We start from the raw sequence: 72,089 nt of genomic DNA, 5'->3' as shown, positions 1-72,089 counted from the left end.
TCTCAAGAAAGTTTCCGAATTTAGCAACAAAAGTCTTGCCTTCGGATCTGTGATAGAAGGTGTATCCAATAGTTTCCTTTGGATATCCTATGAAGACACATTTCTCCGATTTGGGTTCGAGCTTATCAGGTTGAAGCTTTTTCTCATAAGCATCGCAGCCCCAAACTTTCAGAAACGACAACTTTGGTTTCTTGCCAAACCATAGTTCATAAGGCGTCGTCTCAACGGATTTTGATGGTGCCCTGTTTAACGTGAATGCGGCCGTCTCTAGAGCGTATCCCCAAAATGATAGCGGTAAATCAGTAAGAGACATCATAGATTGCACCATATCTAGTAAAGTACGATTACGACGTTCGGACACACCATTACGCTGTGGTGTTCCGGGTGGCGTGAGTTGCGAAACTATTCCACAATTTTTCAAACGTACACCAAACTCGTAACTCAAATATTCTCCTCCACGATCAGATCGTAGAAACTTTATTTTCTTGTTACGATGATTTTCCACTTCACTCTGAAATTCTTTGAACTTTTCAAATGTTTCAGACTTATGTTTCATTAAGTAGATATAACCATATCTGCTTAAATCATCTGTGAAGGTGAGAAAATAACGATATCCGCCACGAGCCTCAATATTCATCGGACCACATACATCTGTATGTATGATTTCCAACAAATCTGTTGCTCTCTCCATAGTACCGGAGAACGGTGTTTTAGTCATCTTGCCCATGAGGCACGGTTCGCAAGTACCAAGCGATTCATAATCAAGTGGTTCCAAAAGTCCATCGGTATGGAGTTTCTTCATGCGCTTTACACCGATATGACCTAAACGGCAGTGCCACAAATAAGTTGCACCATCATTATCAACTCTGCATCTTTTGGCTTCAACATTATGAATATGTGTATCACTACTCTCGAGATTCAATAAGAATAGACCACTCTTCAAGGGTGCGTGACCATAAAAGATATTACTCATATAAATAGAACAACCATTATTCTCTGATTTAAATGAATAACCGTCTTGCATCAAACAAGATCCAGATATAATGTTCATGCTTAACGCTGGCACCAAATAACAATTATTTAGGTCTAATACTAATCCCGAAGGTAGATGTAGAGGTAGCGTGCCGACCGCGATCACATCGACTTTGGAACCGTTTCCCACGCGCATCGTCACCTCGTCCTTAGCCAATCTTCGCTTAATCCGTAGCCCCTGTTTCGAGTTGCAAATATTAGCAACAGAACCAGTATCAAATACCCAGGTGCTACTGCGAGCATTAGTAAGGTACACATCAATAACATGTATATCATATATACCTTTGTTCACCTTGCCATCCTTCTTATCCGCCAAATACTTTGGGCAGTTCCGCTTCCAGTGACCAGTCTGCTTGTAGTAGAAGCACTCAGTTTCAGGCTTAGGTCCAGACTTGGGTTTCTTCTCTTGAGCAGCAACTTGCTTGCCGTTCTTCTTGAAGTTCCCCTTCTTCTTCCCTTTGCCCTTTTTCTTGAAACTAGTGGTTTTGTTAACCATCAACACTTGATGCTCCTTTTTGATTTCTACCTCCGCAGCTTTCAGCATTGCGAAGAGCTCGGGAATAGTCTTGTTCATCCCTTGCATATTATAGTTCATCACGAAGCTCTTGTAGCTTGGTGGCAGTGATTGGAGAATTCTGTCAATGATGCAATCATCTGGAAGATTAACTCCCAATTGAATCAAGTGATTATTATACCCAGACATTTTGAGTATATGCTCACTGACAGAACTGTTCTCTTCCATCTTGCAGCTATAGAACTTATTGGAGACTTTATATCTCTCAATCCGGGCATTTGCTTGAAATATTAACTTCAACTCCTGAAACATCTCATATGCTCCATGACGTTCAAAACGTCGTTGAAGTCCCGATTCTAAGCCGTAAAGCATGGCACACTAAACTATCGAGTAGTCATCAGCTTTGCTCTGCCAGACGTTCATAACATCTGGTGTTGCTCCAGCAGCAGGCCTGGCACCCAGCGGTGCTTCCAGGACGTAATTCTTCTATGCAGCAATGAGGATAATCCTCAAGTTACGGACCCAGTCCGTGTAATTGCTACCATCATCTTTCAACTTTGCTTTCTCAAGGAACGCATTAAAATTCAACGGAACAACAGCACGAGCCATCTATCTACAATCAACATAAACAAGCAAGATACTATCAGGTACTAAGTTCATGATAAATTTAAGTTCAATTAATCATATTACTTAAGAACTCCCACTTAGATAGACATCCCTCTAATCCTCTAAGTGATCACGTGATCCAAATCAACTAAACCATGTCCGATCATCACGTGAGATGGAGTAGTTTCATCGGTGAACATCATTATGTTGATCATATCTACTATATGATTCACGCTCGACCTTTCGGTCTCCGTGTTCCGAGGCCATATCTGTATATGCTTGGCTCGTCAAGTATAACCTGAGTATTCCGCGTGTGCAACTGTTTTGCACCCGTTGTATTTGAACGTAGAGCCTATCACACCCGATCATCACGTGGTGTCTCAGCACGAAGAACTTTCGCAATGGTGCATACTCAGGGAGAACACTTCTTGATAATTTAGTGAGAGATCATCTTATAATGCTACCGTCAATCAAAGCAAGATAAGATGCATAAAAAGATAAACATCACATGCAATCAATATAAGTGATATGATATGGCCATCATCATCTTGTGCCTGTGATCTCCATCTCCGAAGCACCGTCATGATCACCATCGTCACCGGCGCGACACCTTGATCTCCATCGTAGCATCGTTGTCGTCTCGCCAATCTTATGCTTCCACGACTATCGCTACCGTTTAGTGATAAAGTAAAGCATTACATCGCGATTGCATTGCATACAATAAAGCGACAACCATATGGCTCCTGCCAGTTGCCGATAACTCGGTTACAAAACATGATCATCTCATACAATAAAATTTAGCATCATGCCTTGACCAGATCACATCACAACATGCCCTGCAAAAACAAGTTAGACGTCCTCTACTTTGTTGTTGCAAGTTTTACGTGGCTGCTACGGGCTTTAAGCAAGAACCAATCTCACCTACGCATCAAAACCACAACGATAGTTTGTCAAATAGACTCCGTTTTAACCTTCGCAAGGACCGGGCGTAGCCACACTCGGTTCAACTAAAGTTGGAGAGACAGTCGCCCGCAAGCCATCTATGTGCAAAGCACGTCGAGGGAACTGGTCTCGCGTAAGCGTACGCGTAAGGTTGGTCCGGGTCGTCTCGTCCAACAATACCGCCGAACCAAAGTATGACATGCTGGTAGGCAGTATGACTTGTATCGTCCACAACTCACTTGTGTTCTACTCGTGCAAATAACATCAAACCATAAAACCTAGGCTCGGATGCCACTGTTGGGGAACGTAGTAATTTCAAAAAAATTCCTACGCACACGCAAGATCATGGTGATGCATAGCAACGAGGGGAGAGTATGATCTACGTATCCTTGTAGATCGCAACGGAAGCGTTGACACAACGTAGAGGAAGTAGTCGTACGTCTTCTTCCCGATCCGACCGATCCAAGCACCGTTACTCCGGCACCTCCGAGTTCTTAGCACACGTACAGCTCGATGACGATCCCCGGGCTCCGATCCAGCAAAGCGTCGGGGAAGAGTTCCGTCAGCACGACGGTGTGGTGACGATCTTGATGTTCTACCGACGCAGGGCTTCGCCTAAGCACTACAACGATATGATCGAGGTGGAATATGGTGGCAGGGGGCACCGCACACGGCTAAGGAACGATCTCAATGATCAACTTGTGTGTCTAGAGGTGCCCCCTGCCTCCGTATATAAAGGAGCCAAGGGGGAGAGGTGCGCCGGCCAGGAGGAGGGCGCAGGAGGAGTCCTACTCCTACCGGGAGTAGGACTCCCCCCCCCCAATCCTATTCCAACTAGGATTCCCAAGGGGGAAAGAGGGAGAGGGGTGGCCGGCCACCTCTCCTAGTCCTAATAGGACTAGGGGAGGGGGGAGGCGCGCAGCCCTTATGGGCAGCCCTTTCACCTTTCCACTAAGGCCCAATAAGGCCCATATGACTCCCGGGGGGTTCCGGTAACCTCCCGGTAATCCGGTAAAATCCTGATTTCACCCGGAACACTTCCGATGTCCAAACATAGGCTTCCAATATATCAATCTTTATGTCTCGACCATTTCGAGACTCCTCGTCATGTCCGTGATCACATTCGGGACTCCGAACAACCTTCGGTACATCAAAATGCATAAACTCATAATAACTATCATCGTAACGTTAAGCGTGCGGACCCTACAGTTCGAGAACAATGTAGACATGACTGAGACACATCTCCGGTCAATAACCAATAGCGGGACCTGGATGCCCATATTGGCTCCTACATATTCTACGAAGATCTTTATCGGTCAGACCGCATAACAACATACGTTGTTCCCTTTGTCATCGGTATGTTACTTGCCCGAGATTCGATCGTCGGTATCCAATACCTAGTTCAATCTCGTTACCGGTGAGTCTCTTTACTCGTTCCGTAATACATCATCCCGCAACCAACTCATTAGTTGCAATGCTTGCAAGGCTTATGTGATGTGCATTACCGAGAGGGCCCAGAGATACCTCTCCGACAATCGGAGTGACAAATCCTAATCTCGAAATATGCCAACCCAACATCTACCTTTGGAGACACCTGTAGTACTCCTTTATAATCACCCAGTTACGTTGTGACGTTTGGTAGCACCCAAAGTGTTACTCCGGCAAACGGGAGTTGCATAATCTCATAGTCATAGGAACATGTATAAGTCATGAAGAAAGCAATAGCAACATACTAAACGATCGGGTGCTAAGCTAATGGAATGGGTCATGTCAATCAGATCATTCAACTAATGATGTGACCTCGTTAATCAAATAACAACTCTTTGTTCATGGTTAGGAAACATAACCATCTTTGATTAACGAGCTAGTCTAGTAGAGGCATACTAGTGACACTCTGTTTGTCTATGTATTCACACATGTATTATGTTTCCGGTTAATACAATTCTAGCATGAATAATAAACATTTATCATGATATAAGGAAATAAATAATAACTTTATTATTGCCTCTAGGGCATATTTCCTTCACAGCAAGTCTGGTGAGGTGAGGTGTGCTCGGGCGCTGCGCTGTTGACAAGGTGCAACACGCAAGCGAATGACAAGGCAACAACAGGGAATAACTGGAAGACACCTGGCGCGTCAGACTCGGGGCGTCACAACACTCCACGACTACGAAAGGATCTCGTCCCGAGATCTAGGATGGCACTGGAGGGAAGCGAAAGAGGAAGAGAAGAGGTAAAACTAAGTTGCTTCTTTGACAAACGAGTGAAACCCAAGAACCTTGAGAGGTTGAAACAAATTGAAAGAAAGAATACAACGAAGATGAAAAAAGTTGAAAACACTCCGTTAGAAAAGAGGAACAAGGAACATTACAAGAACCTTGTAGGTTGAAAGACATAAGAAAAAGGGGTGCAATGGACAAGAAGTACATGCAAGCACTCCGGTTGAAACGAGAAGTACAAAGAACGATAAGAACTTGATAGAATGGGAAGACCTTGAAGAGAGGGCACGACACTCTGGTTAAATGGATAAGCACGAAAAAACATGGTCCTCACAATCTGAGATGATGAGTGAAGAGAGCCTCCGGAACAAATGTAAGAATGGAATCAAAAGAACGAAGGAGAAAGCAACATCTTCTACCTCAAATGAGCTTGAAAAAGCATCTTTAGGAGAAGGGTCGAACAACGTTGTTGGAAAACCAACAATGAAAAGAGTAAGCTTGTAGTGGACTTATGGAAGACTTCTCAAAATTGAGGCAAAATTCTGCCACTACGGAAACAAAAAATTGGATTGCCATGAACAAGGGAACGAGAAACTTATTTCACCGGGATGATAAATGAAGAACTTGGGTCCTTTATAAGCACCATAAATAGCAACACTCTTTAGGGAAAGCTTTAGATGAAATATAACCCAAGATAACTCCAATGAAGAGATTGATTGGTTGAAAAGATGACTTGACCGAAGAGAATGATGGATTTAGATATGCCACTCTTGAAAAACTTGTGAATCATGAAACACAAAGGGAAATTATCAACAATGACATAACACCACCTCAAAAGATGAGATATGAAAGAATTGCACTTCGGAATGCAATATGAAGAATGCTTGAACTCCTCAAAACAAGGCATGTGTTGAACACCATGTTTATTTGAGAGTATAGCTTGGCGGATCTTAGCTCCGAGAGAGATCTTGAAGAACAATTGAAGAATGAAAATAATTCTTGACTAACCACCATGTAGAGCCTCCATGAAGAACTCCGGTAATAAAAGGATGATAAAAAGAAATAGAAGTTGATAACACAAGGTGAATCCTTGCAATGATTTAGATGGAGCTTCGCGATGATATAACCGAGAAAAACTTGGAACTCCGAAAAGAAAGATGAACAAATGAAATCAATAATTTTGATGAGCCTCCGGAATAAGAGATTAATCATTTGGGTGAAACAAGAATAAGAATTATGTTATGCTCATCCTTCACCAATATAAATTGATGACAAGCAACGGATTTGGCATACTACTTATTCTCGTAGAAAGGCTTAAGAGAGATATAGCGTAAACTCAATGAACCACCGGTAGGATTTGGAAACAACGAATGAATTGATATGATAAAGAAGGAAAAGAAATCTTGAATGAACCACCGTAAGAATTGAAAATGAACGAAGAAAAGATAAAGAAACACCGGCGAGAATTAGAGAACGAATGACGATACTTGAGGGAATTTAGATACATGGGAACGAAGAGATCACGAACTGATTAGAGGATATTTGCATGATGCACCGGTAAGATTTTGAGAACGAGAGCTGAAAGCTGGAATGAATAATTCTGAGATGATGGGCTCTGGAGAATCAATTTGAAAAGACTCTTGAATTGCTCCGGATGGTTGAAAATAATTCTCACAATCAAAAACAATTATGAGAGGATGGCATCAAGCTTGAACCATGAATCTTTGGAAGAACGGGTAAGAATTTAAGCGAAGCTCTTCTTCGGTCTTCAAAATTCGAGAATGATGACGAGAAACACCACCATGAATTTTTGAGGTACTCCGGAATGAAAATTAGAAAGGTTGAACCAACGATGAAAAGAATTTGAAAGATCTTGGAGAAAGACATATTACTGATGATAATTCATTCTTACGTCAAACTTTGAAATGAATTTGAGAATAACTCCGCAAAAATTAGAAGAGTTAGGTAAGATCCTAGGGGAAAACCTGTGGGTTAGGGCCCACTCAAGATAAACACCATTGAAATGATTTGAAGAGAGATTGCACCAGTTGAATTAAATGGCCAGAATGAGATGACAACCTTGAAATAGGTTGAACGGATCTTGAATGAAAAGACGAGACTTCTGAGATATCTTCAGCACTCACGAACAAATGAATAGCGAGAGGTGAAAGATTAAGAGGTGCAACGGCATGGGAAAACATTTGAAACGAGGAAACGATAAGATCAACACCAAAAGCTTGATTTGAATCCACCAGAGAAGATAAAAGAAACGAAGAATGATGAACTTGAAGCTCCGTTAGTATCTTCCTGAGAATCACCAGATAAGAATATTGGCGGAAAAGAATGGAGAGACTTCACATCAATAAGATGGATACTTGATTAAGAAATCTTAGTCCTGAAGAAAAAGGGTGGGAGGGCGGGAAAACAAAGGCAACTTGGGACGGATGAAACAAACAACGTTGAGAAGACTTGAGTTGATCTTATGGATGTTGAAAAAGATCGGATCCACTTGAAGAGAGACACACCAGTTCAGAAGAAATTGAGATGGAAAACTCAAGATCAAGAAGGATTTGTATTCACATAGGAATATGAGAACACCGCTTAGGAAAGGTATGGAATCAACATTTGACTTCGAAGCAACTCGAATACCACAACTGAAAAACAAAACAAAGGATTGGCTTGCAAAATAAGCCGGAAACAAACATATGATAGACCCCATATCGTATCATGTGTTTGTTGGAAAGATATTCTAGGAGCTACTTGAATTCCCACTTATAAACTCCCGAAACTTTCTGGTTATGCAATCAGGTGTTGGGGATACAGGGAAAGCATAATATCTCACCCAAACTAACAATACCTACATCCAGCTGTATCCATCCTTCAACACATAACCAAGAAACCTTCGGAAATTGTGTACCTCAACCTTCGAAAAGCATCCGTTATATAGCCCACAATGCGGCTATATCTCCCACGTGTCGGGGCACGACTTAGAGGCATAGCCGCATGGTAGGTCTGTCGCGAGAGGGGTAATCTTTACACATCCCATGTACTGAATAAGAAAGGGATAAAGAGTCGGCTTACAACCGCCACTTCACACAATACATAAATAGTCATACATTATCCAGAATACAATCAAGGTCCGACTACGAAACCAAAACAAAGAAAGACAACCCCAAGTGCTAGATCCCCAATCGTCCCAACTGGGCTCCACTACCGATCAACATGAAACGAAACAACACAACGAACAAGATCTTTATCAAGCTCCCACTTGAGCCCGGTTGCGTCATCTGCACTGGTATCATCGGCACCTGCAACTGTTTGGAAGTATCTGTGAGTCACGAGGACCCAGCAATCTTACACCCACGAGATCAAGACTATTTAAGCTTATGGGTAGGAAAGGGGTGGTGGAGCTGCAGCAAGCACTAAGCATATATGGTGGCTAACATACGCAAATGAGAGCGAGAAGAGAAGCAATGCAACGGTCGTGAAGCTAGAAGTGATCAAGAAGTGATCCTGAATCTACTTACGTTCAAGCATAACACAAGAACCGTGTTCACTTCCCGGACTCCGCCGAGAAGAGACCATCACGGCTACACACGTGGTTGATTCATTTTAATTAAGTTAAGTGTCAAGTTCTCTACAAACGGATATTAACAAATTCCCATCTGCCCATAACCGCGGGCACGGCTTTTGAAAGTTCAAACCCTGCAGGGGTGTCCCAACTTAGCCCATCACAAGCTCTCACGGCCAACGAAGGATATTCCTTCTCCCAGGAAGACCCGACCAGATTCGGAATCCCGGTTACAAGACATTTCGACAATGGTACAACAAGACCAGCAAAGCCGCCCGATGTGCCGACAATCCCGATAGGAGCTGCACATATCTCGTTCTCAGGGCAACACTGGATAGGTCAAGCTACGAGTAAAACCAGCCCTCAAGGTGCCCCGAGGTGGCCCCTCAGGCTGTCCGATTCAGACCAGCACTTAGACAAGCACTGGCCCGGGGGGGTTAAAATAAAGATGACCCTCGATAGCGCGACTCCCAAGGGAAAAGTATAGGTGGTGGTGAGGCAAATGGTAAAACCAAGGTTGGGCCTTGCTGGAGGAGTTTTATTCCAAGTGAACTGTCAAGGGGTTCCCATAACACCCAACCATGTAAGGAACACAAAATCAAGAAGCATAACACCGGTATGACAGAAACTAGGGCGGCAAGAGTGGAACAAAACACCAGGCATAAGGCCGAGCCTTCCACCCTTTACCAAGTATATAGATGCTTTAAAGTAAATAAGATATAATAATGATATCCCAACAGTATCCATGTGCCAACCTGGAACAAACTTCACCTTCACCTGCAACTAGCAACGCTATAAGAGGGGCTATGCAAAGCGGTAACATAGCCAAACAACGGTTTGCTAGGAAGGTGGGTTAGAGGCTTGTCATGGCAATATGGGAGGCATGATATAGCAGGTGGTAGGTAGCCCGGCATAGCAATAGAGCGAGCAACTAGCAAGCAAAGATAGAAGTGATTTCGAGGGTATGGTCATCTTGCCTGAAATCCCGCAAGGAAGAAGAACGAGTCCATGAAGAAGACAAACGGACGTAGTCGAACGAATCCTCACAACTCCGGAACGAAACCGAAGCTAACGAGAGAAGCAACCCGGAAAGAAGCAAGCAACATAGTAAACAACCATCACATAAACATGGCATGATGCACAACCAAGTATGATGCATGTCCGGTTTAATGAGGCATGGCATGGCAAAATGCACAAACAATCCTACAAATTAAGTGGAGCTCAATATGCAACTCCTTTGCATATTGACGAAACACCACATGACTTATTTAGTTCTCTCTCATTTAGGTACCCAGCAATATTAAATGTTCTTAAACATGGCAAGAGGTGAAGCATAATAAAACTACCCATGTAGGCAAGTTTAAATGAGGCCGGAAATGACAAACAACAATTCCAGAAAATCCTCATGAGCATATATTAGATTCGGTACTGTTCTGCCCTAAACCATATTTTAGAGTTGTTAAACATGCAAAGTAAGGTCACCATGACAATCTATGCATTTTTCTACCCCATTTACATATAAAGTTTTATTTAAAATGGAGCTATGGTTATTTAGTTATGAAATAAAGCATTTTTGCATGGCATTTGAGAAAAATGAACAAACAGCAAGGTTAAACATTTTAAACATGGATTAAAGTGGCAAATTATTAATATACACAAAATTCTAAGCATTTGACATATTAAGTTTGTTTAATTGCGATGCACGGTTGGTGAGTTATGATATGCATGAACAACAAGGGTTTTTCTGCAAAACTGCAGTTTTCTGGAAATTAGAAAAATCGTCCTCGCATGGGAAAAACATCACAGGCCAGGTCTGAGGCAAACTGGGCCGGGGAAAGCTGCTGGTAGCTCATCATGGGCTGGGCCCAGACGGTGGAACATGAGGCCGGGTGGCCGAGAGCGGTGCGGGAGGTTGGGCCTCGCGGGGTGCAGCCCACGCGGTCGCGGTCAACGATGACAACCGAGGTGTCGAGGCAGAGGCACCATCCTCCTCTGCCTGAACTGCTGCTGTTCGATGCAGCAAAGGAGAGCCGCGTCTGGAGGGGGCTTGGCATGGCGGGACTTGGGCGGAGGACGGGGAGCATGGCGGGGAGGCACGGATGAACTAGGCGGCTAGATCCGAGCGAGGGCGTCAAGGCGTGAAGCTCGTCGGACGGGGCGAGGTCGGCTGCACCGCTGCAGAGTGCTCCTGTCCATGGCATCAAGGAAGACAGAGAGGTTATGGAGGAGGAAAAATGTATGGGAGGGGAAAGAAAAGGAAGGGAGAGGCTAGATACACTGGACTTGTGCTCCACAAGCTAGCGATGTCCGGCGGGGATGCAGGAGCCGGGCGGTGCGAGGCGAGGCTCCAAGCGGTGAAGGGCATGGGCGTCCATGAGCTCGGGCAGGAGAAGGAGGGCTGAGGAGGTCTCGCGGTGGCACTACCGGTGATGTTCAGCGCGGTCGCCGCAAGCTGTAGGGGCGTGGGACGCGTCCATGGCAGGGAACAACGACGTCAGCAGGCAAAGTAGGCTGGGAACTTGATGTTGGGGTCGTCCTCGTCGAGCAAAGCAGAGGAGGCGAGGTCGCATGGAAGGCCGACGACAAGGGACTCGCGACGGCGGCGGGGAACTTGGCGGCAGCAACAGGACTTGAGGAGCTCGGCGCGGGGCTCACCCATCCATGGCGTGGGGTCCTGAGAGAGAGAGATGTGAGAAAGGGAGAATCCAGAGGAGACGGATGAAAGCACGAAGGCAAGGAGAGGGACGGCCTGGTGGTGCTATCGGGGAGGAGACATCGCGAGGAGGCGGGGTCTAGCAAGTCCGGTGAGGTGAGGTGCGCTCGGGCGCTGCCCTGTTGCTGCTGGCTCGAGGAGAAAACAGAGGAAGATCTCCTCTCTTGTGGGCTGGATCGAGGCAAGGAGGAGGCGTTGATGGTGGCTCGCTGGCGGATCGGGAGGACTGGTTGATTGGCTCGGGGAAAACAAGGAAGGAAGGAGGCGCAGGTTGGTGGATTGGCTACGGGATCGGGAGGGGATCCCGAGGTGGGAGACGACAAGGTGGAGTGTGGCAGCGGCGAGGAGGATGGGACAAGATCCCTAGTTTCTAGGGTTGATCTATTTAAATAGCAAGTGGATCTAAAAATCAGACTAATAGAAGCCCTTTGATCTAAAACGGACGGTTGAGAAAAAAATAGGTTAGGAAGTCCAATTAAGAAAATGGAGACGTTTTATAGATGTTTGGGGATGATCCAAATCCAACGGTGTCGACTGCCCGAGTCGGGTCCGGGACAGCTTTCGGACGCGCGCGCGAGGAGGGCCGCGGGTTGACGAGAGAGGTTAGGTTGGGCCTGGCGGTTGGTAGTGGGCTGTGTAGATGGTCTAGGGAGGAAAGAGAGGGAAAGCCCGGCAACAGTTTTTGGAAACCGAAAACATCCGACGTTTGACCGACTATATGCCGCTATAGTTATCCGATGGGGCTTCAAACAGACTCTGAACGCGATGAAACTTGGCAGGTAGCCTACTGATAATATAACAACACCGCATGCCAACTTTCATCCCATTCTGAGGACATTTTTTGGCCACTTATAAAATAATATTTCGGACGTGTCGCGGGCGCGTGCAAGTGTGTCTGGGCTCAGAACGGACAACAAACAGAACTGGGGGAACCCGGACGGATGCAAGTTTAGAAAACATGATGATGCAATGCACATAATGACATGACAAGATGCAACACGCAAGCGAATGACAAGGCAACAACAGCGAATAACTGGAAGACACCTGGCGCGTCGGACTCGGGGCGTCACAAAAGTGTACCGTATGCTCATTACCATTAACATGAAAAGTGACATTGCCTTTGGTGCAATCAATAACAGCCCCTGCAGTATTCAAAAAGGGTCTTCAAAGAATAATAGACATACTATCGTCCTCGGGAATATCAAGAATAACAAAGTCTGTTAAAATAGTAACGTTTGCAACCACAACAGGCACATCCTCACAGATACCGACAGGTATAGTAGTTGATTTGTCAGCCATTTGCAAAGATATTTCAGTAGGCGTCAACTTATTCAAATCAAGTCTACAGTATAAAGAGAGAGGCATAACACTAACAGCGGCTCCAAGATCACATAAAGCAGTTTTAACATAGTTTCTTTTAATGGAGCATGGTATAGTTGGTACTCCTGGATCTCCAAGTTTCTTTGGTATTCCACCCTTAAAAGTATAATTAGCAAGCATGGTGGAAATTTCAGCTTTCAGTATCTTTCTCTTATTAGTAACTATATCTTTCATATATTTAGCATAAGGATTCATTTTAAGCATATCAGTCAAATGCATACGCAAAAAGATAGGTCTAATCATTTCAGCAAAGCGCTCAAAATCCTCATCATCTTTTTTCTTGGATGGTTTAGGAGGAAAAGGTATGGGTTTCTGAACCCATGGTTCTCTTTCTTTACCGTGCTTCCTAGCAACAAAGTCTCTCTTATCATAACATTGATTCTTTGATTGTGGGTTATCAAGATCAACAACAGGTTCAATCTCTACATCATTATCATTGCTAGGTTGAGCATCAACATGAACATCATCAATAACATTATCACTAGGTTCATGTTCATTACCAAATTGTGTTTCATCATCAGAAATAGAAATATCATTGGGATTCTCAGGTGTGTCAATAACAGGTTCACTAGAAGCATCAAAGTCCTATCATTTTTCTTTTTCTTCCTTTTAGAAGGACTAGGTACATCTACATTAGCTCTCTGAGAATCTTGCTCAATTCTCTTAGGATGGCCCTCGGGATACAAAGGTTCCTGAGTCATTTTAGCACCTCTAGTCATAACTCTAACAACATTATCATTCTTCTTATTATTTAATTCATTGAGCAAATCATTCTGAGCTTTAAGCACTTGTTCTACTTGAGTGGTAACCATAGAAGCATGTTTACTAATAAGTTTAAGTTCACCTTTAACATTAGCCATATAATCACCCAAGTGTTCAAGCATATCAGCATTGTGTTTCAATTGTCTACCAACATAAGCATTGAAGTTTTCTTGTTTAACCATAAAGTCATCAAACTCATCCAAGCATGGGCTAGCAAACTTAGTAAATGTGATTTCACATTTATCAAATCTATAGAGAGAATTTACATTTACTACCTGTGTCGGGTTATCAAGACCATGTATTTCTTCAACAGGCGGCAAATTAAGACCATGTATTTCTTCAATAGGTGGTAAATTCTTAACATGTTCAGTTTTAATACCTTTTTCTTTCATATATTTCTTTGCCTCTTGCATATCTTCAGGACTGAGAAATAGAATACCCGTTTTCTTCAGAGTTGGCTTAAGAGTTGGTTCAGGAAGTGTACAATTATTTTCATTAGTCAACATATTATTCAATAAAATTTCAGCTTCATCTGGTGTTCTTTCCGTGAAAACACAACCAGCACAACTATCCAGGTGGTCTCTGGAAGCATCGATTAGTCCATTATAAAAGATATCAAGTATTTCATTTTTCTTGAGAGGATGATCAAGCAAAGCATTAAGTAATTGGAGAAGCCTCCCCCAAGCTTGTGGGAGACTCTCTTCTTCAATTTGCACAAAATTATATATTTCCCTTAAAGCAGCTTGTTTCTTATGAGCGGGGAAATATTTAGCAGAGAAGTAGTAAATCATATCCTGGGGACTACGCACACAACCAGGATCAAGAGAATTAAACCATATCTTAGCATCACCCTTTAGTGAGAACAGAAATAATTTAAGGATGTAATATTAGCGAGTTTTCTCATCATTAGTGAACAGGGTAGCTATATCATTTAATTTAGTAAGATGTGCCACAACAGTTTTAGATTCATAGCCATAAAAAGGATCAGATTCAACCAAAGTAATTATATCGGGATCAACTGAGAAATCATAATCCTTATCAGTAATAAAGATAGGTGGAGTAGCATAAGCAGGATCATATTTCATTCTAGCATTCGGAGATTTTTCTTTCAGCTTAGCTAATAGTTTCTTAAGATCACTTCTATCATTGCAGGAAAGAAAGTCTCTAGCAGTTTCTTCATCCATAACATAACCCTTAGGAACAACATGCAATTCATATCTAGGGGGAGAATCTTCATCATCACTTTCATCAATATTATCAGTTTCAATAATTTCGTTCTCTCTAGCCCTAGCAAGTTGTTCATCAAGAAATTCACCAAGTGGCACAATAGTATCAAGCATAGAAGTAGTTTCATCATAATTATCATGCATAGCAGAAGTGGCATCATCAATAACATGCGACATATCAGAACTAATAGCAGAAGCAGGTTTAGGAGTCGCAAGTTTACTCAAAATAGAAGGTGAATCAAGTGCAGAGCTAGATGGCAGTTCCTTACCTCCCCTCGTAGTTGAGGGAAAAATCTTGGTTCTTTGATATTTCAAGTTCTTGATAGCGATAAGCAAATATAAATCCCAAGTGACTTAAAGAATAGAGCTATGCTCCCCGGCAACGGTGCCAGAAAATGGTCTTGATAACCCACAAGTATAGGGGATCGCAACAGTTTTCGAGGATAGAGTATTCAACCCAAATTTATTGATTCGACACAAGGGGAGCCAAAGAATATTCTCAACTATTTGCAGCTGAGTTGTCAATTCAACCACACCTGGAAACTTAATATCTGCAACAAAGTATTTAGTAGCAAACTAATATGATAGTAGTGGTAACGGTAGCAAAAGTAATATTTTTGGTTTTATAGTGATTGTAACAGTAGCAACGGAAAAGTAAATAAGCGAAGAAAAATATATGGAAAAGCTCGTAGGCATTGGATCAGTGATGGAGAATTATGCCGGATGCGATCGATCATGTAACAGTCATAACATAGGGTGACACAGAACTAGCTCCAGTTCATCAATGTAATGTAGGCATGTATTCCGAATATAGTCATACATGCTTATGGAAAAGAACTTGCATGACATCTTTTGTCCTACCCTCCCGTGGCAGCGGGGTCCTATTGGAAACTAAGGGATATTAAGGCCTCCTTTTAATAGAATACCGGACCAAAGAATTAACACATAGTGAATACATGAACTCCTCAAACTACAGTCATCACCGGGAGCGGTCCCAATTATTGTCACTTCGGGGTTGCCAGATCATAACACATAGTAGGTGACTATAGACTTGCAAGATAGGATCAAGAACTCACATATATTCATTAAAACATAATAGGTTCAGATCTGAAATCATGGCACTCGGGCCCTAGTGACAAGCATTAAGCATAGCTAAGTCATAGCAACATCGATCTCAGAACATAGTGGAGACTAGGGATCAAACCCTAACAAAACTAACTCGATTACATGATAAATCTCATCCAACCCATCACCGTCCAGCAAGCCTATGATGGAATTACTCACGCACGGTGGTGAGCATCATGAAATTGGTGATGGAGGAAGGTTGATGATGATGATGATGATGGCAACGGATTCCCCTCTTCGGAGCCCTGAACAGACTCTAGATCAGCCCTCCCGAGAGAGTTTAGGGCTTGGCAGCAGCTCCGTATCATAAAACGCGATGAATCCTTCTCTCTAATTTGTTTCTCCCCAAACACAAATATATGGAGTTGGAGTTGAGGTCGGTGGAGCGTCAGGGGGCCCACGAGGCAGGGGGCGCACCCAGGGGGTAGGCGCGCCCCCCACCCTCGTGGACAAGGTGTGGGCCCCCTGGCGTAGATCTTTTCACCAGTATTTTTTATATATTCCAAAAATAATCTCCGTTGATTTTCAGGTCATTCCGAGAACTTTTATTTCTGCACAAAAATAACACCATGGAAATTCTGCTGAAAACAACGTCAGTCCGGGTTAGTTCCATTCAAATCATGTAAGTTAGAGTCCAAAACAAGGGCAGAAGTGTTTGGAAAAGTAGATACGACGGAGACGTATCATCCTCCCCGGCAACGGCGCCAGAAATTCCATTTGATGTCGCTTGAAGCTACGTCCTTATTTTCCCAAAGAGGAAGGGATGATGCAGCACAACGGCGGTAGGTATTTCCCTCAGATATGAAACCAAGGTTATCGAACCAGTAGGGAACCAAGCAACACAATGTAAACAGCCCCTGCACACATATAACAAATCCTCGCAACCCGATGTGTTAAAGGGGTTGTCAATCCCTTTTGGGTAACGGTGCCAGAAATTGGCGTGCGACGGGAGAAAGTTGTAATATATTAAATAAATAGATCACAAATAAAATAAAGTGCAGCAAAGTATTTTTGGGTTTTTGCATTAATAGATCTGAAAATAAAAGCAAATAAAAGTAGATCGTGAAGGCAAATATATGAGAAAGAAGACCCGGGGGCCATAGGTTTCACTAGTGGCTTCTCTCGAGAAAAATAGAAAACGGTGGGTAAACAAATTACTGTTGGGCAACTGATAGAACCTCAAATAATTATGGCGATATGCAGGCAATGCTCATTACATAGGCATCACGTCCAAGATTAGTAGACCGACTCCTGCCTGCATCTATTACTATTACTCCACACATCGACCGCTATCCAGCATGCATCTAGTGTATTAAGTTCATGGAGAAACAAAGTAATGTAATAAGAACGATGAAATCATGTAGACAAGATCTATCTATGTAGAGATAGACCCCATCATTTTATCCTTAGTAGCAACGATACATATGTGTCATTTCCCTTTCTCTCACTGGGATCAAGCACCGTAAGATTGAACCCACTACAAATCACCTCTTCCCATTGCAAGATAAATAGATCAAGTTGGCCAAACAAAACCCAAATATCAGAGAAAAAAACGAGGCTATAAGCAATCATGCATATAAGAGATCAAAGAAACTCAAATAACTTTCATGGATATAAAAAGATAGATCTGATCATAAACTCAAAGTTCATCGATCCCAACAAACACACCGCAAAAGAGTTACATTGTATGGATCTCCAAGAGACCATTGTATTGAGAATCAAGAGAGAGAGAGAGAGAGATGAAGCCATCTAGTTACTAACTACGGACCCGAAGGTCTACAAAGAAATACTCACGCATCATCGGAGAGGCACCAATGGAGGTGGTGAACCCCATCCGAGATGGTGTCTAGATTGGATCTAGTGGTTCTGGACTCTGTGGCGGCTGGATGAATATTTCGTCAACTACCCTTGGGTTTTGGGATTTTTGGGGTATTTATAGAGCAAAGAGGCGGTCCGGGGGCACCCGAGGTGGGCACAACCCACCAGGGCGCGCCTGGGCCTCCTGGCGCTCCCTGGTGGGTTGTCCCCTCCTCGGGACTCCCCCCAGGTGCAACCAGGGCCCAACATGTTCCTTATGGTCCATAAAAAATCTTCGTAAAGTTTCATGGCATTTGGACTCCGTCTGATATTGATTTTCTGCGATGTAAATAATACGGAAAAAACAGGAACTGGCACTTGGCACTATGTCAATAGGTTAGTACCAAAAAATGATATTAAATGACTATAAAATGATTATAAAACATCCAAGATTGATAATATAATAGCATGGAACAATAAAAAATTATAGATACGTTGGAGACGTATCAGCATCCCCAAGCTTAACTCCTACTCGTCCTCGAGTAGGTAAGTGATAAAAATAGAATTTTTGATGTGGAATGCTGCCTATCATGTCATATCATATTCTTTTCTTTATAGCATGGATAATTGGACTTTTAGTTTTTCAAAGCAATAGTCTAGTTTTGACATGATAATTTAGATACTCAAGCATATCAACAAACAACCATGTCTTTCAAAATATCAACGCTAAAATACGTTATCCCTAGCCCATCATGCTCAAACATTGATCCATTCATGAAACACACTCAAATATTAGCTACACCCAATGCTTAAGTACGATCATATTGCCTCCTAGTTGGTGCTTTCATAAGAGAAGATGGAGATTCAAAATAAAAATTGCATAAAGTAAAAGAAAGGCCTTCACAGAGGGAAGTAGGGATTTGTAGAGGTTCCAGAGCTCAAAGCGAAAAACTTAGAGATAATTTTTTTGAGAGGTGTATCCATCCCACCAACGAAAATGACTTGGAGTTCCCAATACTTTCCATGCATAGATATATCATAGGCGGTTCCCAAACAGAAATAAAAGTTTATTCCTTTTTCCACCATAACTTTCACTTTCCATGGCTAACCGTATCCACGGGTGCCCTCCATACCAACACTTTCCAAGGAATTTATTATTTGACAACGTAAAGTAATTTCAATTTTTTTGCATTTCGGAACTGGGCATCCCTAATACCTTTGCCTTACTCTCGTGCAATGACAAGTGAATAAACACTCATCTTGAGAATAACACATCTAACATGGAAAATATTAGCCACCCCTCACCGCTCCGCGAGCGAAACAAACACACAAAAGAGAAGTTTATTTTGAAAATTAGAGATGGCACATGAAAATTTGCTTAGAACGGCAAAAGAATACCGCATATAGGTAGATATAGTGGACTCATGTCGCAAAACTGGGTTAAAGGTTTTTGGATGCACAAGTAGTGATCATACTTAGTGCAAAATGAAGGCTAGCAAAAGATTCAGAAGCGACCAACTAAGAAACAGATAATCTCATAAGCAAACACTGAGCATAAATAACACCGAATAATGCACCACAAGTAGGATATAATTTCATTGCATGACTATTGACTTTCGTACTTGCATAGGGAATCAGAAACCTTAAGACCATTATTCTTACTAAAGCACAATTACTCATCAAGATGACTCACATATCACATCATCATATCTCAAAACTATTACTAAGAATCAAGTTTATTTTGTCCAATGATCTTCCTGAAAGTTTTTATTATATCCTTCTTGGATATCTTATCACTTTGGGACTAATTTTCATGTATTTCTTTTGACAAGCTCCAACAAATATAAGTGAAGATCATGAGCATAATATTTTTTCTTTCTTTCTCTCAAATTAATTTAAGTGAAGCAAGAGAGAATTTCTTGAAAATTTTACTAACTCTCAAATAAATTTAAGTGAAGGAAGAGAGCATTTCTTCAAAAATACTAAAGCACACCGTGCTCAAAAAGATATAAGTGAAGCACTAGAGCAAGTCCATTGCTCATAAAAATTTAAGTGAAGCATAGAGAGCAATTCTAACAAGTCATGACATAATTTTTGGCTCTCTCAAATAGGTGTGTCCAGCAAGGATTGATAACTTAAAACACAAAATAAACCAAGCAAAGACTCATATCATACAAGACGCTCCAAGCAAAACACATATCATGTGACGAATAAAAATATAGTTTCAAGTAAAATACCGATGATCGTTGGAAGAAAGCGGGGATGCCACTCGGGGGCATCCCCAAGCTTAGGTGGTTACTCATTTTTGGATAATAGCTTGGGATGTCGGGGCATCCCCAAGCTTAGGCTCTTCCATCCTTCCTTCATCCATCGTAAGATAACCCAAAACTTGAAAACTTCAATCACACAAAACTCAACAAAACCTTCGTGAGATCCGTTAGTGTAAGAAGATAATAAATCGCTACTATAAGTACTGTATCAAACCAATTCATACTTTGTTTTTGTATTATATCTACTGTATTCCAACTTTTCTATGGCAAAAACTCATCAAAGAAAACCATAGAGCCATCGAAATAAGCACACAACACAAAGAAAACAGAATCTGTTAAAACATAACAGTCTGTAGCAATCTGACTATATCAAATACTTCTGTAACTCCAAAAATTCTGAAAAATTAGGACGTGTTGAAAAATTTGTATATTGATCTAATTCAGGTGGAATGGATATTTTATCGCTCTTTGGTAAAAGAATGAAAATTAATTTTGTGAGCACAAAAGTTTCTGTTTTCACCAAGATCAAACAACTATCACCCAAGAAGATCCTAAAGGCTTTACTTGGCACAAATACTAACTAGAACACCAAAAACACAACCATAACAGTAGCATAATTGTGCTAGCACACAAGAACAAAAAGCAAAAGGCAAAAATAAATTTTATTCATTGGGTTGCCTCCCAACAAGGGCTATAGTTTTACGCCCTTAGCTAGGCATAAAGCAAGGATCTAAGTTTTGTCATCTTTGGTTCGAGATCCATAAGATGCCCTCATGATTGATTCATAAGGTGGCTTAAATTCTAGTTCTAGGAAAGTGTTCCATACCCTTCCTCAAAGGAAATTCGAACTTAATATTGCCTTCTTTCATAATAATCACGACACTGATAGTGCGTAAAAACGGTCTACCAAGAATAATTGGACAAGACGGATTGCAATCAATATCAAGAACAATAAAATCTATGGGCATATAATTCCTATTTGCAAGAATAAGAACATCATTAATTCTTCCCATAGGCTTTTTAATAGTATAATCCGCCAAGTGCAAATTCAAAGAACACTCTTCAAGATTAGTAAGACCAAGCACATCACATAAAGATTTCAGAATTGTGGAAACAGTAGCACCCAAGTCACACAAAGCAACACACTCATAATTTTTAATCTTGACTTTGATAGTAGGTTCCCATTCATCATGCAATTTTCTAGGAATTTAAACTTCTAATTCCATTTTTTCTTCAAAAGCTTTCATCATAGCATCAACAATATGTTTAGTAAAAGCTTTATTTTGTTCATAAGCATGGGGTGAATTTATCATGGATTACAACAAAGAAATACAATCAATCAAAGAGCAACTATCATAATTAAAGTCTTTGTAATCCAAAAGAGTGGGTACATCACTAGCTAAAGTTTTGACCTCTCCAAACCCAATTTCATCAATTTTCTCAACAATATTTTCACTCTCCGAAATATTGGGACGCCTTCTACCTAAAGTCAACTCTTATCCAATCCCTTTTTCATCAATATTAACCTTATTAAACAAGGAATCAATAGAAGAAACACCAATCATTTTAATATCTTCATCACTTTTGCGAAAGAAATCACTAGAAATCACTTTTTTCTAAAAAAAATCTCTTTTAGCTCTAAGCATAGCGGTTCTTTTCTTACTTTCATCCATAGAAACATAAAGGGCTTTAATTGATTCATCAACCTTAGGCACAAAAATTTTCATCTTGATATTTTCCACATCATGAGCAATTCTATCAACACTTCTAGACAAATCATCAACCTTACTCAACTTTTCTTCTATGGAATTGTTGAAAACTTTCTGTGTATTGATAAATTCTTTAATATTGTTCTCAAGATCAGAGGTGTTCTTATTATTATTATAAGATTGATTTCCATAGGAATTACCATAATTATTAGAGGAATTACTAGGAGAAGGCCTAGGATTAAAATTACCTCTGTAAGCATTGTTGTTGAAATTATTTCGAGAGATAAAATTCACATCTATGGCATCACTATTTTTCTCAATCAAAATAAACAAAGGCATATCATTAAGATCAATAGGAGCACTTATACGAGCAACCAATTTCACAAGAGCATTAACTTTTTCACTCAAAGAAGAAATTTCTTCAACCGAATTAACTTTTTTACTAGTAGGAGCTCTTTCGGTATGCCATTGCGAATAATTTGCCATAATATTATCAAGAAATTTGGTGGATTCACCCAAAGTAGTTTCCATAAAAGTACCACCCGTGACGGAATCCAAAAGATTACGAGAAATAAAATTCAACCCCGCATAAATTTTTTGTATGATCATCCAAAGATTTAACCCATGAGTTGGGCAATTCCTTAGCATCATTTTCATCATTTCCCAAGATTTTGCAACATGCTCATGTTCAAGTTGCTTGAAATTCATGATCTGGGTTCTAAGGGAAATATTTTTTGCGGGCGGAAAATACTTATTGATAAAAGCATCTTTGTACTTATTCCAAGAATCGATACTATTGCGAGGCAAAGAAGAGAACCAAATTTTTGCAGAAACACGCAAAGAAAACGGAAATAATTTCATCTTGACAACATCATTGTCCACATCTTTTTCTTTTGCATATCACATAATTCCATGAAGGTATTAATATGGGACACGACATCCTCATTAGGAGTACCGGAAATTTGGTCTTTCATAACAAGATTCAACAAAGCAGTATTAGTATCACAAGACTCCGCACTAGTGGCGGGAGGAGCAATCGAAGTGCCAATAAAATCATTGTTGTTGGTATTTGAGAAATCACATAACTTGGTGTTCTCTTGAGTCATGATCACCACACAACAAGATTTCACTCAAAAAGAGACCCGGCAAGAAAACGGCGAACGGAAAAAAGAGAGGCGAATAAAATGGCAAATTTTTGTGAAGTGGGGGAGAGGAAAACGAGAGGCAAATGGTAAATAATGTAAATTGTAAGGAGATAAGATTTGTGATTAGGAACCTGGTATATGTCGAAGATCCTCCCCGACAACGGCGCCAGAAATGGTGCGTGGCCGGGAGACTATCTTGACTTGATCCTCCCCGGCACCGGCGCCAGAAATTCCTTTTGATGTCGCTTGAAGCTACGTTAGTATTTCCCCAAAGAGGAAGGGACGATGCAGCACAACGGCGGTAGGTATTTGCCTCAGATATGAAACCAAGGTTACCGAACCAGTAGGGAACCAAGCAACACAACATAAACAGCCCCTGCACACAGATAACAAATCCTCGCAACCCGACGTGTTAAAGGGGTTGTCAATCCCTTTCGGGTAACGGTGCCAGAAATTGGTGTGTGACGGGAGAAAGTTGTAATAGATTGAATAAATAGATCACAAATAAAATAAAGTGCAGCAAAGTATTTTTGGTTTTTTGGATTAATAGATCTGAAAATAAAAGCAAATAAATGTAGATCGCGAAGGCAAATATATGAGAAAGAAGACCCGGGGGCCGTAGGTTTCACTAGTGGCTTCTCTCGAGAAAAATAGCAAACGGTGGGTAAACAAATTACTGTTGAGCAATTGATAGAACCTCAAATAATTATGGCGATATCCAGGCAATGATCATTATATAGGCATCACGTCCAAGATTAGTAGACCGACTACTGCCTGCATCTACTACTATTACTCCACACATCGACTGCTATCCAGCATGCATCTAGTGTATTAAGTTCATTGAGAAACGGAGTAATGCAATAAGAACGATGACATGATGTAGACAAGATCTATGTATGTAGATATAGACCCCATCGTTTTGTCCTTAGTAGCAACGATACATATGTGTCGTTTCCCTTTCTGTCACTGGGATCAAGCACCGTAAGATCGAACCCACTACAAAGCACCTCTTCCCATTGCAAGATAAATAGATCAAGTTTGACAAACAAAACCCAAATATCGGAGAAGAAATACGAGGTTATAAGTAATCATGCATATAAGAGATCAAAGAAACTCAAATAACTTTCATGGATATAAAAAGATAGATCTGATCATAAACTCAAAGTTCATCAATCCCAACAAACACACCGCAAAAGAGTTACATCATATGGATCTCCAAGAGAACATTGTATTGAGAATCAAGAGAGAGAGAGATGAAGCCATCTAGCTACTAACTACGGACCCGAAGGTCTACAAAGAACTACTCACGCATCATCGGAGAGGCACCAATGGAGGTGGTGAACCCCATCCGAGATGGTGTCTAGATTGGATCTGGTGGTTCTAGACTCTGCCGCGACTGGATGAATATTTCGTCGACTACCCTTGGATTTTGGGATTTTTGGGGTATTTATAGAGCAAAGAGGCGGTCTGGGGGACACTCGAGGTGGGCACAACCCACCAGGGCGCGCCTGGGCCTCCTGGCACGCCCTGGTGGGTTGTCCCCTCCTCGGGACTCCCCCCAGGTGCAACCAGGGCCCAACATGTTCCTTCTGGTCCATAAAAAATCTCCGTAAAGTTTCGTGGCATTTGGACTCCGTCTGATATTGATTTTCTGCGATGTAAAAAACACGGAAAAAACAGGAACTGGCACTTGGCACTATGTCAATAGGTTAGTACCAAAAAATGATATAAAATGACTATATAATGATTATAAAACATCCAAGATTGATAATATAACAACATGGAATAATCAAAAATTATATATACATTGGATACGTATCAATATTCTACGAAGATCTTTATCGGTCAAAGCGCATAACAACATATGTTATTCCCTTTATCATCGGTATGTTACTTGCCCGAGATTCGATCGTCGATATCATCATACCTAGTTCAATCTATTTACCGGCAAGTCTCTTTACTCGTCCTTAATGCATCATCCAGTAACTAAATCTTTATTCACATTGCTTGCAAGGCTTATAGTGATGTGCATTACCGAGAGGGCCCAAAGATACCTCTTTGATACTCGGAGTGACAAATCCTAATCTTGATCTATGCCAACCCAACAAACACCTTCGGAGACACCTATAGAGCATCTTTATTATCACCCAGTTACATTGTGACATTTGATAGCACACAAGGTGTTCCTCCGATATTCGGGAGTTGCATAATCTAGTCAGAGGAATATGTATAAGTCATGAAGAAAGCAGTAGCAATAAAACTTAACAATCATTATGCTAAGCTAACGGATGGGTCTTCTTCATCACATCATTCTCCTAATGATGTGATCTTGTTCATCAAATGACAACACATGTCTATGGTCAGGAAACTTAACCATCTTTGATTAACGAGCTAGTCAAGTAGAGGCATACTAGGGACACTTTGTTTTGTCTATGTATCCACACATGTATCAAGTTTCCGGTTAATACAATTCTAGTATGAATAATAAACATTTATCATGATATAAGGAAATATAAATAACAACATTATTATTACCTCTAGGGCATATTTCCTTCAGTTTCCCACTTGCACTAGAGTCAATAATCTAGTTCACATCGTCATGTGATTTAACACCAATAATTCACATCTTTGTGTGATTAGTTCACATCGCCATGTGACTAATACACAAAAGGTTTTACTAGAGTCAATAATCTAGTTCACATCGTTATGTGATTAACACCCATAGAGCTCTAAGGTGTGATCATGTTTTGCTTGTGAGAAAAACTTAGTCAATGGGTTTGTCACATTCAGAGCCGTATGTATCTTGCAAATTTTCTATGTCTACAATGCTCTGCATGGAGCTACTCTAGCTAATTGCTCCCACTTTCAATATGTATCCAGATTGAGACTCAAAGTCATCCGGATCGGTGTAAAAGCTTGCATCGACGTAACTTTTTACGACAAACTCTTTATCACCACCATAACTGAGAAATATCTCCTTGGTCTTCTAAGGATAATTTTGACCGCTGTCCAGTGATCCACTCCTGGATCAATATCGTACCCCCTTGCCAAACTCATGGCAAGGTACACAATAGGTTTGGTACACAACATGGCATACTTTATGGAACCTATGGCTGACGCATAGGAAATGACTTTCATTCTCTTTCTATTTTCTGCTGTGGTCGTGTTTTAAGTCTTACTCAACTTTACACCTTGCAATACAGGCAAGAACTCCTTCTTTGAATGTTCCATTTTGAACTAATTCAAAATCTTGTCAAGGTATGTACTCATTGAAAAATCTTATCAAGCGTCTTGATCTATCTTTATAGATCTTGATGCCCAATATGTAAGCAGCTTCACCGAGGTCTTTCTTTGAAAAACTCCTTTCAAACACTCCTTTATGCTTTCCAGAAAATTCTACATCATTTCCGATCAATGATATGTCATTCATATATACTTATTAGAAAGGCCGTAGTGCTCCCACTCACTTTCTTGTAAATATAGGCTTCACCACAAGTCTGTATAAAACTATATGCTTTGATCAACTCATCGAAGCGTATATTCCAACTCCGAGATGCTTGCACCAGTCCATAGATGGATCACTGGAGCTTGCACATTTTGTTAGCACCTTTAGGATTGACAAAACCTTCTGGTTGTATCATATAAAACTCTTCTTTAATAAATCCATTAAGGAATGCAGTTTTGACATCCATTTTTTAGATTTCATAAAATGTGGCAATTGCTAACATGATTCAGACAGACTTTAAGCATCTATACGAGCGAGAAAATCTCATCGTAGTCAACACCTTGAACTTGTCAAAAACCCTTTCCGACAAGTCAAGCTTTGTAGATAGTAACACTACTATCAGCGCCCGTCTTCCTCTTGAAGATCCATTTATTCTCAATGGCTTGCCGATCATCGGGCAAGTCCACCAAAGTCCACACTTTGTTCTCATACATGGATTCTATCTTGGATTTCATGGCCTCAAGCCATCTGTCAGAATCTAGGCTCATTATCGCTTCCTCATAGTTCATAGGTTCATCATGGTCTAGTAACATGACTTCTAGAACAGGATTATCGTGACACTCTGGTGCGGATCGTAGTCTGGTTGACCTACGAGGTTCGGGAGTAACTTGATCTGAAGTTTCATGATCATCATCATTAACCTCCTCACTAATTGGTGTAGGCATAACTGGAACTGATTTCTGTGATGAACCATTTTCCAATTCAAGAGAAGGTACAACTACCTCATCAAGTTCTACTTTCCTCCCACTCACTTCTTTCAAGAGAAACTCATTCTCTAGAAAGGATCCATTCTTAGCAACGAATATCTTGCCTTCGGATCTGTAATAGAAGGTGTACCCAATAGTCTCCTTTGGGTATCCTATGAAGACACATTTCTATGATTTGGGTTCGAGCTTATCAGGTTGAAGCTTTTTCACATAAGCATCGCAGCCCCAAACTTTGAGAAAAAACGACAACTTAGGTTTCTTGCCAAACCACAGTTCCTATGGTGTCGTCTCAACGAATTTAGATGGTGCCCTGTTTAACGCGAATGCAACTGTCTCTAATGCATAACCCCAAAACAATAGTGGTAAATCTGTAAGAGACATCATACATCGCACCATATCCAATATAGTAAGGTTATGACATTTGGACACACCATTACGCTGTGGTGTTCCAGGTGGCGTGAGTTGTGAAACTATTCCACATTTTAACATATAAGGAGGCTAGCCAACTTGCCTCCACGGACCTCCCCGGATTGGGTCGTTCCTGGCCGTCTGATCGTAGTGAATTTCCCACCTCGCCTCCCCTCAGATGTTGGATATTCACTACATATTTCACCTTGTTATTTCTTTCACATGTGTATGACCGGTGGGCCGCTTCATCGGTGGGGTCGTCATGCATTGGCTGGGTTCCTCGGTGTGAGGGTCTGATTGGTTGCGCCTCTAGAAAGCCCATTGTCCCCCAATCACCACAGCATCCCGCCCACACTCTCCCACCCCCCTCGTCTCAGTCGCCACCCCCACCAACCCTAGCCGCGCCCTCCTGCATCCTCCCCTCCCTGGTCCGCCCCAAGCTCCTCCTCCTCCGTCCTCACATGCTCCACCCTGAGCACGTTGGCGGCGAAGCGCACCGAGAGGCCCCCGGAGCAACTCAGCCAGAGCCCCTCCACATTTTAACATATAAGGAGGCTAGCCAACTTGCCTCCACAGAGCTCCCCGGATTGGGCCATTCCTGGCCGTCCGGTCGTAGTGAATTTCCCACCTCGCCTCCCCTCAGACGTTGGATATTCGCTGCATATTTCACCTTGTTATTTCTTTCACATGTGTATGACAGGTGGGCTGCTTCGTTGGTGGGGTCGTCATGCATTGGCTGGGTTCGTCGGTGTGAGGGTCTGATTGGTTGTTCCTCTGGAAAGCCCATTGTCCCCAAATCCCCACAGCCGCCCGCCCGCACCCCTCCCTCCTCCCTCGTCTCAGCCGCCACCCCCACGAACCCTAGCCACACTCTCCTGCATCCTCCCCTCCCTGGTCCGCCCCAAGATCCTCCTCCTCCTCCTCCGTCCTCACATGCTCCACCCTGAGCACGCTGGCGGCGAAGCGCCCCGCGAGGCCCCGGAGCAACTCAGCCAGAGCCCCTCCACATTTTAACATATAAGGAGGCTAGCCAACTTGCCTCCATGGAGCTCACCGGATTAGGCCGTTTCTGGCCGTCCGATCATAGTGAATTTCCCAGCTCGCCTCCCCTCAGACGTTGGATATTCACTGCATATTTCACCTTGTTATTTCTTTCACATGTGTATGGTCGGTGGGTGATGTCTACTACACAACCTTATTCTTGTAGGCTTTGTTGGGCCTCCAAGTGCAGAGGTTTGTAGGACAGTAGCAAATTTCCCTCAAGTGGATGACCTAAGGTTTATCAATCCGTAGGAGGCGTAGGATGAAGATGGTCTCTCTCAAGCAACCCTGCAACCAAATAACAAAGAGTCTCTTGTATCCCCAACACACCCAATACAATGGTAAATTGTATAGGCGCACTAGTTCGGCGAAGAGATGATGATACAAGTGGTATATGGATAGTAGATATGGGTATTTGTAATCTGAAAATATAAAAACAGCAAGGTAACTAATGGTAAAAGTGAGCGTAAATGGTATTGCAATGCTAGGAAATAAGGCCTAGGGTTCATACTTTCACTAGTGCAAGTTCCCTCAACAATACTAACATAATTGGATCACATAACTATCCCTAAACATGCAACAAAGAGTCACTCCAAAGTCACTAATAGTGGAGAACGAACGAAGAGATTATGGTAGGGTACGAAACCACCTCAAAGTTATTCTTTCCAATCAATCCGTTGGGCTATTCCTATAAGTGTCACAAACAGCCCTAGAGTTCGTACTAGAATAACACATTAAGACACAAATCAACCAAAACCCTAATGTCATCTAGATACTCCAATGTCACCTCAAGTATCCGTGGGTATGACTATACGATATGCATCACACAATCTCAGATTCATCTATTCAACCAACACACAGAACCTCAAAGAGTGCCCCAAAGTTTCTACCGGAGAATCACGACGAAAATGTGTGCCAACCCCTATGCATAGGTTCATGGGCGGAACCCGCAAGTTGATCACCAAAACATACATCAAGTGAATCACGTGATATCCCATTGTCACCACAGATACGCACGACAAGACATACATCAAGTGTTCTCAAATCTTTAAAGACTCAATCCGATAAGATAACTTCAAAGGGGAAACTCAATCCATTACAAGAGAGTAGAGGGGGAGGAGAAACATAAGATCCAGCTATAATAGCAAAGCTCGCGATACATCAAGATCGTGCCAAATCAAGAACACGAGAGAGAGAGAGAGATCAAACACATAGCTACTGGTACATACCCTCAGCCCGAGGGAGAACTACTCCCTCCTTGTCATGGAGAGCACCGGGATGATGAAGATGACCACCGGAGAGGGTTTCCCCCTCCGGAAGGGTGCCGGAACGGGTCTAGATTGGCTTTCGGTAACTACGGAGGCTTCTGGCGGCGGAACTCCCGATCTATTGTGCTCCCGGATGTTTTTAGGGTATATGGAGATATATAGACGGAAGAAGTACGTTAGGGGGGCCACGAGGGGCCCACAAGAGTGGAGGGCGCGCCCCCTGCCTCGTGGACTCCTTGTAGACCCCCTGACGTGCGCTCCAAGTCTTCTGGGCTTCTTCTGATCCAAAAATAAGTTTCGTGAAGTTTCAGGTCAATTGGACTCCGTTTGGTTTTCCCTTTCTGTGATATTCTAAAACAAGGTAAAAACATAAACTGGCACTGGGCTCTGGGTTAATAGGTTAGTCCCAAAAATCATATAAAGTAGCATATAAATGCATATAAAACATTCAAGGTTGGTAATATAATAGCATGGAACAATCAAAAATTATAGATACGTTGGAGACGTATCAGCATCCCCAAGCTTAATTCCTACTCCTCCTCGAGTAGGTAAATGATAAAAACATAATTTTTGATGTGGAATGCTACCTAACATATTTATCCATGTAGTTATCTTTATTGTGGCATGAATATTCAGACCCATAAGATTCAAGACAAAAGTTTAATATTGACATAAAAATAATAATACTTCAAGCATACTAACCAAGTAATCATGTCTTCTCAAAATAACATGGCCAAAGAAAGCTATCCCTACAAAATCATATAGTCTGGCTATGCTCTATCTTCACCACACAAAATATTTAAATCATGCACAACCCCGATGACAAGCCAAGCAATTGTTTCATACTTTTGATGTTCTCAAACTTTTTCAATCTTCACGCACTACATGAGCGTGAGCCGTGGACATAGCACTATAGGTGGAATAGAATGGTGGTTGCGGAGAAGACAAAAAGGGAGAAGATAGTCTCACATCGACTAGGCGTATCAACGGGCTATGGAGATGCCCATCAATAGATATCAATGTGAGTGAGTAGGGATTGCCATGCAACAGATGCACTAGAGCTATAAATGTATGAAAGCTCAACAAAAGAAACTAGTGGGTGTGCATCCAACTCGCTTGCTCACGAAGACCTAGGGCATTTTGAGGAAGCCCATCATTGGAATATACAAGCCAAGTTCTATAATGAAAGATTCCCACTAGTATATGAAAGTGACAACATAGTCCACTCTCTATCATGAAGATCATGGTGCTACTTTGAAGCACAAATGTGGTAAAAGGATAGTAGCATTGTCCCTTCTCTCTTTTTCTCTCATTTTTTTTATTTGGGCCTTTTTATGGCCTCTTTTCTCTTTTTTTATTTGGGCTTCTTTGACCTCTTTTATTTATTTATTTTCGTCCGGAGTCTCATCTTGACTTGTGGGGGAATCGTAGTCTCCATCATCCTTTCCTCACCGGGACAATGCTCTAATAATGATGATCATCACACTTTTATTTACTTACAACTCAAGAATTACAACTCGATTCTTAGAACAAAATATGACTCTATATGAATGCCTCCGACGGTGTACCGGGATGTGCAATGACTCATGAGTGACATGTATGAAATAATTATGAACGGTGGCTTTGCCACAAATACAATGTCAACTACATGATCATGCAAAGCAATATGACAATGATGAAGCATGCCATAGTAACGGAACAGTGGAAAGTTGCATGGCAATATATCTCGGAATGGCTATGGAAATGCCATAATAGGTAGGTATGGTGGCTGTTTTGAGGAAGATATATGGTGGGCTTATGGTACCGGCGAAAGTTGCGCGGTACTAGAGAGGCTAGCAATGGTGGAAGTGTGAGAGTGCGTATAATCCATGGACTCAACATTAGTCATAAAGAACTCACATACTTATTGCAAAAATTTATTAGTTATCGAAACAAAGTACTACGCACATGCTCCTAGGGGGATAGATTGGTCGGAAAAGACCATCGCTCGTCCCCGACCGCCACTCATAAGGAAGGCAAACAATAAATAAATCATGCTCCGACTTCATCACATAACGGTTCACCATACGTGCATGCTACGGGAATCACAAACTTCAACACAAGTATCTCTCAAATTCACAACTACTCAACTAGCATGACTCTAATATTACCATCCTCATATCTGAAAACAATCATCAAGTATCAAACTTCTCATAGTATTCAATGCACTTTATATGAAAGTTTTTATTATATCCCTCTTAGATGCCCATCATATTAGGACTAAATTCATAACCAAAGCAAATTACCATGCTGTTTAGAGACTCTCAAAATGATATAAGTGAAGCATGATTGTTCATCTATTTCTACAAAATAAAACCACCACCGTGCTCTAAAAAGATATAAGTGAATCACTAGAGCAACAACAAACTACTCCGAAAGATATAAGTGAAGATCAATGAGTAGTTGAATAATTATGCAACTATGTGAAGACTCTCTAACATTTAAGAAGTTCACATTTTGGTATTTTATTCAAACAGCAAGCAAAGCAAAATAAAATAACATTCTAAGAATAGCAAACATCATGTGAAGAAGTAAAAACTTAGGATCAACCGATACTAATCGATATTGTTGAAGAAGAAAGGTGGGATGCCAACCGGGGCATCCCCAAGCTTAGACGCTTGAGACTTCTTGAAATATTATCTTGGGATGCCTTGGACATCCCCAAGCGTGAGCTTTTGTGTCTCCTTAATTCCTCTCATATCACGGTCTCCCTAAATCTCAAAAGCTTCATCCACACAAAACTCAACAAGGACTCATGAGATAAGTTAGTATAAACCATTGCCAAAACCTTATCATACTCTACTGTAGCAAATCACTAAAATTATTTAACATTGCATACTAAATGTCTCTGCATATTTAATAGTCCTATCCTCAAATAGAATCATTAAAGAAGCAAACATATGCGAACAATGCAAACATAACAGCAATCTGCCTAAACAGGACAGTCTGTACAGAATGCAGCAACATCCATACTTCCCTAACTTGAAAAATTATGAAATAAAATTCCCACTATAGTAAATTTATCATATCTTAATATGCAAAAGGTTTCAACATTTTATCGCATTCTGAATTTTCTAGAGAATTATTGCAACAACGGTAAACTTTCTGTTTTCAAACAGCAACATGAAGACTTGTAACATAGGCATAGTAAAGACTATCAATGCCACTTTTATTGGAATAAAAGATGCAAAACATTGTTCTAAATAACAGCAAGCAAATTCTAACAAAATAAATTGACGCTCCAAGCAAAACACATATCATGTGGTGAATAAAAATATAGCTCCAAGTAAAGTTACCGATGGTAATAGACGAAAGAGGGGATGCCTTCCGGGCATCCCCAAGATTAGGCTCTTGGTTGTACTTGAATATTACCTTGGGGTGCCTTGGGCATCCCCAAGCTTAGGCTCTTGCCACTCCTTATTCCATAGTCCATCGAATCTTTACCCAAAACTTGAAAACTTCACAACACAAAACTTAACAGAAAACTCGTAAGCTCCGTTAGCGAAAGAAAACAAATCACCATCATAAGGTACTGTAATTAACTCATTATTTATTTATATTGGTGTTAAACCTACTGTATTCCAACTTCTCTATAGTTCATACCCTCCGATACTACTCATAGATTCATCAAAATAAGCAAACAACACGATGAAAATAGAATATGTCAAAAACAGAACAGTCTGTAGTAATCTGTAACTAACGCAAACTTCTGGAACCCCAAAAATTCTAAAATAAATTTCTGGACGTAAGGAATTTATCTATTAATCATATGCAAAAATAATTAACTAAATAGCACTTTCCAAATAAAAATGGCAGCAGTTCTCGTGAGCGCTAAAGTTTTTGTTTTTTTACAGCATAATCAACAAGACTTTCTCCAAGTCTTCCCAACGGTTCTACTTGGCACAAACACTAATTAAAACAAAAAAACTCAATCAAAACAGAGGCTAGATAAATTATTTATTACTAAACAAGATCAAAAAGAAAGGAACAAAAATAAAATTGGGTTGCCTCCCAACAAGCGCTATCATTTAACGTCCCTAGCTAGGCATGATGATTTCAATGATGCTCACATAAAAGATAAGGATTGAAACATAAAGAGAGCATCATGAAGAATATGAATAACACATTTAAGTCTAAACCACTTCCTATGCATAGGGATTTTGTGAACAAACAACTTATGAAAACAAGAATCAACTTGCATAGGAAGGTAAAACAAGTATAACTTCAAAACTTTAAGCACATAGAGAGGAAACTTGATATTATTACAATTCCTACAAACATATATTCCTCCCTCATAATAATTTTCAATAGCATCATGAATGAATTCAACAATATAACCAGCACCTAAAGCATTCTTTTCATGATCGACAAGCATAGAAAATTTACTACTCTCTACATAAGCAAAATTCTTCTCATGGATAATAGTGGGAGCAAACTCAACAAAATAACTATCATGTGATTGAAAATTAAGATCAAGATGACAAGTTTCATGGTTATCATTATTCTTTAAAGCATACGTGTCATCACAATAATCATCATAGATAGGAGGCATGCTTTCATCATAATAAATTTGCTCATCAAAACTTGGAAGACAAAAACATATCATCTTCATCAAACATAGCTTCCCCAAACTTGTGGCTTTGCATATCATTAGCATCATGGATATTCAAGGAATTGATACTAACAACATTGCAATCATGATCATCATTCAAATATTTAGTGCCAAACATTTTATAGACTTCTTCCTCTAGCACTTGAGCACAATTTTCCTTTCCATCATACTCACGAAAGATATTAAAAAGATGAAGCGTATGAGGTAAACTCAATTCCATTTTTTTCATAGTTTTCTTTTATAAACTAAATTAGTGATACAACAAGAAACTAAAAGACTCGATTGCAAGATCTAAAGATATACCTTCAAGCACTCACCTCCGCGGCAACGGCGCCAGAAAGGAGCTTGATGTCTACTACACAATCTTCTTCTTGTAGATGTTGTTGGGCCTCCAAGTGCAGAGGTTTGTAGGACAGTAGCAAATTTCCCTCAAGTGGATGACCTAAGGTTTATCAATCCATAGGAGGCGTAGGATGAAGATGGTCTCTCTCAAGCAACCCTACAACCAAATAATAAAGAGTCTCTGTGTCCCCAACACACCCAATACAATCGTAAATTGTATAGGCGCACTAGTTCGGCGAAGAGATGGTGATACAAGTGGTATATGGATAGTAGATATGGGTATTTGTAGTCTGAAAATATAAAAACAGTAAGGTAACTAATGGTAAAAGCGAGCGTAAACGGTATTGCAATGCTAGAAAATAAGGCCTAGGGTTCATACTTTCACTAGTGCAAGTTCCCTCAACAATACTAACATAATTGGATCACATAACTATCCCTCAACATGCAACAAAGAGTCACTCCAAAGTCACTAATAGTGGAGAACGAACGAAGAGATTATGGTAGGGTACGAAACCACCTCAAAGTTATTCTTTCCAATCAATCCGTTGGGCTATTCCTATAAGTGTCACAAACAACCCTAGAGTTCATACTAGAATAACACCTTAAGACACAAATCAACCAAAACCCTAATGTCACCTAGATACTCCAATGCCACCTCAAGTATCCGTGAGTATGATTATACGATATGTATCACACAATCTCAGATTCATCTATTCAACCAACACATAGAATCTCAAAGAGTGCCCCAAAGTTTCTACCGGAGAATCACGACGAAAACGTGTGCCAACCCCTATGTATAGGTTCATGGGCGGAACCCGCAAGTTGATCACCAAAATATACATCAAGTGAATCACGTGATATCCCATTGTCACCACAGATACGCACGGCAAGACATACATCAAGTGTTCTCAAATCTTTAAAGACTCAATCCGATAAGATAACTTCAAAGGGGAAACTCAATCCATTACAAGAGAGTAGAGGGGGAGAAGAAACATAAGATCCAGCTATAATAGCAAAGCTCGCGATACATCAAGATCGTGCCAAATCAAAAACACGAGAGAGAGAGAGATCAAACACATAGCTACTGGTACATACCCTCAGCCCCGAGGGAGAACTACTTCCTCCTCGTCATGGAGAGCACCGGAATGATGAAGATGACCACCGGAGAGAAATCCCCCTCCGGCAGGATGCCGGAACGGGTCTAGATTGGCTTTCGGTAGCTACGGAGGCTTCTGGCGGCGGAACTCCCGATCTATTGTGCTCCCGGATATTTTTAAGGTATATGAAGATATATATAGGCGGAAGAAGTACGTCAGGGGGGCCACGAGGGGCCCACGAGGGTGGAGGGCGCACCCAGGGGGGTGGGCGCGCCCCCTGCCTCGTGGCCTCCTCGTAGATCCCCTGCCGTGCACTCCAAGTCTTCTGGGCTTCTTCTGATCCAAAAACAAGTTTCGTGAAGTTTCAGGTCAATTGAACTCCGTTTGGTTTTCCTTTTGTACGATATTCTAAAATAAGGTAAAAACAGAAACTGATACTGGGCTCTGGGTTAATAGGCTAGTCCCAAAAATCATATAAAATAGCATATAAATGCATATAAAACATTCAAAATTGATAATATGAGGACATGGAATAATAAAAAATTATAGATACATTGAAGACGTATCAGTAGGCCGCTTCGTCGGTGGGGTCCTCATGCATTGCTGGGTTCGTCGGTGTGAGGGTCTGATCGGTTGCGCCTCTGGAAAGCCCATTGTCCCCCAATCCCCACAGCCGCCCGCCCGCACCCTCCCTCCTCCCTCGTCTCAGCCGACACCCCCACGAACCCTAGCCGCGCCCTCCTGCATCCTCCCCTCCCTGGTCCGCCCCAAGCTCCTTCTCCTCCTTCGTCCTCACATGCTCCACCCTGAGCACGCCGGCGGCGAAGCGCACCGCGAGGCCCCGGAGCAACTCAGCCAGAGCCCCTCTGTACAGGAGGAACCCCGCGGCCAGCGCAGCCAACAACGGTGGCGCGTACAAGAGCTCGGCCTTGATGGGCCGCCCGCCGTCCGCGAGGGTCACGTCCGCGCTGAAGGGCAGTAACGAGCACATGGTGCGGTACGAGGAGGTACGCAGGGAGAAGGTGCACGGCTCCGCCTAGCACCATGTGTGCGGCGACGGGGACATGCAATCACGGGCAGATTTTGGGGAGCGGCACAAGCATCAAGCAATGGCTGATTCCAAGGTGGGCTTCCCCTCGGCTCCTCTCTCTCTCCCCCCATCACACATTAATCTCCTCCTGATCTTGTTATTTATGCATCTATATGTCGTTGATGTTCTTCCGATTTGCACGCATGTCAAGATCAAGGATATTTAAACTTGTTTCTTCTATTGATGGAAGATTTCAGATACTTCTGTAGATGAATTTCTGTGCTAAGATACATTGTGTTAATTGTCCGAAAGATGGAACGATTTGCTCCACGGAAATTATCTCCTTAGTTGCATTCCATTTACAGGTAAAGTGAGATTGTTACCTCTGTTTGATTTTATGTTCAAACTTTACGATTGGAGTATGGATATTAGATTAGCTATTTGGAATTTTTCATTAGAGGGGCCAGGCTTGACTTAATACTTAATTACTTTCTGTTTGAACAAAAAAAAGAGTGCACTTATGAATTGTAAAATGTGAAGTGCAGACCCGACATCCTCCAATATTACCTGATTTGGTGCTGACTTTCATCTTCCAGTTCATGTTCATTGCCTTGCTGTGGTTGCACCGTGGTCTGTGGGGAACATGAACAAATACCTTTGCTACAACCGAGGTCTTAACAGACCAGTCAAGGAGAGATAGGTTCTGTGAGTTATTTTACCCTCTGTTTATCCCTCTCAGATTAGCGGAGAAGAAGGATCTTTTTTTTCATTTCCTTTTGATTTCCTCTCTTGTTTGACAAGAACGAATTTTTTCTTCATAATTTTGCAGGGGTTGTTATGCTCTGTCCCTCGAGGTAAGTTTGCTAGGCAGCGGCTTACTCCTCTCTTGTTTTTTTAGTTTTGCCCATGGTATCGAAATTACATCTGGTTGATGGTGTCAAGTTTAGGCAGGTGCCATCTGCATTTTGTGAAGATTGCCGTCATCTAGATTTTATTGCGGCATGATGCATATGTAATAAGGAATTTGGTGTTTCAGAAGCATCATTGGAAGTTCGTATGCTAATATCTCAATTGGCAAGATAAAAAGACCACCACTTCTTACCTTCCAGTCATTTTAATATTATAGGAATGTAAGTTGAATTCAGTGCCCCTGCATTTACACGACTGGGTGTTATTCATTTTTTGTTTCCTTTGATGCGCTGAGTACAGATTGAAGCATGTTGGGTACAAAATGTTTCCAAGATTAGTTTAGGATCAGAACTAGTTTAGGATCAAGATAAAAACCTGGTTATATGTTGCATCTCAAAATCAAGATGTTGATTCGAGAAGAGAAAGGAGCTGTCGGCGTGACATGGTGCGAGACCTTTGTCCCGGAGCATGCAGCTTGTCAGTATAAAGTAATGGGTATCAGTGTTTTCTCATACATATGATTCTGAAGTAATAGAGAGCAGGAAGTGGTAGGCTTAATTTCAGTTAGATAAATAGGTATACTGCAGCATCATATATTCCTTTGTATTTTTCTTGCCAGGTTCATGCTTTATACATCGTGTATATACGCATAAAGTACACCCACATAAATTATAGTTCGTAGTATTGGCAGCAAACAGAGGCGCAGCTAAGCAGTAGCATGTCCCTATTATAAATGGGTAGAAAAAGCGCTTATCAAAAGAACAGTATCTCTGTTACATGATAAGAACGAATGTTTGCTTTTATGCATATGTCTAAAAGCACTCCACTATAATGCAAATAGTATCATGTTCAGAGCCTTAATAATGGCAGCTGTAAACCCAAAATAATCCATCTTATAATTTTGTATACAAAATAGATTCCGGTGAGAATCACTTCAATAAGAATGCTAGCTGCTACCATATATCTAATTGGCTCCAGATCGAAAATTTCAGTTGTTAATCTCTGAATGCAGTATGCACTTGTGCTGAAACATAGAGCGTGCGGTGTTGCTTTGTACAGGAATAAAAAATCTCAGTTGTTAATCTCTGAATGAAGAAGGATCATGGTTCCCCACCTCTCTACTACTCATATTAATGCCACCCTTTGCTAATTTATCTTTGGTTGTTCAATGCATGATAACATTTTTGAATTTGCAACATATGATACCTTCATCTTCTGAGTAGGAAGTCACTGGATATTATAATTAGACGAATACAGCATTAGAAGATGCCACAACCTCGAATATACCTAAATCTGGAAAAACAATTGGTTAGGTAGGAGGTCTGTTGTCACAATTTCCAATTTTTTAGTGCAAGATGGACCCAGTTTGGGGTTCTTCATCTATTCTCAGCGAGCGTTAGTTTTGTATTTTGTGTGTACTTCCACTTAATCATTAAAAATTTCATGATACATCAGATTTTATAAAGGGCTACTTCACAAGCATTCGATAGTAAAAGAATTAGGGCCTGTTCTGAAACTCTGCCAACTCCACCAAATCCGCAACTTCAGCTTCTCGAGCGAGCTTCTCGCTTCGCCCAGCGATCGAAAACGGTTCGGCAGCGAAGCTGGCTTCTCTCAGCGCTGCAGCCCGGCTGGAAGGCAAAAAGCCCATTGGGCGCCCCTTTGGGCTGGCTGGAGGCAGCCCAGGAGAGGGAAAACGATTAGATCGAGTGGGAGGACTCGGTACTGTGCACTAGCGTGGGCGTATGTCGAAGGGCTCAGGCGAAACGTTTTCTTTGGCGATGGCAAACATCTTGTAAATAGAGAGAACTCCAGATTCTGTAAAAGGTGGAGCTGGGTTCTTGTTGCTTCTCAAAAATGCACTGCGGCCGGAAACAGCTTCGTGAATTTAGCTTCCAAGAGCTAAATCGTTCTGCAGCTTTTTGATTCTGGAGTTTGTGAAGTTGAGAGCTGGAGAATTCCAGAACAGGCCGTCCATGATATTGCCTCAACTGCATGTAATGACTGATAAGCAAGGTATTCTCCAAAATAAAATTATTGGTTGATCTGCTTACCACCTTCTCATTTCAGGCCCTCTTGCTATAGTCATGTGAAAGGATGGTGTTCGGAGCTATATATTGGAAAATATTTCTTGGCATTCCATTAAATTTCCGAGGTAACAATTTTCCATCACTTCAACACCATAGTGTGTTCCATAAATAGCTTGCGTATGGTATTATAATTGTACCCTTTTACTTAGATAAGGTATTTTAATGTTTCAGTGTTCTCCAACTGCAGCGGCCGTGTCGTGACTGACGTGTTGAGTTCTTGCACAAGCACAACCTCTAGCCCAGTGAGCACACTCACCCCACTTAGTTTTATGGTCAGAGCGACACCCAAGGCCGATTCGTGCCCGAGCGCTCCTGCGACCGCCATGCTCGCGCGTGGCCGTCCGGCCGCCGCCGGCCTGATCTCCTAGCTCTCGCCTGCTCCGCGTCCGGCGAGACCAGATCCAGTATCCTTGTCCTGCGCTCTGTCTTCTCCGCGAGCTCCCCTGCTCCTCCGTCTAGTGCTCTGCCTCCTTGGTGATTTCCGGCGATTTCCTGGTGACTGGTGTCATGCCGCTTCTTCTCCTCCCCTTCCTTCTCTGATCTCCTATCTCATCCCTCGTCTCCCGGATTCCCTTCTCCTTTGTGTCTCCTCTCTACTTCCCCTTGTTCCCTCAATCCATCTTGCTCATCCAGATCCCCTTTTGTTGCTTCTCTGCTTCTTCCCTCCCCGTGATACTCACTGCCCTCCGATTCTGTTAGTGACCTGCTGCTGCTCTCCACTTTCGCCACAGATCCGGAGCTTCTGCCCAACGGCCTTATTTTCGCAGATCTGGCGTCTCCTTGCTGTGGGTGACCCCGGGCTCGCGCTGAGCCAGGAGAGTGGGGGTGAGGAAGGCAGAGTTATTTGTCTCGATTCCAGATATCTTTTGGGCGCTATGAGGGCCATCGCCTGGAACTGCCGAGGTATGGGCAGAAGCCTTGGCAGTGAGAGGATGCTCTATCTTGCCAACTTGATGCGGTCTACGAAGACACAGGTAACATTTGTTTCAGAAATCAAGTCTTCCAAAGTCCGTTCTGTCGATCTTGTTAATAGGTTTGATGTTGCCAACGGCTTTGTTGTTCCTTCTAGAGGTGCCTCAGGTGGCCTTTGGCTTATGTGGACCGATGAGCTCAAAGTTTCTGTGCATGCTGCTGCTTTTCACTATATTTTAGCAAATGTAGTTCATGCAGCTTCAGGGGTCAACTTTTGTCTTATTTGTATATATGGTGACCCGTATCACAAGCAGACTAATGCCATCTGGGACCAAGTTGCTGATTTTGTCTATGATAACCTAGGAAAGCCCATGGTTTGTATGGGGGACCTTAATGATGTGGATGCGTGTGATGGTAATATCAACTTCTATCGTATGAATGCTTTCAGGTCTCTTGTTAAAAATTGTGGGCTGTTTGATATTGGTTATAGTGGTCCTGCTTATACTTGGCGTGGTAGGCAACATACTTCTAAGCCCATTCATAAACGTCTTGATCGATGCTTGGTCAATTTTGATTGGTGCGCTTTTTATCCTAATACTAAAGTGCTGAATCTTCCTATTATTCTTGGTGACCATGCTCCCATTTTAATTTCCTCGGAAGGTAAACTTGTTAGGCCTAGACAATCTTTTAAATTTGAAAACTGGTGGCTTATGGAAAAAGATTTTCACTCTTTTGCTAAAAATAATTGGATTTCTAGTTCCCTGACCTCTTTTGCTGCAAAGTCATCTTCTTTGGCAGGATCTTTAAAAGTCTGGTGCAAGAAGAAAAAACCTCTTCAACAAGAACTTGCTGAGCTAGAATCCAGAATCAAGGATTTGCAACAGCTGCCTCTCCACCAACAGGACCATGTTTTGGAAAGTACTCTTACTAATAGGTATGAACTTACGCTTTCCAAACTCAATCAGTTTTACAGGCAAAGAAGTAAAAAGTCTTGGGCTGTAAAAGGTGATCGCAACACAAAATTCTTCCATCAGACTGTGCTCAAACGTAGAAAAAGAAATACTATTTGTTCTATCAAAGATGAGCATGACAATATTCATTTCAAACCGGAGGCCATGATGCAAACGTTCATTAATTATTTCAGACACATATTTTCCTCTCCTAACACTTATGCTGGCAGGCCTTTTTCTTCCCCTATTTGGACTAATGACAACAATGATCCTACTTATTCTATTCCGGACAAGACTGAACTTTTGCGGATTCTTAAAGACATGAAGCTTAATGCTTCTCCTGGTCCTGATGGGTTCAATGTAGAATTTTATTTAGCTACTTGGGATTGGATTGGGGATGAGGTAACTCAGCTTGTCACTCACTTCTATAATACTGCTACACTTCCCCCTCACATCAATGATACCAATATTGCTCTTATCCCTAAGAAGTTGGTTCCTCTTGTGCCCATGGACTACCGTCCTATTAGTCTTTGTAATGTGCTTTATAAAATCATTGCTAAGTCTCTTGCGAATAGACTTAAGCATCATCTTCCTGATTACATTGACCAAGCTCAACAAGCATTTATTGAGGGTAGACGTATTGGTGACAACATTATCATTGCTCAAGAAATTGCTCACTCGTTTTCTCTTAAATCCTGGAAATATGATGCCTTTATGCTTAAGATTGACCTTGCCAAAGCTTTTGATCGTTTAGAATGAAATTTCATTGTTTCTGCTCTGGCTCGTAAAGGGCTGCATGGTCATTTTGTTAATTTGGTTCATGCATGCGTCTCATCTCCCTCATTCTCTGTTCTCATTAATGGCCAGCCCTCTCCTAAATTTAAGAGCTTCAGAGGAATACGACAAGGCTGTCCCATGTCTCCTTACTTGTTTGTTCTTACAATTAATGAACTTTCCATCTTGCTTAATGAAGCTTTGCAGGCTAACCAATTGCAGGGAATTTCTCTTGGACCAAACTGCCCCTCTGTCCATTCTCTTCTATTTGCAGATGATCTTCTGGTGTGTGGGCACGCTACTTATCAGGAGGCTCAGACGATGGCCAGTCTTATTCAACACTTTTGTGCTCTTTCTGGTCAAACTCCTAACTGGAATAAATCTGCCATTCTCTTTAGCAATCATGTTTCTCAGAATATTATTAATGATATTAAGCAAGTCTTTCCTGTTGCTAATCTTGATGCTAATTTCACTCATCTTGGTCATCCTTTAATTTTGCCTGCTAAGAATAGGGGTGCTGCTTATAACTTTGTTTTGGATAAATTTTTAAATAAGCTCCCCTCTTATAAAGCTAACATGCTATCTCATGCTGCCCGTCTTGAACTTATTCGCTCTGTCTTTTCTGCTATCCCTGTTTACTATATGGCAAACATTCTGTTTTCAAAAAATTTTATTGCCAAGCTCACTTCTATCATTAGGAATTTTTGGTGGACAGGGATTAGAGAAACAGATTCTAAGAGGAGTCTTTGTCTCAGAGCATGGAAGGATATTACCAACTCCAAGTCTGAAGGTGGTCTTGGAATCAGAAATCTAAAAGCCGTCAATGAGAGTCTTATTCTTGCTGCGGCTTGGAGGTTAGCTAAAAACCCCTCCTCCCAATTATATTGTGTTCTTCAAGCCAAATATTTTTCTACCACTTCTATTTGGAAAGCTACTAATAATCCACCTAAATCTGCCTTTTGGCTTCCATTTTAAAAATGCTTCCTAAACTTAAAGAGCATGCCTTCTATCAACTCACCCAAGGTAATGTTTCTATTTGGAGCATGCCTTGGTGCAATCTTTGGAACTCTATTCATGATTTTCTCATTCCTCAACCATCAGGCTTTATTTATCCCTCCTTGGTTAGGGATCTTTGGCAGCCTGGGCAAAGGCAATGGAACCGTCAGCTCATTTTCTCTCTTTTTCAGCAACCTTTGGCTACTCAGATTATCAACATTGATATTCTCGATGATGATAATGCTGATATTCTTTGTTGGCCTTTGGCTCCCAATGGTATTTGCTCTTCCAAAGCTGCTTATAAACTTTGCTTACAAGACATTCATACTAATCCTAGAACTGCTTCTCTGGATGTTCCTTTGGATTTGAAAGCTTTTCTTAAAACTATTTGGAAGCAGAAAGATTTATTGCCCAAGGTTAAAACTTTTGCTTGGAGGATGCTTAGCAAAGCTTTGCCCACAGGAATGAGAGCAGGCCGTTTTTCTATTCACATTTTGCAGAATTGTTGTAGATGTGCTCAGCAAGAAGATGAGTTTCACCTTTTCTTTCTTTGTGACTTTGCTAGAGCGGCCTGGTTCTCTGCTCCTTGGTTTCTTAGATCTGACATCCTTGTGCAAGGTCACTCTTCAATGCATTCCCTTCTGATTCACTTTGCTTCTATGGGCCATCCTTATGCATCTTTGCAAAATATTTTCAATTTTATGTGGTGCATTTGGAAGGCTAGAAATGATTTCCTCTTTGAGAGGAAATTTTCTTTTCCCTACCAAATTAAAATTGCTGCTACTAGTTTGAATAATATTCTCCAAGAGGAGATTCTGCCTTCTACTAATATTCAGTCTTTGCAGGCTTCTCAACCTGATAATTCTCCTCTTCCTAAGCAAGGCAATACTCTCAAATCAGACCTTCTCATTAATGGTGCTAAAGTGTTTTCTGATGCTGCTTTCAGAACTTCTAGAGTTCCAGGATTTCAGCAAGGTCAATTGCGCACAGGTGTGGGAGTTTACTTTTGTCTTCCTTCTTCTAATAGGGAAATAAATATTCAGGTTCAAGCTTCAGGCCCTTCGATGGACACTCCTCTTCAAGCTGAAGCAATTGCTCTTGCTTGTGCAGCTCAATTGGCGGCTTGCCTTAACATTCAAACTCCTACTTTTTTAACTGATTCTCTTTCTCTTGCCACTGTTGCTGCTGCCAGGAATATTGCTCACTCTTCCACTCCTTGGAATATTAGAAAAGAAGTGGCTTCTTTTGTAAACTCTACTTCTAATCTTAATCCCCAAGTTTTTCATATTTCTAGGAATTTGAATGGGGTGGCTCACAATTTAGCTCATCAAGTTTTTCAAATGGCTGGAGGACCTACACTCAATTGCTCTTCTCACTCTCATGTCACTGAATCATGTCCTGTAGCTGCCTCTCTTGTTGATTTTAATTTTGTAGGAATTCAGCTTCATAAGGTGTATTGCTTTTAGGAGAAAGTTGATAGCTCTAGGAAGTTCCTCATCTCAACATGATATGATGGTCTATGCTCGGTTGTTGGAAAGAAGGAGATTGCTGTCAAAGCTGGAATTTTCTTTTCCCCTTCTCTTCCTTTGTTTCTTAGGACATGCTGTTCTTTAGCAAGGGTCTTGTTCCTTGCTCTCTCATATGTCTTTATTCAGCTCTTCTTTCTTTACATCTGCAGTTCTTCTTTCTCTTTATTCTAGCAGATGGTGTAATCTCGACTGTAAAATGTTCTGTGAGCTGAATATATTGGTATCTTCGGGTGCCTTTCTCTGTTCAAAAAAAAAGTTTTATGGTCTTGGTCTGTTTTACTGTATTGATAATACATAGAAGATGTGCCGGTGAGTAGCAATGCTTACCAAATTTTGCATCTTTCCCTTCAACAGTTTTGAATGTAGCATCATCTGCTATTAATGTCATTCTGCCGCCAGCAAATTACTCACCTGGCATTTTTGCTCTGTGAATGAAATACACATGCAACATTTGTATCTTATCGTCTGCAATATGATTGCTTTTACAGGCTTGGTTGAGTTCCTCTTTATTTTCTATAAGAAAGTATGCATTGGATTTGGCACGGAGCTACTGCATTGTTATCAATTTGGCACTTGGTTGTTCATCGCCGCTGAGCTACTCTAAGCAAATTTATTTATTTGTGCCTTAAAAGTGTTCAACTGATTGATGGTAAAGCTATGCTGCATATTTTGCTCTTACGAACGGCAACCCTGTTTTCCTACATTGGTTTGGTGCTATTTCTTTTAGGTACGAAAAAGATTACAAGTATCACTTAGAATCTCGGATCTATCAAACAATTCTTCTTGGTTAGTACTACTACATGATACTACGATAATATACATTGTAACTGCTCTTTCCTAAGTGAATCTATTTAATTGTGCCTTAAAAGTGCTCGACGGATTGACCGTAAAGCTATGCTGCATATTTTACCATTGAGGCCTTCTTTGGTTTGTAGGAATGTCATAGGATTTCTATAGGATAGGATTTGCATAGGAAAATTTCCTTTGAGGCCTTTTGGTTTGTAGGAATGGATTCGTATTCCTATATAGGATAGGAATCAATCCTTCATATTTGGAGGAAAAAAAACATTAGCTAAGACTCAATGAAAAAATTCCTATGCTATGCATCAAATGACATCTCTTCCTCTATAGGAATTGAGATGTATGTCATCTCACTTTCTATGATTTTCCTATTCCTACAACATTTTTATCCTAATCATTGACCCTTTTAGCATTCAATCAGAAACCAAGACGGCAATCCTCAGAATTTTTTAGCAACTTCGTATGTTTAATATCCTTTGATAATTGATAGTATGTTTCTCTTCAGATATATACCGGATCGAGTACTACACTTTTAACTTATATATCCATGGTCGTGCCTGATGATTGATGTCATGCTTTGTGGGTTGCGTTGTCGCCAATACTTGCAAAATCATGCGGAGATGTACAGAATGCGTAAGCACTTAAGATTGGGATCACCTGGGCCTTACTCTAATGTACTACAATTGTTCAAAGCTGTGATTTAAAGGATCATGGTGTATTACAGAAAAGTCTGGAAATACTCATGATTGTCCATGTTAGTCAGGATTAAGATTTCTGTGTAATTATTTTTATTGTCAAAAAAATTTAAGTACAATGCCAATTGTTCCTGTTCATTAGGCCTTGATCTTACTATCCTGTCTGAATATTCCTTTTATGACAATTCACATATCTATGCGATTGGCGGAGATGTAACCATGAGAGGAGCCGTGGCGATACTCAAATTTACAGGATCCCAAAAATTGTGGACAATGACATTGGCGTCATAGACAGGTCGTTTGGGCTTCAAATTGCAGTGGAGGTTGCTCAGCAGGCGATCGATGCGGCACATGTGAAGGTTGTGAGCTCTGTGAATGGCATCGGTCTTGTCAAACTTATGGGCAGGAGTACGGGCCACATTGCTATCAATGCCACCCTGAGCAGCCGAGATGTTGACTGTTACTCCCTCCGTCCTAAAATAAGTGTCTTAACTTTGTACTAACTTTAGTATAAAGTTATTACAAAGGAGAGACACTTATTTTGGGATGGAGGGAGTATTTGATTCCTGGGATTTTGAGTTCCGGTATTAAAGGATAAAGACGAAGGAGCATGCTGTCTGTTGTTGCTGAAGTCGCTGGTCAGGAGTTGATTCCCCGCACTGATGACCAGAATCGAGAGCAGGATGAGTCTGGCAACTGTCCTGCATGGTTAAAAAACTAATTTATATCTTTTGTTTCTTTGACTGTTATACTCATTTCTCTTATCGTTGTATCAAATCAATTGTATTTTTGTTGTTGGCCGCTTGTTTTTTCTGTGGGCTCATTTTCTAGGAGAATGAGATGTTGCATAAACTACTATATAATGTTTGGTTCCCTTCAACCCATTTATTAGCTAACTAATTTTGGCAACTGTTGCACATAATACAATTGTACTCTGTTGTTGCCATCTTTCCTTCTATAGTTTTATATGAGTTTAACTCTGTACAATCAATCACACTTTTTAGCTAACTAATAAAGGAGTAAAGAAAAGACATGCATATGTCTAAAAAAATGGGCATGTACTTTCTTTTATGTTTTTTAACGCACGCCACAAATACGTTTTCCTTTTCATACATAAGGATCTGTTATACCACCAAATAAGTATGTGTGTGTGTGCGTGTGTTTTTCATTGTACACAACAATTGTCAAAACGCCTAAGAAGTTGCTAAAACCTATTTTTACCGAGAAAGATAAATATTTTCAAAACACTCATTGTATAGATTTTGAAAGACAATTCTATCTTCATTTTTCATACCAAGCCATGTTTTTTTGTTTTAAATTAGACTCTATAAAGTTAGGGCGGTACTAGGCGCCGGCGCGCCGACCCAAAGTTTGGGTCGGTCGCACCATGAGTGTTCGATGTGTTACTTTCCACCCGTCTAGATTGAGTCCTCTGTTCATCCCCTTCCTTCGCATCTTATCCTGAAAAAGCAGCAACCACGCATAGATTGAAGAGCGACGGCGAGCGCCGCAGGCCGCCCCGCTCCCTGCCATGGATGCGCCCCCTCGTCGCTGACGGTGTGCAGCCTCACTATCACCATTCGCTTCCTCGCCATGGATGCCTCAACATGCAGCTCGTAGCCATGGACGTGTCACTGCTCCGGTTTGCGCCGCCCCGCCATGATTGCAGCCCACCACCCCCCGTGGTTGCAGCATCGGGCTTGTGTCGCCCCGCCACCTTCGCTATCAACACCCGACGCACGGGGGCATTGTGCACTGCCCTCTCGTCGTCGCCTCCTGGGTCGCTGATTTGCCCATATAACCATCACAACAAAATCAAACATCGGATGTAGCTTTTGCTGCTGCCGGTTGCAGGCTACCGCGGCAGCACCGGTCGTTGTCTTCAGCACCGCTTCATCGATTGAAGCAAAAAAACACCGGTTCCAGCTTTCATCAGTAATGGTTCCAGCATCCGCACACCATGCTTGCAGCTCCGGAAGTAGCCGGTTCCAGCAAAAAAAATCGACCGCGGGCGTAGCACCATTGCTATGGATGTAGCTTTGGTAGATGTTGGTTCCAACATTTTTGTATGCTGGTTCGAACATTTCCCCCGCCAGCATGGAGCTTTGAAGCATCGTCGGCTCGCCGTTCCAGCATCTTTGGGGTATGGTTCCAACGTCACGAGAACACGGTTCCAGCTCGGGCGTGTATCGATTCCATTATGGCATGCGCGTCTGGTTGCAACTCTTCTGCTGGCAGGTTCCAGCATATTGCATCAACGGTTGCAGCACCGCAGGTAGCGTGCGTCATTCTCAGCTCTCCGGTGTAGCAATTTCGTAACACGCCGCCGGTGTCGTTCCAGTTGAACAAACTGTGCTTGCAGCACCGGCAACGCGCGGTCCCAGCTCCTGGCGCTGGGCGTCTCCTGGGGAGGAGACTCGTCGCAGCACGCTCGCCCAGTGCGGCGCTAGAGGTGGCTATACCAGGAAGCAGAGGTGGCCGCAGACATGAGGAAGAAGAAAAAGGAACAACAGCAGCAGGGATGAGGAAGAAGAAAGAGTGGTGGAGGAGACAACTTGCGAAGATAAGGGAAGCCGGCGTGGCTGCGTAGACCCACCAACCCAACAGGTGCGGCATGTGATAGCGCGCGTGTGACTTGGGGGGCACATGGAAACGTTTAATCGCGTTGTATTATACGGTCCGCGCGCGACCGGCCGAAGTTTCGGCCGACGCGCCGGATACAAGCGTTTACCATAAAGTTAAGCCATGTATATTCATATCGTTATACACAATATTCCACCATGTTTACTATTAGAGGGTATTAAACCATGGAACCTTTTTTCATCGCGGACATGGCTTTAGCGTGCCTCGGCGCCATTTGGTGCAACGGTTCCACTAGTTATTTTAAATGAAGGCCAAAACTCGTAACTCAAATACACTACAAAAAAGACACATCCGTGACATTTTGGGCCGAACGATTTTTTCTGTCATACTTATGACACTTCTATGACAATAATTATGACAAAACCCGGTATCATCATAGATGTGGTGGGGTCCTACTTCTATGACAAAAAATCATGACAGAAAATGGGCTTTTCGTCCTGGGCGCATCGGAGACGCAGCTGCATGACATTCTTTGGGCCGTCCATGACGGAAAAAACCGTGGTAGAAGCGAGGGCGAGGAAAATACCGGGGAGTTCCCGGTTACGGTGGCTGGTCGGGGGCCGAGCGATGCACATTTCTCTCGTACGTACGCGCGTGTGTGCGAGGCGTTGCGCTCTAACTAAACCCGAGCAAGGCATTGGGCTCTAACTAAACCCGAGGGATTGCACTGCAGGCTACGCGTTACTGAACCCGAGCGATCGATCGATGGCTGTTAACTGAACCCGATCGAGCGATTCCTTCGCTACTGCTGCTAACTGAAGCCGATCGATACTGCCTTTGGATGAACAATGAGCGTTGTTGGGAGGTTTGGATGAACAGTTCCCGGTGAGGGTTGGATGAACAGGAACCCATGGTAGTAGAGGCCGTTGCCGCTGGATGAACAATACCCCGATCGATCGAGCCGATGGATGAACAGGACCCCGTGGAGGGCTGGATGAACATGACCCGGTGGAGGGATGGTTGAACAGTAGCCGGTGGAGGGATGGTTGAACAGTAGCCGGTGGAGGGATGGTTGAACAGTAGCCAGTGGAGGGCTGGATGAATAGTAGCTCGTGGAGGGGTGGTTGAACAGGACCCCGTGGAGAGGGCTGGATGAACAGTAGCCGGTGGAGGCTGGATGAACAGGAGCCCATGGATGAACAGTCACAGGTGGAGGCTGGAGAAGGTCGACGGTGGATGAACAGTAGCCCGTGGAGGCTGGAGGAGGTCGACGGTGGAGATGAACAGTATCCTGTGGAGTTCCGTTTTGTGGTACGCCACACCCCTCCCGATGAACAGGACCCCCGTTTCGATCGTAGCGCTCCAACACAAGTCCGTTTCCTCCGTTTTGCGGTACGCCACACCCTACCTGGTCAACAGGACCCCGTTTCGATCGTAGGAGGTCCAACAGAAGTTCGTTTCCTCCGTTTTGCGGTACGCCAGACCCCTCCCGATGAACAAGATCCTGTTTCGACCGTGGCCGGTCGAACACAAGGCCGTGTCCTCCGTTCTGTGGTACGCCATGCCTCGTTTCCATCGGCTGTTCCGTCCAAGTCGGTTGGCTCCCGATGAACACGACAACGCATTCTGTTCCGACCCAGCCGGTTGTCTCCCCATGAACACGACGACGACGCAGTTTCTCCATTTCGGCCCAGCCATGTACACGAGCCCTGGCCGTACGTATGCGCGAGTAGGCGTTCGAGACCCCGTCGGTATGTACGTACATGACCGTATTTACTTTCTTGCACCCTGGCCATTGTATGTACGTGTACATGCTACGTGCGCGCCTCTACTACGACACGTGCGCGCCTCTACATCGGCCAGTATGTACATACACATTCGCGACTAGAATGACAACACTATGTACACTTCGAATAGGTGGGTCCCGACTGTCAGGCACTTCCTTGCGTGCGAAGATGTAGCTGGTGGGTCCCAGCAGTCAAGGGGGGAACGTTTTTTTCGTGAAATATGGTGGCCCATCCGGTGGGTCCCTGCTGTCAGGTGGAGGAATAATTATTTTGTGCGTAGTAAGGAGGCACTTCCTTTCTGCGGCCGTGGACCTAGCTGTCAGCCTCTCCACGTACAGTACTCTTCCGATGGAAGTCGTTCCTTGACCAGATTGACCACGTCGTGCCGAGAGCACCACGGCGGTGGACGACGGCGAGGCCTAAGAAGGGGATGACGTGGAGCCGGGGAAGACGCGACAGTGGAAGCCCAGGCGGAGAGGAGGACGAGGGTTCATTGGTTCGGCTGCGGTGTGAGGCTGTCGTCGCTGCAGAATAACGGGGTGCGTGAGTGAGTAGAAGCGGATGACCTGGCCAGCGGTGGGAGTAGTAGGGGGCGGTGAGGCCTCCGCGGCATCACAGCCGGCCACGGGAGGCAGGAGCACGCGGCACGACGGGCGCTGGTTTGGGCGGCTGGAGCAAAAAGACCAGAGGTTGAAGAAGCACTACGGCTGTTGGATGGACATCGTACGGTCACTGGAGCTAGAATCATTCATATTGACTAAGTTGACAAAGCCCTCCATCCCCGTCAACTTAGTAGGCCCACAAGCCAGCCTCCCACGCAGGGGGTATTCATTTTTTTGTGCGTAATAAGGAGGCACTTCCTTGCGTGCGAAGATATAGGTGATGGGTCTGAGCTGTCAGCAGGGGGAATGTTTTTTTTCGCAAAATACAGAGGCCCTTCCGGTGGGTCCCAGATGTCAGGTGGAGGAATCATTATTTTGCGCGTAGTAAGGAGGCATTTCCTTGTGTACAGCCATGGACCCAGCTGTCAGCCTCTCCACGTACAGTCCACTTCTGATGGATGTCGTTCGTTGACCACGTTGACCACGCCGCGCCGAGAGCACCAGGGCAGTGGACGACGGCGAGGCCTATGAAGGGAACGACACGGAGCCGGGGAAGACACAATAGTGACTGCCCACGCGGTGGGGAGTACGAGGGTTGACTGGTTCGGCTGCCGTCGTCGGAAAATAACAGGAGGTGTGGGTGAGTAGAGGGATAGACAGGCCAGGGATGCGAGTATGGTGGGGCCGTGAGGCCTGCCCGACAGCACAACCGACCACGGGAGGCGGGAGCAAGCGGTTCCGTCGGCACTGGTTTGGGCGGCTGGAGCAGGAAGATCAGAGACTGAAGAAGCACTATTGCCGTTAGATTGACATCTAACGGTCTGACGCTGGTAGAGTCGATTGTTGACTAAGTTTCTTTTTTGAGAAACCTTGTGTACGCATGAACTTAGTAGGCCTACAAGTCAGCCTCCAAATCTAGGGCAGACAACATAGAGCCCATTTGCTAATTTTTTTATAATTTGCAGCCCATTTGCTAATTCTTAAGTAATTTATTACAACCCATTTTTTGCCCAGGACCACAGTTAAAAAGTTCAACCTTATTTTGCATATTTCGGAGGAGTCCGAACTGTTGTAATCTCGAAATGATAAACATTTTTTAAGAACTTATTGATTTGCTAAAAAAATCATCTTGTTTTTGTAAGCAAATAAGACATGGGACAATTGTATTGGTTTAAGGGAAAATCAGTGGTAAAAAATCAGCGCTGGGAGGAAAAACAACAACAATAATAAGGATGTAAATATGAAGAACTTTATGTATTTTCAATATAATGATACGTGTATATGAACTAGTAAAACTATAGCTAGAGATTAGAAAATGGATGTTGGACATGGCGTTTCAAGAGGAAAATAGAACTGGGTTGTGTGTTCGATTCAGTAAAAAATTGCCTGTGGATGTTGTAAGAAAAAATATAACTAACGCTGGCGGGCTAGAGGCCAGTAGATACCTGCTGGATCTTTGTGCCCCGTTGTCGTTATGGGCTGGGCCTGTTAAAAACAAAACCAAGCCTGGGCAGTCTACAGCCCAGTTGAAACTTGCTCGACCTGAAAAAATAATATATCTGCTCAACAAATGAGAGAATTCTGCAAGTACAGACTGATAACTGGGATGCATCAGGTATATTGTTTTTTCATCGTGATAATAAGTGCATGCACTTGTTTCGAAAAATTTGGAGAGCTGGAAATTCGAACGGCAGGTGCTTATGCTACCCATCAAATAAAAATCAGGTGCCTGAAAATTCGTTTCGAAACAAATGATTCAGCTTTATATCCACGCCGACCCTTGACATGATGGTTGGAAGCAAATGCCAAGTTCATACTGAAAGATCGTTAACAACAATACCAACTTGCGGACAACAAGGTAGTATAAGTACCAATATCAAACTAACTTATAATCTTTTTACTCTGGCCCTAGTGTTCGCCTGGTAGAAAATCTTGCAGAGGACCAGCTCCTGCTCCTTCTCTTGCTCCAGGTCCCCGAGGTGGTATTGGTGCATCACCCAGTTGGTCCTCTGCTAGTCGAAGTTCTTGTTGGTGTGCAGCACCAGAACCTTTTTGCTACCCATCTGCCGTCCGTTGACCACCATCGGCAAAGTATTGCTGGTCTTGTGCCACATCGCGTGCGTGCCGCACTCCGACTGTATCTTGTGACGCGTCCACGTGCCCCTTTTGAACACCCTAGAGTTGTGCTGGAAGAAATGCTTGCTTAGGCCACTCAGTGTGATACCTGCAGTATTGTCGAATACATGTTTTAGTGTACGTGGTTGGCATTTTCATAACATCTTTGGTATTGCAGTCACTTGTTTCACTTTTTATTAACTATCAAATTGTAATTGCTTCACTAGGTCTGCGTCTGAAAAGAAAAATAGAGCTATGAACAAAGGAATATGTTTGCGCAAGTAGACGGCCGATCGGTGTCTTACCTGGAAGTTTCTCAGGATGGGTGTAGCATATGCCGTGCTCGCTGTCGATGGTTGGTATGAAAAAATTGATGAGAGGGTGAGATCTCGCGCTGTCAGCAGTCACTTTGGCCTCAAGGTGCTTGATCAGCTCCTGATTCGTGAGATCGAACTTGACGCCAGCCGGCAACACCGACCAATCCTTCTTGGACTTGCATCGGTTAATTCCAGTTATATGGTACTCAATGTATGATCAATCGACTATTTTAAGTGAATGATGAAAGATTTCGACAGATAAGTGGTACTCCAATACCCGAAGACACCGCCGGGATTCTTGTGTCACCTCAGGCGCAGTGTGTTGTCACGTCAATTCAATGTGTGGACATGATGAATAATTTGACCGACGTATACTAGTACTGCTACTATACTACTTACTAGTCGTATTTAGTGTCACATTTTAACCATAGGTGTCACCGAAAATTATTCCATTGGAAACTATGTTCAAATACGAATAAAACGATATATTTTTTTGTGACATGCATTAACATTTAGTTGAAGAAATTTATGGTCAAAATTTGACACAAATTACGAAGGGGACCAGTAAACCAGGAGGGAGGTAGTAGTACGAGTAGCGCAATATACGGTATAGAGGACTAGTACAAATTTAGAAATGGGGTAAGAAGTTACAAGGTTGTGCGACAGACTTTGTAGACTACATGAGTAATACAAAATATAATTCTCATTGGACAACATTTTCACCAACAAGTACACACTTGAAGCCTAATTGATATATATATATATATATATATATATATATATATATATTCATCACCCAGGATGCAGAATAAGTAATTATTCATCCGAGGTAATCTAACGATCGCTTCATAAATAAATTACATTTGGAATACAAATAGTTACATTCATATTGATTCACTACGTAAAATTTGGTATAAGAAAAAAAATAGGTTATAAGATAAAAATATCGCATTTTATGTATGTTTTCACTATATTTTTACGTTTGTAATTTTACGTAACATAAAATATTTTTTAGAGAGAGTATATATTTTCTTACGTTCTCTTTTTACGTATGAAATAAGACAAAATTTACGAAACCTAAAAATACAGTGCATTGACATCAAAATAGAGAGGGGGTGAAGAATAACTATTCCTCACCCAGGGTGACAAATAGCGCGACCCCAAAATATAATTCCCACTGGACAACACTTTCACCAATAAGTACACACTTGCAGCCTAATTGATATATATATATAGTAATAATATTTATCACCCAGGATGCATTCACCCGAGGTAATCTTACGATCCCTTCATAAATAAATTATGTTTGGAATACAAATAGTTACATTCATATTGATTCACTACGTAAAATTTGGTATAAGAAAAAAAGGTTATAAGACAAAAAATATCGCATTTTACGTATGTTTTTCACTATGTTTTTACGTTTGTAATTTTACGTAACATAAAATATTTTTACAGCGACTATATATTTTCTTACATTCTATTTTTACGTATGAAATAAGACAAAATTTACGAAACCTAAAAATACGGTGCATTGACATCAAAATAGAGAGGGGGTGAAGAATAACTATTTCTCACCTAGGGTGACGAATAGCACGAATATATATATATATATATATATATATATATATATATATATATATATAAACACTATTCTGATCACGGGATCAGAATAATATTCTGATCACAACCTGCACTGCCTGAGTAATGCGCCTGAACTTCCCTCTGTACGAACCTGACCTTCGGGCTATCTTCACAACCGTGGCTTCCCCCGCGAATTATTCTGGTTAGTCGTGTTCTATATGATGCTAGTGTAATCTAGAAACATTTTTAGCAACTAAATAACAGTTTTAAATAGGAATCTCGCTCGTTGGCGGATTTTGTTCTCGGGTCGTGATGAAATTGCGTTTTTTGTAATTTTACTATCTGAGTTGTTCGACCTGAACTTCTCCTAGTGCTAGGTTGAACTTCCGCCAACATTGCCCAAATGGGGCTTGCAATATACCGTTGGAAAGCTATGGACACCAGTATCATGACCCAAGTTAAATTTTTGGCAAAATGTAAGCAGTTTAAGAGCAATTTTGAAAACCATTTTTCTTCATACAAAAAATGTGAACGGTATTTTCGATCGCATTTCTAAACCGTTTATTGGAATGAGGCAAATAATATGGCGTTGGAAAGCTGCTGTAAAGCTGCTCCTTCCACATGTTGAAAGTTTTCTCTAATTCCTTATGGTTAAAGAGTAATATGGAAAATCATAAACTCTTCGCAAACCGAACAACTGAGTTACTATTTTTGATGGCATTTCTAAACGACTAATCCAATTGAGGCAAATGATATGACGTTGGAAAGCTTATGAAAATGCGCTACTTTCTCTTGTCGAAAGTTTTTTCTAATTTTGAACGGTTTAAAAGTAATTTAGAAAATGGTACAATTTCCATCGAGTTTGTATTTTCGAGCTAATTTTTTAACCTTACGTCTGAATGCAGCAAATGATATGGCGTTGGAAAGCTTGAGAAAATGCAAAACTTTTTGGTATATATTATTTCTCCCAATTCATAACAGTTTTATGTCATTTTTGTTGTAATTTTTACAAATTTTATCGGAATGGGGCAAATAATATACCGTTGAAAAGCTATGGAAAATGCGAAACTTTTTCATGTTGATGGTTTTCTCTGATTCCTAGCCATTTCAACTAATTTTGAAAACGGCGGGATCGTTCGTTCTGCCTCTATCGCGAAACAGATTCTTCAAAAATGCACTGCGTGAAGAACTTGAACTTCTCGTCATGTTTACTTGAACTTCACTCTGTTTTTCACGTGCTTTTTTTGCTCGTAGCTCTCGATCCACTGCTCGTAGCTCTCCATCCACTCGCCGGAATTGAGCAAGTGATATACCGATGGAAAACTACTGTAAACACGCAACTTCCGCGTGTTGATCATTTTTTCATACTCGTGACGATTTTAAAAGTTTTTTTTATCTGAAATTCATTCTACGTAGTAGTTGAACTTCCTGCTGTTTTCACGTTGAACTTCTGTGACGTATTTTCATTTGTAATTTTCTCATCCATTCGTCAGTGTTACACAAATGATATTCCTTTTGTAGAAATCTCTCTCACAATATTTTTTTGAACTTTCTCTGACCGAGGACTTGAACTTACACAAATGATATTCCTGCCGTTTTGAAGTAAATTATAAAATGACGAGATCATGATTTCTTCCTTCATCGTGAATGGAAAAGCATTGCGTGAAGTAGTTGTACTTCTCGGGCATGTCTGTTTGAACTTCACTCTGTTTTTGACATGCTGTTTTTTGCACTAATTGAAGTAGTTGAGCTTCTGGGGCATGTCTGTTTGAACTTCACTCTGTTTCACTTTATTGTATTTTTCTTATATGAAATACACACCATGTAGTACGTGAACTTCCAGTTGTTATCACTTTGAACTTCTCTCTAGTTTGAGAGAATTATTTTAAAACAAAAAACAACATATTTTTATGTATTTTAAATACACGGTGAACCTCTCTCACAAGAATTTTTTGAAATTTTCCTCGACGAGCACTTGAACTTCTAGCAGACATTTTTTTGTTGTGTTTTATTTTTTGAATAGGTAAACCCTAGGTTTTAATAATCTCTGAACTTCTCTGTTATTTCAATTTGAACTTTACCTTTTTATTTTTTGAGTAAAGAATTGTATTCAATTTTTATATGGAAAAAACCGAACATGAAAATACAAGGTAAACCTCTCTCGCAAGAATTTTTGAACTTCTCCGGACAGAGCACTTGCATTTATTTCAACAAACCTTTTAAGCTTTTATTTTTCTATACTTTTATCCTCACCTGAAATGCATTCCTTGCAGTAGTTGAACTTCTCATTATTTTCACCTTGAACTTATGTCACATATTTTTGTTCAACCTCTCTCACAAGAATTTTTGAACTTTCTTGGGACGAGCACTTAAACTTCTAGCAACAAAACTTTAGGCTTTGCATTTTCATTCTTTTGTAATACAAAATGCACACCGTGTAGTACGTGAATTTCTGGCAGTTATCAATCTGAATTTCTGAGATCATGCGTTCTACCTTCATTGGAAAAACAGAGTCTCTGAAAATGCACTTAATGAAGAGGTTGAACTTCTGGAGCAGTTCTTTTTGAACTTCACTATGTTTTTCATGTGTTGTTTTTTACCCGTAACTCCCCAACCACTTACCGGAATTGAGCAAATTATATACCGATGGAAAGCCGTTGAAAACACACAACTTTTCCAAGTTGATCATTTTTTCATACTCTTGACGGTTCAAAAGAATTTTTTCAATACATAAAAACATGTTTTAATTGGTATACATGAAACTTTTAAACTATACATCGGAATGTAGCATATAATATACCGTTGGAAAGCTTATGAATAGGAGCAACTTTTTCATGTAGACAAGTGTTACCAATTCATCGCCGTTTGAGGGCAGTTTTAAAAATGGCAAAAATGTTGTTGTTTTTCCTCTCTTTTTAACATGCAATTGAACTATTATATTTTTTAAATGGAACTTCTTGGTTTTTTCAATTTGGACTTCTTGGTGTTATTCATTTGTAACGGAGAAGCCCTAGTTTTATAATAAACATCGTACAACTTCTTGGTTTATTCGTGTTTTTATTGTTTTAGAAGTGAGAAATATTTTATTTTTTTTATGAATGTTGAACCGCTCTGTTAATTTAATTTGAACTTCTCTTTTATTTTATTTTTTGCAAAATAAAAAAAATCCTTTTTATAAAAGTTAATTTTTTATTTTTGAACTTCCTGGTTTTTTAGAATCATTAAGTTTTCGTGTTTTTAAACCTTGTACTTCTCTCTTATTGTTGTTTGACCTTCTTAGTTTTTTTAGAAATGATTTTTTAATTTGTTATTCAAAAGGAAAAAGAATTAAATTAGACATTGAACCACCTCATTTTCTAAATTTGAACTTTAGGGTCTTTTGTGGATACAGGGAAATGCATTTTAATAAGTAGTGCACTTCTCTATTTTTTAATCTGGAATTTCTTGGTTTTTTCAATTTGAACTTCTTCGCTTTTAGTTTTTAGAAACAGAAAAAATAACATTGAATTTCGTTATTGTTTCAATTTGTTCTTGTTTTTATTTTATTTAAATGGGGGAAAATTGATTTTGTGTTTTGATAAATTTGTGTAGTTTTTGTGGTAAATTTTTCAATTGTTTTTTTTCTTAAAGTGGTTTTTTCTTTTTTTACATATAAACTTCCAGGAATTGATTGTGTCACATAAAGGACATATATGATAGTTTTCTTTGTGCGTATCAATTTCGTACACGAGACTTTCTATCGTGTCACATGTTCTTGAACTTTTTTATTTATTATATTTGAACTTCTTTCTAGAACCACCTGTTTTTTTGCACGAACACACACAAAATGCAAGCACACAAGGATAGGAACGCTTGTGATTTATTATATTTGAACTTATTTGTTAAAGAGCATGGAAGCTCGACCGAAAAAGAGCACGATCATGGGAGAGAAGCTCAACCTCCTCGCCCCATTGTGGTCCATAATATTTGATAAATGGGTTTTTTCAGTGTTTTATTTTTGCTGAAAGGTGTTTCCAAAACTTTCTTTCACAAACTTTGCATGCTCTCTGTACATCTGACGAACTGTGGGCACCTAATGAGGAGGAAACAATTTGTATGTGTTGCGTAATGATGGCATTAGCATTTGTTGCCCAATTTTAACAACTACTCATCTTGCAATGTGTAGGTTTAAACTAGTATTTTTGGCTCTGCTAGCAAAAGGTCACTGCTGCTTCTGATGTGCTAGAAGTTAGCAGAGTCAAAAAATTGACCTTTATGGTAACCTCATAAACTGTTGATTATTCAATTAGAAAGAGAAAATGTCCGATAAATGAAACTGGTGAGGAGTAGCTAATGAAATCTGAAACTGCAGAAGTTGAAGTTGCATGGTAAAATGGCGAGTAAAGCTACCAATACACATTTACTGATGTTCCAAATGTTGCAATTCAGGAAAATAGTACACCGTACTCCATTTCTACAAGTAAGATCATGTTTGGTTTGTTTTCAATATGCTATGAATTTCCCTTTGTATGTCAAAAAATTACTTTTACCGGAAACATGATAAAGCACACTAAGATTGTATTTTTATTTTGTTATGATAATTTAGAATGTTGAAGCTTCTGAGCGGATGGAGAATGATACATCTACAGGAAGGCCATCTGTAGAAAGCAACATCATTATCTTTAACCAACAAGTTCGAAAACAAAAATTAAGGACAGCAACAGCAGCTAAACTCTCAAAGAAATCTCTCTCCCACTCTAGCTAAACTGCAGCAGCAGCGCACTAACATCAGTTAGATGGCGAGGCAGGACGCAACAACAACAGCTAGCAGCAACCAAAAAATGTAGGCTAGGTCATGACGGCAGCACTGACATGGAGGAGGTGTCGGGCCATGGCAGCCAAAAATAACTGTGATTGAAACCACGTGATGTAGCTAGGTGTTACAAGAAAAGAAATAGCGAGCAGATCAAGGTTCAGTGCCTCTTTCACACAGATGTGCAAAAAAATTGGCATTCCTTCTTATATAGATGAACTTGAACCCTGAAACTTGTGAGATATGAACGCATTTCTCAGAAGCCATCAAACACCTAGAAAAAGCCCTGGAATCCTCTAACATCGTGCATTATCAAACTTGATCTTCAGTCTCAATAATATTATTTCAGAATCCTTTTTCAATCGCCATCAACATGGTTGTCCCTATAGGCCAACTATCAACTTTACCATTCTGAAAGTACTAGATTTTGGCAAAATGTGTACGAGCTACTAAAGAAATTAAAGATAGTTGCAAACAACATACAAGCTACAACCTAGTAGTTTGCAAGCATGTGAGTGAAGGCAGTGCCTTTATTCTTCTTGAACTTCTCATTTTTCTGATTCTGAACTTGCGGTTGTTCCTTTTTTTTGCAGGTTGCAGTGCAACTACCAGTGCTCGGAGGCCGGCTTCACTCCATCAAGTAGCCACATCCACCACCGCACAGGACGTCAAGTAGGGGAGGAAGGAGAGACAGACCTGGCAGCAAGCGGGGGAGGAGCCGGAGCATCCCTACGTCGGGGATGCAGGCTGAAATTCAACCTAAAGGGTAGAACACACATGAAAAACACCCTTAAGTAATCCAAGCTATATCAATTAGCAAGAAAAGACTAAGCTAGAAGGGAAAAGGAATACACAAAACCGGTACTAGTGCACTAAGAAATTTTAGTGAACATTTTGCGTGCACACACCAAAATCTAGAGAAGTTAAGAGTGAAGAAGCAGAGAGGAGGAACGGTGGGTAGGAATCTGCGTGGTGCAGCGTCCGCATTCAAGGACAAGTTGGGGATGGAGGAGCTCGCTGGAGGAGGAGGTGCTCGGTCTCTGTGCCGACGGAGCAGAGTGCAGGCGCGCTGGAGGAGGGCACACCAGATGAGAGGGCAGGCCGCACCGGAGGGGATGGAAGGTTGCGCCGGAGCAGAGGGAAGGTCGGATTTGTGCGTAGAGGGGCATTGTGCTGGTGGGCGGCGATGGGCCGGGGTCTTGGTAGTGGTGGGCGGCGGCACCGGATCGAGGCCGCGCATGGGCGGCGGCGGTGGCGCGTAGTGGAGGGGGGAGAAGGAGGCGGCCGACATGGAAAAGGCAGCGCGACGAATAGTTGTGGGTTGGACTCTCGCCGGAAAGAGGCGAGATCAGCTGCGGGCCAGGAGGATGCAGGGGCGGCGACGCTAGGAGGAGGTGGGGGCAGTTTGTTGGGGGGATTCGGGGCAAGGACTCGCCAGGAGAAGGCAAGGTGGGGCGGTGGCGCGCCGGGAGGAGGCGGTCAGCGGCGCCAAGCGAAGGCGCGGGCGGCGGCGGCGCCAGGAGATGGCGCGGGTGGCGGCGCGCCTGAAGGATGTGGTGGGGGTGGATCGGGGAGTTGGGGAGAGGTACGGTAGTGGGGTGGGTGGGTTGGATTTTTTTCAGCCCGTCGGTTCTGAAACATGTCCAGCGGGCCTATATAGGGGCGCTATGATCCAAATAGTTATTCTAATCCCAGGATTAGAATAGTGCTATCACACACACACACACACACACACACACACACACACACACACACACACATATATGGCTTCTGCACAGCATCTCCATCATCATTATCAGTACATCCTACGCAGGTGAGTTAGGATGAACTTGATCCCAGAAAGGCATTTATCCTTCTAACCATAGGAGTGCTTCAAACTAACAACAGTACGTAATATCCAACAAAAGAGGGTCATGCTACAGCAGCAGGACACATGGCTCAGTCTAGATATCAGTATGAATCAAGTTGTGCATATTTGCTGTTGGCATGAATCACATCGCCGCATGCCGGGTTTGCAAATCCATCCATCACATGGAAGCTTGATGCTTTTCACACACTGAAGATTACATGGCAACAAGCTGTGTCGACGAATCTCTGGATATGGCGATTCATGAAACCCATGGTATGATGTGTAAACAGAGTTCCCCCTGGCGAATGGAAGTTGCATAGCACGGTAATCATCGCCGGTGATATGATCGATGATTGGTTGGATGATCGGATAATTGAGCCCGAGGAACATGGAGTGGTTGCCGAGGCTGTAAACCCGCCTCCAGTTGAATACGCCTGGCCCAACGGAGCTGGGATCTTTCTCGAACACGAAGCAGCCATAGCCATCAATGTCACGAACGCCCTAGGCATTGTACTGCATGTGGTTTGATGAAATTGTTTGGTCAAGTTGGTATGTGCAAATGAGCATCAAATGACCGCCGTCAGCTGACGGAGCGATAAACCACCACCCATCGACTGGTATGATTCCAGGTCTTGGAATCATGAAGGTCAGCGCATTTGCGTCTGCTGCAACAATTCGAATTGGAGACCAAAAGGACAAAAATAAACAATCATGTTCAGAGTATGTGTGGAATTAATATTATTATAACAGTGACACATATCATAGACAGAGAATTGCAATGCAGTGGTCATAATCATAGCCCAGGTTAAAAAAATAAGCCAATGGCTTTCATATTCTAGCAATATATCATGGTTCAAACATCATGTAACAATGAGAGGAAAACAGATATGACAGGGCCTACTCATATTCTACCATAGCACTTACTACAGTTATCATATCAACTCTAAGCAATAACATGCGTTGTTATAAAAATCCTTGAAATGATAGTAACATATAGCAATCATGAGGTTATACTCATAATATCTATTCTAACAATCGTTAGATGCCAACTGTTCTCATATCAACTCTAACAATAACATGTGTGGTCATAAAAATCTAGGAAATGAGAGGAACATATAGCAATCACCACAAAAAAGACACTTCCGTGATGATATGTGTTTGTCACAGTAGGTCACATTTTCTGTCATGCATGTACATCCATGACGATTTTATGACAGAATCAAGATAGTCATACCTGTGTTGTCGTAGAAGTGTTCCATGACATTACCAAAACTATCATCACGAAAGTGTCCACTTCCATGATGATAAATTGCACGACACCGAAGTGCTTTCGTCAAGGGTGACCGACATGTGGCATCCACCGTAACGGGTCGCCGTTAAGCTATCGGGTCTGGTTTTGGATCCGATAACCCGTTAACAGCCCGGACAAATGGGAAATTTCCACATGTAAAATTCTGATTGGCCGGAGGAAACATGTGTCAGCTCGTCAGTGGGTCAGATAGGCGCCTATGATATGTCGACACGTGTGATGACCCACCAGCGACCCATTTAGCTTACAAAGGCCGGCCCATTTGACTTGGTCAAAAGTTAGCGGGCTAGGCCATGAAAAGCCTGTTAACGGTCTCTTCACAAATAGACCATTTTATGACCCGGTAACTCATGACCTGTAGGGCCTACCCGAAATCAGCCCAACAACGTCATGTGGGCCGTCGAATATAACACCAGCCCGTTTCACTTTTGGCCCATGTATGGACCACGACGTCTTTCGGCCCATATGAGGCCTTCGCATCTTTAGGCCCTTTAAAGGCCCACAGTGACTCTAGCCCAGAATGAACAGTAAATTTCTTTGTACCCGTTAACGGCCCATGATTCACATGGGTCATTTCCAGCCCGTGTTAGCTTTTGGCCTACTGACGGCCCATACGTTCTTGGGCTCCTTTCCGGCCCTCGATTACTTCCGGCCCGTTACTGGCCTGTTCCCCTAATGGGCCAAATTCAGCCCGTGGCAAGAGTCGGCCCGTTCCTGGCTTGTTAACCCGTTGCACCGTTTCTAGCCCGTCCTATATTCTGGCCCATTAACGACCCGTTATGCCCGTGACAGAATTAAGCCTTTGCTGTCCTCCGGCCTGTTAACGGCCCGTCATCGTGCTGGGCCGATACCAATTACGCTCGCTTACGGCCCATGTAGACCCATTTATCCGACGGCCCGAGGCCCACCGATTCTACCGCCGTGTTGGAGGCCCATTTAAAGATGGCCCATAGGAGGCCCATGGATCCTACGGCCCGTAGCAGGGTCATGGTTACCACGGTCCGTATATGGCCCATGGTTGTTGTGGCCACTAGCAAACTAGTGAAAACAAAGACTAGGAAATAAATAAGCCCGAAACTATCGCTAGGCTATTAAGGCGATTGTATAGATTACATCCACTAGGAATCAAAGATCACCACTAGTGCAAATATGGGGAACACCCTACACTATACAAAAATGGCTTGCTGTTTTCTTCAGCTGGTGGCTACACGTTAAGAACAAATTTTGTATCGCAACAAAACAAATTACAACTATAAAACAAAAGGAAGGATGGCATAAATGTTAATAGTATGGCAGATAAATGCACCACCAGAAGTTCAGAAGCTCAGTTCATTTGACCTGACCGTTACGTTTTCATGCTGTATTGTCAGATGGAGCACCATAACCTTCGCCTTCATTTCTCCCAGGCTCCTGAACAACATAGCAATTGTCTGATAGTCTGGTTTCAAAACCATGCATATCTTGACGACATCGAACAATGTCTATCCTTGTTTCACAAAGGGTCTTTGTTAGGGAATGGACTTGTGTCAGTGTCAAAACCGGCGGATCTCGGGTAGGGGGTCCCGAACTGTGCGTCTAAGGCGGATGGTAACAGGAGGCAGGGGACACGATGTTTACCAAGGTTCAGGCCCTCTTGATGGAGGTAATACCCTACGTCCTTCTTGATTGTTCTTGATGATATGAGTATTACAAGAGTTGATCTACCACGAGATCAGAGAGGCTAAACCCTAGAAGCTAGCCTATGGTCTGATTGTCTGTTGTCCTACGGACTAAACCCTCCGGTTTATATATACACCGGAGGGGGCTAGGGTTACATAAAGTCGGTTACAAGGGAGGAGATATAAATATCCGTATTGCCTAGCTTGCCTTCCACGCCATGTAGAGTCCCATCCGGACACGGGACGAAGTCTTCAATCTTGTATCTTCATAGTCCAACAGTCCGGCCAAAGGATATAGTCCGGCTGTCCGGAGACCCCCTAATCCAGGACTTCCTCAATAGCCCCTGAACCAAGCTTCAATGACAATGAGTCCGACGCGCAGTATTGTCTTCGGCATTGCAAGGAGGGTTCTTCTGCAAATCCTGAATATCTGCTAAGTAGTGTCCGACTCCCATAAATGTTGGGTTCCTCGGCTTCTGCGCCCAATAAGGGCCATCTTCCATGCGTCGAGCGAATGCGAGGAGCCAGGGCGTTTTTACATTCGCCCCCCTAGCCAGGTAAATAAATTGTCTATTAAAGAGATGGGGATTCCTAGATCCAATCCACACCATACTCCCACGGCGAGAATCCATCGGAGCGTGCTCGGAAAAAATCCATTCCATCATGGCCGACCACCACAGCTACTCCTCCCACCTCGGCAGCCCTAAGCCCGGTGAATGGGAGAGGTGTTCCATCCTGCACAGCCGATTAGTAGAGTTGCAGACCCAGGAATTTCTCCCCCCAGCGTATATGGTCCCCGTCCGAGCCGGGCTCGCCACCTATAATGGCGGGGAACAAGCGGAGAGCTTCCCCAATCCCTCTAAGGGGGAGCGGGTATGCCTTGTCCCTTACCTACTAAGGGGACTCGGATTTCCAATTCATCCGTTCCTCCGCGGGCTCCTGGAGTTTTACGGCCTCCGACTGCACAATTTCACCCCTGCTTCCATATTACACATCTCCGGTTATGTTGCCCTTTGTGAGCTGTTTCTGGGCTGCGAGGCCCATTTCGAGCTGTGGAAAAGGTTATTTTGCCTTGTGCCCCGCACACAGAAGGGGTCACTTTATCAGGTGGGCGGAGCCGAAATATGGCGCATTGCCGAGACCGGATACCTGTCCGGTACTCCAAAGAAGACGTCCAAAGACTGGCCTTTGGAGTGGTTTTATATGGAGGACGTACCCCTTCCAGACCCTGTTTGGTGGGGTCTTCCTGAGTTCAACAATACTCCTCTGAAGAAACGCTGAAGCTGGCGCCCACGGAGCCCCCAGGAGGAAGACAACGTAGAAGTCCTTTTCCTGATGAACCAGATTAAAGCGCTGGCTTAATTAGGATTGACAATAATCGAGGTTATGTCAATATGCATAATGCGGGGAGTGCAACCACTTCAATATCGAGGGCACCCCCCTGTGGTGTTTTAACAGGGAAGATGATGCCACCCGTTGCGGGCGTAAGGGACCGGACTCCGCAACTACTTTAGCAAAAATTCTGTCCGAGTTATTCAAGGGAGAAGAAGAGGAGTTCGTCCGTATCAAGCCACGGGATGGATTCTCCATGTACAACTCTCCAAGCTAGGTAAGCTGTCACTCTTCACTCCCGACCTTCCCGCATTCTTCGTCGTAAATACTCACCTTGCCGTTTCTCAGCAGGAACTGCGAAAAGTTGTAAGGGAGGTCAATAGCCCACCTCCACAACCGGAGGACCCTAACCAGGCCCTCGATCCCGGACTTGAAGAGGATCCGGACATATTTGTGGAATTGATAGACAGGCAATTCTATCAATTGAGCTGCGATGATGCCATGGTGGCCATAACGGCCGACTACCCCGGACTACTCCCTGCGTCGCACGTAAGAAAAACCAAGATCCCAACTCCAAAATAGGATTCCCTTTTATGCACTTCACCTACCGTACACATATGGTGTTTTACAGGGAAGGCATTCGGGACGCCGTGCTGAACCCGTAGCAACTCGCCAACAAGAGGCACCGAGGCCGGGTAGGCCTAAAAGGAAGGCGGTCAGGACGGTAACGCCGGCGCAAAGGTATAACGCAGAACCTTGCTCCGTGGTTGTCGTCTTTCTCAAAATATAATGACGTCCATGTTTCCTAGTAGAAAAAACACCCGCCGGACTATATCCGGAGAGGCTGCCGATCACGCCTCCACCAGTCGGGCTCCAGGGCCGGACATAGAGGCGGAAGCCAACACGGGGCGAACGACGGATGCTCCTCCTACAGAGGATGCGGATAGACTATCCGCTACAAATTCCGAAGTGGAGAGCGCCATGAATCACAGGCGTCGCCGGGCCGTACTCCGTGACGCTTGTTTCTCCCAAGAGGCGTTCGATGCCTTCAACTCAGGAGATGCGTACATCCGTGCTGCTCAAAATGGTCTTGCCAGAGCCACGAACCAATATGTAAAGGATATACGGGTAAGAAAATCTGACGATTATATGTATCAGTAGCCCCTGCGACTTGAAATAGTTGACGCAACTGATTTAAGGATCATTATTTGTGCAGGTTCTTACAGAGAAGAATTCCCAATTTTCTCAAGAGCTGGAAGAGTGCAAGGCCCAGCTAGGGGCCGCTGTTTCCGCATTGAAGGAGTCCGAGAAGGGTCCCTCTGGTAACACTTGTTTCTGTTGCAAAGAATACAGGTACCAGGTAGTATGCGGCATGTATGCAAATCTAACAATAGATGTTGCAGGTGACCCCGGAGTGAATCCGGAGGCCGTGGCGGTTAATGCGGCACGTGCTGATCGACAGCTAAATGCCGGCGAGCGCGTGCTTACGAGAGTCAGGCAGGAGAAAAATAATCTCCAGGACGCCAATATCCGGCTGGGCGTGGAACTGAAAGATGTTCGAGCCCAACTTGCGGACTCTGTAAAGGAGAATAAGCGGCTTCGGCGCGGCATTTTTAGTAAGTGCTTGAACGAACTTTTAAAGGAGTTCGGTGAAGAAGCTGGCTAATAGAGTTATGTCTACAGGTATGCTGACGGGTCGTCCCGCGGAAGAGATGCCCGGGTCTTCAGGTGATCTTCTACCAGAGCTCTCACAACTGCACGAGCAAGTTCGACAGGTGATGCAGGGTATTGCCCAAGCCTTGTGGCCATCCGCGTCCCTGCCCGTAGGCATGGGGGAGCTTGTAGAGAAGCTCAAGGGAGCACGGCGGTGCTTCCGATTATGGAAGATATCAGCCTGCCGACAAGGTGCAAGGGAAGCCTGGGATATGGTGAAGACGCGATATACCAAAGCAGACCCAAATCACATGGCCGAGGTCGGACCTGTGGGGCCTGATGGGAAAGAGATCCCTGTCAGCTTAGTGTATGATCAAGTAGAATTAGCTGCAAAGTATTCCCAATAGGATTGTAGGCTAGACAGCCTGTTGGATGGCATAGAAGAAGAATTCAATCAGTCATAGTGACTGTGTACTTCAAATGACATGTAATGTCCCTAGCCGGATTGTAAATCATTTGTCATGGCGGACCTTTTCGCTTTGACCTCTGGACCCGATAGTCCGGAATGTATCCGAATACCTGCTCAGTTATGTAAGAACCGGGGTATGCATGGAAACCAGACGTAGGGGTCATAAGTGCTTGAACAGACAAGTACCCAACTAGCTATGTTATATTACATGGGTAGTAAGAAACATCTTCCAGGGAGAATAGTTCCGTTAAGGGTTCCTTTCCCTGGGTACGCATGCCCTAATGTGCATGTCCAAACTGTGAAAAGAGACACAGGCTATAAACATCTGGATGCATGTTTCAAATTAAATAAAAGTCATATTTTATTCACCGACTGAATATTCCCTTAAGAATGCTAGCTTTCGGCTTCACCCAGTCTGAGGTACACATCCGGCTGACCCGGCAGTAACAATCGCAGAGGTGCTCCCCTTATGCCCTAGCCGAATTAACGGGAACGTAGGGCATAAATACAAGAGCCAGGCAACCTAGCTTGGCCAAAACTTAAGTCATATCGATGCATATAATGGTGAAAAAGGTACATGCGGAAGAATAACACATGTGGGAGGCATAAAGCCCAGAAAAATAGTTAGATTAAGCTTCTGTGTAAGAAGCCCCCAGGTACAATGAGCGTGGTTAGCGCAGCAAGATTGTGTAACCAAGACACAAGTTTAGCCTTTTAGGGCATTGGAGAGAAGAACAAAAAGAAAGAGAGAGAAAAAACAGATGCGCGGAAAATTGACAGAGTTAAGGATACGAACATAGTGTCCGGCGCTAGGCATAGAATCTTTGGAGTCTAGCTGCTTTCCATGGGTTTGGCTCGAGTCGATTGCCCGATGCATCCCGCAGATGGTACGCACCACCGGTCAGAACCTGGTCGATAATGAATGGACCTTCCCATTTGGGCTTGAGCTTGTTCTTTTTTTTCTCCGGCAGGCGTAGAACTAGTTCGCCAACGTTATAGGTTTTGGCCCGCACTTCTCTACTTTGATACCTTCGAGCTTGTTGCTGATAGAATGCGAAACGGGCTTTTGCTACGTCGCGCTCCTCCTCCAAGGCATCCAAACTGTCCTGCCGATCAAGCTCGGCCTCTCTTTCTTCGTACATGCGCACTCGAGGTGAGTCATGAATTATGTCGCAAGGCAGCACCGCCTCAGTGCCGTACACCATAAAAAACGGTGTGTAGCCGGTAGTGCGATTCGGCGTGGTCCGCAGTCCCCATAGTATGGAGTCAAGCTCCTCTACCCAGTGCGTGTTTGATTCCTTTAAGGACCGCACTAATCTGGGTTTAATGCCGCTCATGATAAGACCATTTGCTCGTTCGACTTGACCGTTAGTTTGCGGGTGATAGACAGAAGCATAATCGAGTTTGATGCCCATGTTGTTGCACCAAAGTTTCACTTCGTCGGCTGTAAAATTCATGCCGTTGTCAGTGATGATGCTGTGGGGGACGCCGTAACGGTGTACAACCCTGGATATGAAGTCTATCACCGGTCCGGATTCAGCCGTCTTGACAGGTTTGGCTTCTATCCATTTGGTGAATTTATCCACCATGACCAGTAAGTATTTTTTCTTATGGGTTCCCCCTTTAAGGGGACCGACCATATCAAGCCCCCAGACCGCAAAGTGCCAACTAATGGGGATTGTTTGGAGAGTAGTAGGCGGCATATGGCTTTGGTTTGCAAATAGCTGGCAACCGACACAATGCTGGACCAGATGCTGCGCATCTGCCCGGGCCGTCGGCCAATAAAAACCTGTACGGAAGGTCTTGCTTAGAAGGGCCCGGGCTGCAGCGTGATGGCCGCCGAGTCCGGCATGGATTTCTGCCAAAAGCTTTCACCCTTCCTCTTCGGAGATGCACCTTTGAAGGACTCCGGTAGTGCTTTTCTTATAAAGCTCTCCCTCGTGGACCTTGTAGGCTTTAGATCGCTGCACTATGCAGCGTGCCTCATTTTGGTCCTCGGGTAGTTCCTGCCTAGTTAGGTAGGCCAGGAATGGTTATGTCCACGAGGCAATAACGACCATTATTACGTGGGCTGAAGGTGTTATTTCGATGGCCGAGCCTCCGATTGTGTCAGAGTGTTCGGTATCTGGGGTTTGGCCGGATCCGGACTATTGTTGCCGGTGTCCCTTTCCCATACCATGGATGGTTTAAACAGTTTTTCCAGGAAGATGTTCTGTGGGACAGGGTCGCGTTTAGCGTCGATACGGGCAAGGATGTCCGCCGCCTGGTTGTTTTCCCGAGCCACATGGTGGAATTCAAGCCCCTCGAACCGAGCTGACATTTTGAGGACGGCATTGCGATATGCCGCCATTTTTGCATCCTTGGCGTCGAAGTCTCCATTTGTTTGGATATTGCGAGGTTCGAGTCCCCACGCACCTCCAGACGTTGAATGCCCATGGAGACTGCCATTCAGAGACCGTGTAATAGGGCCTCGTATTCGGCTGCGTTATTGGAGTCTGTATATTGTATTTGGAGTACGTATTGCACTGTATCTCCGGTGGGGGACGTCAGGACGACGCCAGCCCCTAGACCAACCAGCATTTTAGAGCCGTCGAAGTGCATGATCCAATTGGAGTATGCGTCGTACTTTTTAGGGAGTTCGGTCTCTGTCCATTCGGCTATGAAATCGGCCAGTACTTGCGACTTAATGGCTCGTCGTGGTTTATATGTTATGTCGAACGGGAGGAGCTTGATAGCCCATTTGGCAATCCGACCCGTGGCATCGCGATTGTTTATTATGTCATTGAGTGGTACTTCGGAGGCCACCGTAATTGAACACTCTTGAAAGTAGTGTCGTAGTTTCCGGGATGCCATGAATACCACGTATGCTATCTTTTGATAATGTGGGTACTGTGATTTGCATGGAGTGAGGACGGTGGATACATAATATACCGACTTTTGAAGTGGGAATTTATGTCCGTCCATCTCTCATTAGACGACGAGCACTACACTCACAACTTGATGAGTTGCCGCTATATATAATAGCATTGGTTCACCAACAGGTGGCGCGTCAAAGATTGGGTTGGTGGCCAGGATGGCTTTTATTTCTTCCAGCCCGGCCGTGGCTGCGTCCGTCCACTCGAAGTGTTCGGTGCGCCGAAGAAGGCAATAAAGGGGGAGTGCTTTTTCTCCTAATAGGGAGATAAAGGGACTTAAAGCCGCCACACATCCAGTTAATTTCTGGATTTGCTTGAGGTCAGTTGGCATAGCCAACTGCGACAGAGCTCGGATTTTAGCCGGGTTTGCTTCAATTCCTCTACTTGAGACGATGAAGCCAAGGAGCT

General features: G+C 42.8%; 2 protein-coding genes and 1 long non-coding RNA gene across 3 annotated transcripts; 2 read left to right on the top strand and 1 right to left on the bottom strand.

Annotated features, from left to right (window-relative positions):
- Nucleotides 1–36,607: 36,607 nt before the first annotated feature.
- On the top strand, nucleotides 36,608–43,285 carry LOC125536777 (uncharacterized). Its single transcript, XM_048700030.2, has 4 exons — nucleotides 36,608–37,765; nucleotides 37,890–40,124; nucleotides 40,231–41,905; nucleotides 42,152–43,285. Exons 3-4 carry the CDS (start codon nucleotides 40,935–40,937, stop codon nucleotides 42,678–42,680), a joined length of 1,500 nt encoding a protein of 499 aa, XP_048555987.2. The 5' UTR covers nucleotides 36,608–37,765; nucleotides 37,890–40,124; nucleotides 40,231–40,934; the 3' UTR covers nucleotides 42,681–43,285.
- Nucleotides 43,286–43,413: 128 nt separating this feature from the next.
- Nucleotides 43,414–45,486, top strand: LOC147984565 (uncharacterized). The gene is made up of 2 exons (XM_087543636.1): nucleotides 43,414–43,549; nucleotides 43,797–45,486. The coding sequence occupies exons 1-2, from the start codon at nucleotides 43,519–43,521 to the stop codon at nucleotides 45,155–45,157; spliced, it is 1,392 nt and encodes a 463-aa protein (XP_087399762.1). The 5' UTR covers nucleotides 43,414–43,518; the 3' UTR covers nucleotides 45,158–45,486.
- A 15,319-nt stretch (nucleotides 45,487–60,805) lies between these two features.
- Nucleotides 60,806–62,110, bottom strand: LOC125536776 (uncharacterized). Its single transcript, XR_007295224.2, has 2 exons — nucleotides 61,405–62,110; nucleotides 60,806–61,255 (listed from the first exon to the last, which is right to left on the bottom strand). It is a non-coding gene; the product is annotated as an uncharacterized LOC125536776 (long non-coding RNA).
- Between the last annotated feature and the right edge of the window lie 9,979 nt (nucleotides 62,111–72,089).

The sequence above is a fragment of the Triticum urartu genome, chromosome 2A (assembly GCF_056163025.1).
Source record: "Triticum urartu cultivar PI428250 chromosome 2A, HENAU_Tu73, whole genome shotgun sequence".
Classification (NCBI taxonomy): domain Eukaryota; kingdom Viridiplantae; phylum Streptophyta; class Magnoliopsida; order Poales; family Poaceae; genus Triticum; species Triticum urartu.
This window is presented reverse-complemented; position numbering and strand designations above follow the sequence as displayed.

Bases quoted from the DNA above. Each gene is read 5' to 3' on its own strand.
- LOC125536777 (XM_048700030.2), top strand. From the start codon at position 40,935: ATGAGGGCCATCGCCTGGAACTGCCGAGGTATGGGCAGAAGCCTTGGC. The intron at 41,906-42,151 runs GTATGAACTTAC...TTATGCTGGCAG, and splicing joins GAAAGTACTCTTACTAATAG to GCCTTTTTCTTCCCCTATTT.
- LOC147984565 (XM_087543636.1), top strand. From the start codon at position 43,519: ATGAGAGTCTTATTCTTGCTGCGGCTTGGAG. The intron at 43,550-43,796 runs GTTAGCTAAAAA...CTCAACCATCAG, and splicing joins ATTCTTGCTGCGGCTTGGAG to GCTTTATTTATCCCTCCTTG.